We start from the raw sequence: 72,089 nt of genomic DNA, 5'->3' as shown, positions 1-72,089 counted from the left end.
TCTAAATCATTGTTAAATGCGTATTTTATTTAATATTTTTTTCAATTTTTTTGTGCAAAGATATCAAAATAATTGATTTTCATGAAAAATCCAAGATGACCGACAAAAAATGGGGTTCTCTTGGCCTTCCGTAAATGATATGACCCGGCAGCAACACATTTTCCTGACCACTGATATCCTGCCAACATGTTGGGACCATGAAACCTTATGTACCCGATCAGTTTAATAAAATCCCTGAGCCCCTGGACTATCTGTGAGCGAATCGTTAGGGCTTACACCATTTCCGTGAGATAGATCCTTGGCCTTGGCACACACTGTATGTACACTATGTAGTAGGGCCACAGGTATTGACCATGGACCTACTACAGACAGGCCTCGTACGCTTTAATTAGCAATGAACGGCATATTTTCTAAATCGTGGGTGGGTAAAATTCTGGCATTCATTACAAAGTTCTATAGGGACACTGAATGAAGCTCATATTTGTGGCGTAATAATGTCAGTGTTTCTAAGGAGAGGGGGTGGGGTAGCTAAAGTGATATAGGCCAGTAGGTAAAAAAAATCGACAAACATGCAACTTGGCACAAACAATTATGACTGCGACTGTATCACCCCGGAGGGGGGGGGGCAGTCAACTATATTGCTGTACACACGCGTGACCAAAAAAAAACGCGTTTAAATGGGTGGGTTTTTTCAGTTTTGGAAGCGGGCCGCACGTGCATTCGTGAAGGGTATAAAACACAGATTTGTTTTAAAAAAGGGTAGTTTTGAAAGACTGGTCAATGGTCAATTACAGGGTCAAAAGTAATTCGAGTATTTTTTTTCAAAGCCTTTTTTCTAATGTTATATATAAGAATAATAGTAGAAGAATTGTGAAAGCAGTTACATTAATTTATTAGTTATTTCCTCTTTAAGAATAGCCTAGAATGATCAAGTACATTCCACAGCATGTTGTAAGAACGTTCCAGAATGTCTTTTTATTATGCAGGCCTTGCCTATTTAAAGGCCAAGGAGTTCTATTGTTATATCTGAATAGAGATTAGGAACAATAGGCTTAGCTATGTTATTGACACTGCTGATTTCAATGAGGTCATTCAAGAATGTTTTAGAAATGAAGAAGGCTCCTGAAAGAGGAAGAAAAATTCTTTTGGAAGGCAATGCTAGAACTTTCCATTATAGTGAATTCTAGAAGGATAGCTGTAATGAATATATAAAGCTGCAGTTTCTTTAAACCCCTTTTCCACTAGGGCCAGGACAGCGTCAGGACAAGGCGCGGAATGTAATAATTACAATCCGCGACCCTTCCGCAACCTGTCCGGACATTCCTAGGAGTGTCCGCACGCTGTCCTAAACCCTTCCTGGTGTTCGGGAAATCAAAATTTGTCCGCATCCAAATTTTGGTCGAGACCAAAATTTGGACGCGGATAATAAATTCCTGACACCTTCGGGACCCTGTCCTGACGATGTCCTGATGATGTCCTGCCCTTCCTAAACCCTTCCGCGTCTTCCGGAAACCATCCGCAATCAGGTCAGCTTCAAGAAGGAAAGAAGAAGCCATGCAGATTTTATCAGGAACATGCGGATTGGAATAGGAAGGCAAGCGGACAGTTTCAGGAACGTGCGGACAGGAATAAGAAGGCAAGCGGACTGTTTCAGGAACGTTCGGACTGGAATAGGAAGGCAAGCGGAGTGATTCAGGAATGTGTGGATCCAATGCTAATATGTATGGAACGAGTACACAAGTAGCAAAAACCGTTTGCAAAAGCACTAGATGGGGCAACGGGATAATACAAGACAAGAAAATTACAAAAAGTAAAGAAATACGGGGTCAAGGGGCCTAATTAGTAGGGGAAGGCGGGGTAAGTTGTGACAGTTTTTGCTTTTTGCATGTTAGAATAGATATGATTAATAATCTTGTCGAAATAAGTACCTTGCCTTGAAATTTAACTCTTCTGAAATACTTTCCACCTATATATAACTTTCTATCCCCACAATGAAAGTCATCGTGACCTTTGAAAAAAACGATGTCAAATGGCTCAACTTGCCCCATATATGGGGCAAGTTTGAGCCACCTTCTGGGGTAAGTTGAGCCACAAAAACTTATGTACAAAATGTATGAAGGGAGAACCAGCATGTAAATTTTTTGTTTAAAGTCTTTTCATTTGCTAATTCTCTATAAATACTAACATCCTTTAAAAGGAAAAGAGCAGCCATGTAAATTTACTCCTTTCAGCCAGCATTTCAATCAATTTTTATGGTTTGTTTGTTTTTTAAAATACATTACCATAGGAATTACCATGGCTCAACTTGCCCCATGCTGTTTGGCTCAACTTACCCCAGTCCGAACTCAGTGCGATAATTTTGTATCCAAACATTTGTTATGCATCCATCATATAAAATACTATGACAAGAATGAAGATCCATACCTGGACTAATAATGTTGTTATCATATCTTTATTATATTTAAAGACGTGTGTGTTTATAAAGCACTTATCTATTTCACACTATTTTTTACTTTTTTTGATGAAATTCATATTTTTCCCTCTAAAAAAATACTTTTTGTTTCAAAGTTGAAAACAATATGGTGGGGTTAGGGGTTATGCTATGGGTCATCAATACATGACACCACCACAATGTCTGACTCATTCATTATTGGCCTCGGGCTGGTGGCTCAACTTGCCCCTATGCTCAACTTACCCCGCCTTCCCCTATATACTAAACAAACCTGAGAACCTAGTATTTCAAGCAGTGTTTTAAACATAATTACGCGAGCGCAAAGCACGAGTTGATTTTTTTTTTGGGGGGGGGTTACAGACTTGAAGAAGGAATATTTCAAGCATTTTCTACTGATCTGAAAAGTGGACTTTTAAAATATTTCTTGCAATAGTTAAACTGGCAATGATGTGAGCAGATTATTTTATTCTGTACTGAACATAAAAAGATGTTTCATGCAACGTTTGATTATGAACTAGATTATTTTAATGTACTCGACTGAAAAAAGGACCTTATAGGCAGCGCTTGACTTTACAAATAGGACAAATATCATAACAAAATTAATAATACAGGTGTAGATTCCAAACTGAAATTCAAGTGCATATTCCTATTACATTTTAAGCACTTTGTTTGATCATGAATGAGGTGTCATTAATAAGAAATAATAATAAATGGTAGCAAGTTTATAAATATCGCTTTTATCAGAACGGCTCAAAACGATTTACAGCAGGGGCAAAACGATTTACCCCAGGATTCATTTCAATCCCGCATGAAAAGTGCACAATTTCCACACCCTGGGAAGCATTCCTTGCATTTATCCCGATCTAAAAATTGCGCTGGCAAATTCAAGCATACAATAACTTTCGCTTCCAACCGGGTACCCATTTAGCACCTGGGTGGAGAGTGGCAAGGTATACAATACGTCTTGTCAAAGGACGGTTTAGACCGCGGTGAGAATCGAACACACGACTCTCCCTTTACAAGGCGGGAGTCAGAACCACTACACCACGACTCTACAAAAAATAGGCCTTCCTGAAAAAAAGTCGTGCACAGAGCATGTTTCTCATAAACATGAAATATGAGCGCGAAGCGCGAACTCACTTATTTCAAATATCAAGGACGAAAAAGAAAAGACCTAAGTATTTTTCGTAAAAAAATGAACAGCGTGCACAGTCTTTTTATGATTAAACTATTGAAAGTATGAGGCGTGAAATGGACCATTATTTTCTACAAATTGAAGTAGCTGAAACGCAGATATTCTCCCCGTCTGCAGGTCTGTCAATTTCTTCACTCTTCTTCCTTTTTTCCCCTCTTTGGTTACTCCATTTTTCCTATTTTTACGCAGTCAATCGTAGCGTTCGCATTCGGCCTCCTGGTATTGCCCATTTACATTTTCTTACTTAGTCTATTTCAATTGGTATAAGAGGCAAAGGCGATTAGACACTGGATTCACATTTTCGTCTATAAATTAAAACTGATATTTCTAATCTTACACTTTCATAATCTCGACCAATTATTTTCTGTTCATTATCGCGATTTTTTTTCCTCGATTCTATTTCACCTTATTTCATTCATCTCCTTCGTTTATTCCTATTTCTTTTGTGCTGTTTGTATATCTATTTAATACTGGGAGGGGTAAGCCAGCAGCAGGGAGAGGAGGGCCGCATCAGCACGGCACCCCCTTTTTCTTGTCCATCATATCATTTTTTTTTAAGTTTCCATTTCCATTTCACTTATTTTTCTTCTGTTTGTATTTTTAAAAGGGGGAGCAAGACCACCTCACCCCTTAATCCGCATGTGCCTGTCGAATGCAATTTGCATCCTAACTTCCTGTTTTCTTCCTCTGTTGTAATATATGATTATGTATTAAATTGTAAAAAAATTATAAAAAAGTAATGTTATAAAGAGAGCCCCGACTTTGCTATGAACATATGCAGTCTTTTTAAAGTTACCTTAGTTGAAAAAATCAAGATCCGAGATAATCTATTCTCTCTTTCCATTTTTTTATTTTTTTTCTCGTTCCAAATATTGGGGAGGGGGGCATTTGATATCAAATGCCCCCCTTCCAAAAAGTGAGGGGACGCGTCGCCCCTGTCCCCCTGGGATGTCCACCAATGTATGCAATTTGATTTGAAATAAAAGAAAATCCTATATAGTCTTTGTAGTCGAATAAAACCAAAATAACACCCCTAAATTCATAAAAAAAATATATGGATGATAATTTTCATGGAGTATTCGCAAGTTGTCCGATTGTCCTAGTCCTTGAATTTACCACTCGTGACGTTGTCCTAAATGTCTCCGGTTCTGTCCTAATACGATCTGCATGCTGTCCGCACCGAACGCCGACAAATTTATTCAGATAATCTTGTCCTAGGACAGTCCCAGGAATGACCTACGACAATACGCAGACAGTCCTGGTTGTGTCCTAGGACAAGATCATTTGCATAATCTTTTACGGAATTTGGTTGCGGACAGGGTGCCGAAATGACAAAAGTAGCTTCCGCAACCCTTCCTGGTCTTGTCCGCGCCCTAGTGGAAAACCGCCTTTAAGGACATGATCACATCATATGAGAGCAGGAGATCATCACATCATATGAGAGCAGGAGATCACATCACATCATATGAGATCACTTCACCAGATCATATCAGTTTATTTCCACCTGGAATATCTATATTGTGTGGAATTATTTGCCCACCATCAATGAACTGTTTGCCGTTATTTTGAGAGAGAAATTATCAGTTCTCATCGAGATCATCAACATCATCAACCTGTTCAATGAACACGTTTCAACCCATGGATTGCTGAAATTGACTGTTAATCATCATCAACATCGTCTTCACGGACATTTCAACTTGTTACAGTGACTCTTATTATTCATCGGACTTCAACATCAGTTTCATCATCGCCATCATTGTGAATTTTCGCCAGCCAACTGGGATCTTATCATTTGGACCATAAAATTGGAATAACACCAGAACTGATTCCAAGAGATTAATGTAAGATTATTTGGTTTTATTTTGTTTAAGTACATGATTTATTTCCTGTAATAAAAAAGGGAAATTTAAATTAAATCTTGTATGTTATTTGTTGCAGTATCGTAACACTAAGACTAGTGAAACGTGTTTAGGGTATGTTTTCCCCCAGGCTTTTGTGCGGCGCTCCCTGACCGCGGTCATATTCTGCCGACAAGTATATAGGGGCCAAAATGTGTAAATAAAGCCAGCCAAAAAACTTGCTTAAGTGGTTATTTTGCACACAGACATAAAAAAAAATCGTTCAGGGGGTGTTTGCCAATGCACGCGTGTGTACAGCAATATATTTGACTGCCCCCCCCCCCCCTCCCCCTGGTCTATCGGCAGCTTCGTTGATTACAGCAGAATTATCATGCGCTGGGATATTGCATCCCAAGCAAACGTCAACTCAAAACAGACCGTGAAATTGAAAAAAAGAAAGGCAAGAAGTTTTAAGACTGATGATATTCTCACTCCTTTGATTTATCGCTATTAATTGTGTTTGCCTTGTTGACAACGTTATTCATTTTCATCTTCATAGCAATAGTGTGCCCCTTCTAGTAATGAAATACTCAGGTAATAATGTACTACAGTCTTGAGGGCACTCGGCCTACAATTATAATGTTTTTCCCCACTTTTATAACGAAATTAATTCTCATGTACATAAACTGTAGGTAATTCGATACTCAAGATTTAGGCTTACAGTATATGCCGTAATTGCATGCAATATTTTTCTTTAAGCGAGACCAACATCATCATCATGCATGATGATTTTGTCTTAAAAGTGACGTAAAGGCTCTGAAAATATATACCTAATGTTTGAAAATTGTTGATACAATTCTACGGATGTTGGTCTCACTTAAAGAAAAGTATGCACAATTTTCATGTATGAAGAAACATGAAATTTACGAATGTACAATTGAAAAAGAAATGTTGCTAATATCGTACTAGTCATTAACTGTTCTGTACAAACATGACAAATCCAAAGTTTACACCAGAATGCTTTTCCACTAGATTATATCTTTATCTTTATGAGTAGAAATTTATAATTCATTTTGGGGGAGTGTTATACGTCGCACGGACCTATTAAACTCGGGAAGGCATTATTCATTCGAGCCAACCCAATCTCAATTTTATTTATATAGCTGATTGAAAGAGTGTATGAATATGATTGTCCATCTAAGTCTATGATTCTATTTTTTGGTAATTACTGAAGTTCTTTTCCCCAAATTTGGAATTATATTATTTTGAACAGCTGAACGATAAGGGCTATTTTTTGTGTTTCAAGTGATGAATTTGATCCCTCAGGGGAATCCTTTATAAATGCAGATCTATTTTTAAGATAAGCCTGTGGAGGGAAGCGTTTCTGATCAGATATTGATTGTCAGATATATATCCTATCCTCTGGTAGTAAACATTTGTACCCGCGAATTTCATCCTTGTTCTTTAAGAATTTTTCATAAGTGCCATTTTAACACACGAGTCTGTGATTGGGAAATGTTCTCGGCCTGTGATACCTATACTAGTACAGAGAGCAAGCAAACAAGAAATTTATTATGACATTAACAACAGAAAAAGGTAAGCTTCGTTCTCAGCCAGCTTTCCGAAACACAATACATACCTGAGTGATGAATAAATATGAAAATGAAATCATCCATATCAATACATATTGACTGAGGTTAACCCAAGGTTAGTCAGGAGTAGTGATACGTTTATTGCGCAATTAATAAAGTCCCCATAAAATATAACTAGACCAACAACTATCATTCTTCCCGTTTAAATAATTCTAAAAGAAGTACCAGTAATTCTTTGTATTTACGTGAACAAATAATGTAGGGAAATTAGCAGCGTTGTGTTCATTTGTTTCTTTTCAGAAAACGGTATGAGTTTTGGGGAGTCTGCGATTCCGCCTATCAAGTTCCGTCTTTTATAGTGTTATCGTTTCAGTGCTCCATATCAAGAAAAATCCGCCCCCGCACATATACTCTGTAGCAATCATAATAAACTGATCTGACTGTGAGTTTTAAGTTTTTGGCTCAAAGTTTCAACTCAACAAATTCAACATTGATTCCATTTCTATCTCTGGCAATGACATCCCCTTGTCAAAATCATGTCGCAATCTTGGAGTTATATTTCAAGTCTTTTCACTTGCTAATTCTCTATAAATACTAACATCCTGTAAAAGTAAAATAACTGTCATGTGAATTTGCACCTTTCTGCCTGCATATCAATGGCTTTTCAATGTTTGTTTCTTTTTTTATTATACATTACCATACGAATTAGCAGGGCTCAACTTGCCCCATGTTGACTGGTTCAAAGTACCCCAGTCCGAATTTAATGCGATATTTTCACATCCACACATTTCTTATGCATCCATCATGTAAAAGACTATGACGAGAATGAAGATCCATACCTGGACTAACAATTTGTTCTATTTAAAAAAAAATCATATTTGGAGACGTGTGTGGGGGAAAGCACTGATCTATTTTACACCCTTTTTTTATACTTTTTTTGGCTGAAATGTGTATTTTTCCCCCTAAAAAAGTACTTTTGTTTCAAGGTCGAAAAAAATGTGGTGGGGTAAAGGGTTATGTAATGGGTCATCAATACATGACACCACCACAATGTCTTACTTATTCATTATTGGCCCGGGGATGGTGGCTCTACTTGCCCCATGCTCAACTTACCCCCACCTTCCCCTACATATCATGCTAAAAACAAAAAATAAACCCATAAATTACAACATTACTTAATATTTTAACTTACATTAATTGGAAATTTTCCAATAAAATAATTCCCAATACTACATTATGCCTAGTTATGAAAAACGAAAAAAGATGGGTTTTCAGTAAAGGCTTGAAAGTTGAAATAGTGGATGCCTGTCCGATATTTAGGGGTGATTTGTTCCAAATGGTTGGTCCGGCTACCGCAAATGAACATAAAAGCATGTATGGGTTTCGGGAATTAGAAGAAGTGCTTGTTTGCTAATTGATTGAAGGTTATGGGATGGGTTAAAAAGCTAGTCATTGATCAAACGTGCCCCTTTCTTAAGGTAGACGTTTGCTTGGCGTATTGTTTTATAACTTTTTTGCGTTTGTCTGTCGTCTACATTCGTCTTTCAATCTGAGGGACGTCATGTTGCATTCCAAGCTCTGGTGTCTCCCCCCCCCCCCTGCACACCTTACTGCTCATCCACCATCCGATTTTAGAACAAAACAAGTATCTTTTTATTTGTGGTTCAAATTAAATGCAAGAATTCTATAGAATTTTGTATGAGTGCAAGTCTGTATTCTGGAGTATAGGCTAAATTAGTTTCAAATCGAATCCAATCGTACAATTGCTAAGATGCCATTACGACTTGACATTTGTTTTTATTCTGATAAAAGTCTGGTAGCATAGTCACAGACTTGAACATGGCATTTGTATGATAATTGAGAACTTTACTACACAATAAACTATTTTATTTAACTTTAGCTCTTGTGCGCCTTGAGCACTCCACAGAGTGGATTTGACTGTTTACTATAGTCACATTATTATTATTATTACTGAAAAATGTTCCATGTCTCGATATTCACATCAAAAATCAATTTTATTTCCAAATCGGAAGGTGTGCGGGGGCCTTGATGAAGAGAAACCCTATGATAAGTGCATACAGGTTTACCACCAGTTACGAAGTAATCGGATGTATTGTACAAAAGATTCAGATGCTTGATCAGTAAAAAGAAGGAAATGGTATTGGTTAATGCTAGATTTAGTTGGTAACTTCTAATATTGTAAATTCTCAGGGAATATTGTATAATGTGAACTAACCCGTGCAGGGGCATGGAATTAATGCATTTCATTAGGAAAAATGGTAGATTAGAAAACTAAACATGTAGGTTTAAATGTTCTTTCATTTTTTGTGCACAATTCACCTTTGTCACACTTACCACTCTAGATATTTCATTTTATCAACCAATCATTTTTCAGGTAGAAAAAAATGTGTTTTTGTAAGATGCTCATTGGAATATCATTTAAATTGACATTTTTATTACTTTCTTTTGTATTAATCGTTTTTATTATTGATTATCTTGATATCGCTTGCCAGAAGTATTTTTTCTCTCAGTTATCTTGTATTTCTGATCATTTTCCCATCCTGTTTTGGTTTTTTGTCACAGAGAGAAGTAAATAATAAAAATGTCACTCATTCAGAGATTTATTTGTGCTTTTTTAAGAGTTTTAATTTGTCTTGCCTGGATTTTGTGCAGAATTGAGAAAGCATAGTCATCACTTTGCCATTTTTTAAAAGATGGATTTCACCTTATAATGAGAAGTGCCTCTTTTCATCACAACGAGGAAACCATACTACAGTGCGTATAAAACAAATTACACTTTGAAAATGCCCTGGGAATTAAAAAATATACAACATGTGGGTAATTTTTTCACATATAATATTGGGTTTGGGTCTCATCTATCCAATGAAAGTAAAAGTTTTGACAGAATGTTACACTTTAGTGAGCACTGTCCATTTTTGTAAAGCTCGCAGAAATCTGTTTGTGCAGAAATGCTTGTTTTTACGATGTGTCAAGGAGAAAGGGCGAAATTAAACTTACCCTGCGAAACATTTCTTATACATTTCCCTTGCACTTTTAGTCAATCGAATAAAACGGATACATTCAAGCATTTTGTAACAACTTTGCCACCCAAATTGAAATTTCAACACTTAGTAAGCACAACCGTTACCCTTTTTTTGTGCCAGCTGGATCTGAGGACAACTGAATCTGAACAAAACTTTATATCGGACATCTCCAGCATTTTTTCACTTAGGGTTTATCATTTAAAGTGGGTTTACGTTTCATTTTTCATTTAATACTTGTTTCTTCACACTTTTCCCAAACTTGACAATGATTAACAAAATGAAAATCAAGCCTAAGCCATTTCATTTAAATCACAGCTCAGTGTAAAGCAAATATCGTCACAATTGCCTCGTTGTGTGGGGGAGTGGGATGGGGCGCAATGACACTCTTCGAAGAATTTTGGGCAAGGAAACAAGTTCAATAGGTAAAAGATATATTCAAATCAATTTTTCTAGCTAAATTCCATGTGTTCTTCATGATTAAAGTCTACTTTTATTCGCATGACTATTTCAAAGTTCTGCGCAAATCATTTTTCACTAACTTTTCAAAAGTAAGTGGTGCTCACTCAAGCGGAAATATTTTTTTCAGTTATATCGTCATTTGCGTAAATGGATCTATACCATTGTTAACATGTGGAAAAATCTTCAGGATATCACAAATATATAATTTTACAGGAATTTTTCTAAGTGTAAACTTTTTTTGATACGCACTGTATAGTGAGAGAAAAAAACACATAAAATGTGTCATTTGTTTTGTTGTTAATGGAAAATATAGCGCAGCAAATGTCAACGAAGCAAACGCCACGTAGAATCAGTAGGGAGTATTTTAATGATACACTGTTAGAAAATTCATCCTTAAAAGAAGTTCCTTCAGCAGAATCTCGAGAACACCTGTAATCTTACCAGATTGCGTAACATTACAGGAAATTGGTATGTGGTGTATGGAACCTTGCAAATTTCCAAAACTCGATTTTCCCCTTTTGAAACAGACCTGTCCTGTTAAATTTCAGAAAAAAATCCTGTTTTATGAATTTACTGAATGGGTCTGTTCTTGCTTTCTGCAAAATCTTCTTTTTTCCTGTTAAATCAGTTTTTTAACAGTGCAACTCTTCCCTACAAACTAGCATATCTCAGGGGCAAAATTCACCGGGTCCCCCCAAAACACGGAAAACCAAAAGGAAGGAATTACACAGTCCATGGATTAAAACAAACGTGACTCTACCACTCTCACATTAGGAATGTGAGCTCTTTTTCATATTGAATCGAATTAAGACATTTAGTCCATTTTCATCACCAATTACAAAATACAATCCATGTAAATTTTGGTACATAACAGTTACAGGAGTGCAGGAGGGAATGGGAACCGACAAAAAAAAAGTAATCAGATGGACATTTTCCTTTATCATTGAAAAATAAAATGTGTGTGTGTGTGAGGGGGGGGTCAGTCCCTCCAGCCCCTGAGTTGCATAATACATGATAATTTTGATAGTAAATTGCACCAAAAGATTTGATGTAAAAAAAATGCAAGTGGAAAGGGTATGAGAGCGTCCATTAAAAAGCAAATCATGTAGGACGTGATTGTGTTTTTTTTTGGAAAATAGCAATCATAGTAGCTGTAAAAAAAAAAAATCATCGATGTGGCTCCAAAATGTACCAAAATGCTTGTACCGGTGTGTTGGCTCAGTCGGTAGAGCGTCCGTCTCACAACCGGGAAGTCGGGGGTTCAAACCCCGGCGGCGTCAGACCAAAAGATGTTAAAAGATGGGAGTTGCTGCTACCCTGTTTGGCGATCAACGTTTAAAGGGATGTAGCCTCGTCGATCTGGCGCTGCACATTGGCTGCCGGGCCCACGATCAATTGGGCAAAGCAAATTTTCGGAGTATATCATTTCATGTCTATTTCGAACAATAAATTATGGATTTTCATTTTTTTCATTTTCACAAATTTTCCAAGAATTTGGCAAAATGCGAAAAAGGGGCTTGGTGACTTGGGGCAGCCCCCTGAGAGGATAGGCTTTGCTGTGCCCTCACTTCTTGGGAGCGTTTAATGGAATGACTTCTCGGAAGATTTATCCGACAAGTCCTGTTTTATCCGAACGTTACCATAGTTACATTGCTTCTCAGCCAATCAAAATCAAGGAAAGCTGTCATATCTGACAACTTGTCGGACGATAACGTTGATGAAACACTCCCTTATGTTGCCGATAGAGAAAAGCCTACTCTTCCGTCTCCATGTGATTTCAAGAAAATAAGTTGTTTTTTACCTAAACGAAGCATCATTTTGCCACAATGAGGGCTCCAAAAGGCAAGATATTTTAATAGTCAAGCTTCGGATAAGGGTGGGGTACTTTCGAAAAGCTCTTGCGGGATTATGTTTTAAGGTGCCCGAATGTAATTGCTTGCGACATGCAGAGCAATGCCTCCTCTAATTTTTCCAAGAGGTTTCATTAATAGAAAAGTTGCTTTGATATGTAAAAAAAACGCCGTTTGCCCTCATACCCACATATCATATAAACACTTTTCTATCGCGACGCTCATTACGTGTATTCATGGTGCTAGTTACACCAACAAAGGCGAGGCAATACCGTTGAGTCCATTGTCAGATTGTACTCTTGACATGTTTTGAAAGGTAAGCCACTGAGCGAGCGCATTGTAGTCGGTATCACTAGTGTGACGAGTAACGGAGGTTGCTTTTTGGTGTCATTCTATCGCAATATCGGGGAATACATTCAAATGGAGGTATTTCCCCTATATATTGTATATAAGCTTGATCCTATAGGTCCATGATATAAGCAAGTTCAGACATACTGTCATGAAGCATATCAATGTTCTCGTTGATATATCCTCTTTCGTGTTAAATGCTGATATTTTGCATTAATAGTTATCAATGACAAAACAGAAAAATATCAATGCACGTGCAAATGTTTGCCTAAAAACATGGAAATTTTGGCATAAATTCTTATACTTTTTTCCAAAAAATATATTAACCGGACTGTTCAGAAAACGATTGCAATCGATTTTTACTATCTAAATCATTGTTAAGTGCGTATTTTATTTAATATTTTTTTCCATTTTTTGTGCAAAAAATATAAAAAATAATTGATTTTCATGAAAAATCCAAGATGACCGACAAAAATGGGGTCCTCTGGGCCTTCCGTAAATGATATGACCCGGCAGCAACACATTTTCCTGACCACTGATATCCTGCCAACATGTTGGGACCATGAAACCTTATGTACCCGATCAGTTTAATAAAATCCCTGAGCCCCTGGACTATCTGTGAGCGAATCGTTAGGGCTTACACCATTTCCGTGAGACCGGTAGGGTATATAGATCCTTGGCCTGGGCACACACTGTATGTACACTATGTAGTAGGGCCACAGGTATTACTTCAGACCATGGACCTACTACAGACAGGCCTCCTATGCTTTAATGAACGGCATATTTTCTAAATCGTGGGTGGTTAAAATTCTGGCATTCATTACAAAGTTCTATAGGGACACTGAATGAAGCTCATATTTGTGGCGTAATAATGTCAGTGTTTCTGAGGAGAGGGGATAGGGTAGGGAGTGATGTATGCAAGTAGGTAAAAAAAATCAACTAACATGCAACTTGGCACAAACAATTATGACTGCGACTGTATCAGCCCGGCGGGGGGGGGGGGGCAGTCAACTATATTGCTGTACACACGCGTGACCAAACAAAAAACGCGTTTAAAGGGGTGGGTTTTTTTCAGTTTTGGACGCGGGCCGCGCGTGCATTCGTGAAGGGTATAAAACACAGATTTGTTTTCAAAAAGGGTAGTTTTGAAAGACTGGTCAATGGTCAAAAGTAGTTCGAGTATTTTTGTTCAAAGCTTTTTTTCTAAGACTAGTGAAACGTGTTTAGGGTATGTTTTTTCCGAGGCTTTTGTGCAGCGCGCGCCGGCCGCGCGTTTCCGTTTTACACCCTGGCGAAGGCAATCTCATCAAAAATAGCTACAAAGCGACCAGTGAAGAGTCTACTCACGTCCCTGGTTTTTCCCACACCGCCGGCACCGCATGCGGGTATAATGACAAGTCAAGAATAATAACAATAGAACAAAACGAAGGAGAATCTGTACAGCATGTACAAGTCCAGTTGTTTCAATTGTATCGTAATGATTCTAAACGAGTAGCATTAGTAGTATCGGTGGAAGTAGGAGTAGTATATTTTAATTCATCGTTTTGCCAATAATTATGGAACAAATATTAAAGTGGAAACAAATGGGACTGCATGTTCTACATACATGCTATAGAATAATAGATTCTCAATCGTTTTGCTCTATTATTTTTGTTTCATCATAATAATTAGTGCTTACTAAATTGATTTTGGATATACCATTGCCCGAATTGTACAATTTGTAGGTTTCCACCTCCCTGTGTATACAAACACCACTGCAATAGCATGTTCGAATTTAATTCATGATTGCTCCCCGGGATTGCTCTCTCTCTGAACATGAAATGATGTGGCCTTGTTGCCAATAAACTGTGCTGGAGTTCAATGGCTTTGTAGATCATGTATGCACTGATCTCTCCACTGCATGTATGCAGTGGAGTGGCGAGCAAGTGTTTAGACTCTTCACTAGTCGCTTTGTAGCTATTTTTGCGGAGATTGCCTTCGCCAGGGTGTAAAACGGAAACGCGCTCCCCGGCCGGGGTTATATCCTGCCGACAAGTATTTAGGGGCCAAAATGTGTAAATAAAGCCAGCAAAAAAAAAACTTGCTTAAGTGGTTATTTTACACACAGATAAAAAAAAATCGTTAAGGGGGTGTTTGGCAATGATAAGGCCACGCGTGTGTACAGCAATATATTAGACTGCACAAGTATGCACAATTTTCATGTATGAAGAAACATGAAATTTACGAATGTACAATTGAAAAAGAAATGTTGCCAATATCGTACTAGTCATTAACTTTTCTGTACAAATCCAAAGTTTACACCAGAATGTTTTTCCACTAAATTATATCTTTATCTTTATGAGTAGAAATTTATAATTCATTTTGGGGGAGTGTTATACGTCGCACGGACCTATTAAACTCGGGAAGGCATTATTCATTCGAGCCAACCAAATCTCATTTTTTTTATATAGCTGATTGAAAGAGTGTATGAATATGATTGTCCATCTAAGTCTAACTTTGATTCTATTTTTTGGTAATTACTGAAGTTCTTTTCCCCAAATTTGGAATTATATTATTTTGAACAGCTGAACGATAAGGGCTATTTTTGTGTTTCAAGTGATGAATTTGATCCCTCAGGGGAATCCTTTATAAATGCAGATCTATTTTTAAGATAAGCCTGTGGAGGGAAGCGTTTCTGATCAGATATTGATTGTCAGATATATATCCTATCCTCTGGTAGTAAACATTTGTACCCGCGAATTTCATCCTTGTTCTTTAAGAATTTTTCATAAATGGCATTTTAACACACGAGTCTATGATTGGGAAATGTTCTCGGCCTGTGATACCTATAATAGTACAGAAAGCAAGCAAACACGAAATTCATTGACATTAACAACAGAACAAGGGAAACTTCGTTCTCAGCCAGCTTTCCGAAACACAAAACATACCTGAGTGATGAATAAATATGAAAATGCAATCATCCATGTCAATATATATTGTTCCTTTTGAGTGACGTGAACCCAAGGTTATTCAGGAGTAGTGATACGTTTATTGCGCTATTAATAAAGTTCCCATAAAATATAACTAGACCAACTACTATCACTCTCCCGTTTAAATAATTCTAAGAGAAGTACCAGTCCTTTATAAATATTTACGTGAACAAAGAATGCAGGGAAATCAGCATAGTTGATTTCATATGTTTCTTATCAGAAAACAGTATGAATTCGGGGCAATCCCCGAACCGCAAATCTATCCGCGAATCCGCCATCTTATTGCAAGTTTCGTCTGTCATAAAGTGTTTAGCGTGTCAACACATCCCTAATGTCCGGATAAGCGATGAAGAGCTAGTGCCAGAAGGTTTCTACGTGAAGATTACCAACCGATTTAAAAAAAAGACAATTACAGAACAAAATTCATATTTTACATAGGCTATAACAACAACGAGAGATCAACAACGGTAAATCGCGTGAAGTGTGAAGTGCATACTCATACAAATGGAGGTAGGCTTATTAATTGAGTCGCCAGTTTTACATGTATACATGGTATAGGTCATCGGATACTGATTGGGTATATTTTGGCACGCGTATTTCGCTTGAACAGTGCAACGAAACAATACAATGAAGAGTGCAATTTGACATTTTCATCCATTTGAAGCAGGATTTAAAATTCGGCGAAGAACATCGAAAATTTTCTCAAGACGAGAAAAAACACGCAATAAACAAAGCCGCATCATACTGTAGGATTTAAATTATAACATAGGCATATCTGGTGATCCAGATACACCTCTTTTGATTGCAGCAGAAAATGTCAGTGTCCAATTAGTCAAAGAACTAGTAGAGATGGGAGATGATGTGAACGAGGGGATGGGAAGGGCATGACACCTCTTCACGCTGCAGCGGCTAAAGGATTTAAAGATTTAGTTGAATATCTCTTGAAGAATTGAGCTATTATTGATATTGAAACTAATCAAAAAGGTTCCACACCTCTACACGCAGCACTATCCTATCTTGATATAGTAAAATATCTCATTGATCCAGGAGCACAAGCTAATACGGCTGATAATGAGGGTGCCACGTCACACTTCTCCACTTGACATCATGCAAGGGTCATCTTGATATAGTTAGGTCTCTCATTGATCAAGGAGCACAATTTGATATGGCTGATAATAAGGGTATCACTCCTCTCCACAGTGCATCATTCAATGGTCATCTTGATGTCGTGAAATATCTCATTGATCAAGGAGCACAAGCTAATACGGCTAATAATGCAGGTGTCACACCTCTCCACAATGCATCATTCAATGGTCATTTTGATGTCGTGAAATATCTCATTGATCAAGGAGCACAAGCTAATACGGCTAATAATGCGGGTATCACACCTCTCCACAGTGCATCATTCAATGGTCATCTTGATGTCGTGAAATATCTCATTGATCAAGGAGCACAAGCTAATACGGCTGATAATGAGGGTGTCACACCTCTTCACAGTGCATCATTGAATGGTCATCTTGATGTCGTGAAGTATCTAATTGATCAAGGAGCACAAGCTGACACGGCTGATAATGCGGATGGCGAAACAGCGCTCCACCCGGCATCTCGGGGCGGTCACAGCAACGTTGGTCGGTATCTCAAGAGTGAACAAGCAAGATTAGGGTCCGGATTAAAAGGTAAAACATAATCAAATCCAGCCGACTACATATTTTCGAGGGAAAAAACCCTCGAACAATTTCATGATTGAACGATGAGTGTTTGTGTTTGTGGAGGGGCGGAGGTGGGCTTGAAAATTTTGAATTATCTATTCATATTTTTTTTCAAGCTTCACGTAAGCTAGCATTTATATTACATAGCATGCGTTGATATCATCTAAAAAACGAGGAGTTAATTCAGCTCTTAAAGAGCGTGTATAGTGACTGCACTTCAGGGTGCTGATTTGTGTGGTTCAAATTCGAACGAGAAAAATCAGCACTCCGAAATGCAGTCGATATACACGCTCTTTGAGAGCTGAATTAGTTCTTCGTATTTTAGTCGAAAGTTCGATGAGCAGAACTGCATCGGAATCTCTTTACTCTGGACAACGACACATTTGCACGCTACTGATTCTATCTGGTGACATGAGAGATTATTTTTATTTTCCAAGTCTTTCCCTCATCTTATTTGATTCATTCGTCTACCTCCTCTTCCTTTTTCCCTCTCTATTCCCGCCTTTTTTAGATTTAGATTTGTTTATTTCCGTTCAACAATTTTTTCAAAATACAATCAAAGTAACAACACATATTCAATATAATAGATATTACTGACAAATCAATGACATAATGTTGAATATAAATTAATCAAAACTACAATTTGTTGCAGTAATTTTATCAATGAAAAGAAACAAAAAATGAACGGAGTTACTTGCCAAGAAAAGCAAAAGCTTGTAAAGAAGGCAAGCCCCTTAACTTAGTTTCAATGCTAATCATAAACAAACTATATATACAACTATATACAAAAATCGAGACGGACGCAGAAGACAAACTTAAAACAAGTTATCCACAAAATGTCAAAATAAAACGAATAAGCGACAAAAAAATAAGAGAAAGTAGTTCAAATAACAATAATTACAGTGGTAACACACACAAAAAAAGTACTTACAAAATTATAATAGGGAGGGTAAAGTGGCAAAGAAAAGAAAGAGGGAGATAAGGGAGGTGGAAATAAAAAGTGCAAATGAAAAGAGGAAACATGGCAGGTTTCCTCGGATCCGCCTATGGATCACCTCTCCAGCTAAACCATTTCGCATGATTTGAAATGTACACTGCATATGTAATAGGCCTATCCGTCAGAAAACCATCGGAATGTCCGTTTTTTTCTATTGCCTGCTCCTCCTACACAAAGATATGCCATCTAGCACACAACGTAATTGGCATTATGTTTTAATTTCCCCCGAAATGGGTGATTAGATTCAAATTCCGGGGGGCACTTCCATTGACGAGTAGATACCTGGCGCGACCATGGGATTTCCAAAAGCACCCTAATCAAGTCTCTTCCAGATTATGAAACTGCATCCCTAACAAGTATTTGGCTTGTGAAACCCTACCCTTAACAAGCATTGGAAATATATCCCCCTTTCAGTATTTTAAACATCGTTTTGGACACCCTTATAACGTTACACATGCCTATACGTAACGTACGTGCCCACTCTTTTCCTTTTTACGCGTGGTCGCGCCTGGTATCCACTCGTCAACATGGTCAATGGAAGTGGGCCACCAGATGCCCCCTCGAGCTCTGGGAGGAACAAATAAAATGAGGCTCTGGAAAGTCGTTCTAAATCGGATATATCGCTGTTACCATAGTAGCAACCGGAATTTTGCATACAAAACGCAAATTGAACGTTGCAGATGCGAAACGAAAAAAAAATCATGTCATGCAACTTGCATTGCAGGACAGAGCAACTTTGATCATGTTGATGCCACAAGGAAAAAATAAGTTAGACACGTTCTTCTTTGGATTCGTCTTGCAGATTGTAGACAAAGATTCCGCTAAAAAACATACTTACTAGCTAGATACAATAGACAATATGATTTCGTAATGATAATTATCTTTGGCTGCCACTGTTCGGATATTTTTACAGGGGAAAGCAAATTACTCGACTGGCTGCAGGTGGCTGCAACTGTGACACATAGCATCACCAAACTTGTAAATAAGATGTTGTTTTTAAACAAGTGATATGCCTTTGGCGGTCTCACCTGTATCACGCGACTTAAATCACAACTGAAAGACTGCACAACTATTTGAAATAAGAAGGTCAGGCTATATCTTATCTAATTGCATTATGATTAGACAGTTATATTCTATGTAACCAGGCGGATCCAGGGATGAGCCCTAGAGGCCGCGCCCCTCTATTGGCGGCGCAAAAAAACAAGAACAAAAAAACAGTTGGAGGAAAATTTCGAGTCATTATAAAAAAAATCACTCGCGCTTCGTTGCTTGAGTGAGATAATAAATATCTTAAGAGAATGGGAATTGAAATATCCTAGTTTCAAGTCAATATGTATACAATATTCAGTCTCGCGACTCGAGTTTTTATTTTGTTGTGTCAGCAAGATACGCATCTTGTTCATGATTTTAAAAAGTGTTGAATATCCAGGGGCGGATCTAGCTGTTTTCCAAGGAGGGGGTTTGATTGAGAAATTTTACAAGCATAAAGACCCCCAAACGTTTACTATAAAAATAAGGTAATTTGGGGTTGCCTCTAAAATGTTAGTCGTATTTCTTTTTACTTTGAAGCACAATTGGGGGGGGGTTGTAATTTTCGTCAGTGATTTCAGATATCTTAACTCACGCTACACAGATATGCAGACTCTTCAGGAATTTTCACAAACAGTACTCGAAATGTCCACTTTTCAGGTTAGTTTGCCTATATCAAATATTTCCATTGATTTCATGCCTTGGCCCTGTGAAAGATTTTCCTGGGGGTGCTGCGTGTATTATTTTCCAAAGGCAGCGCCCCCTAAAAGTCTGGTATAGGTCGAGCGACTGCATAGAAAGGCTGTTAGTGAAGGTGTTGTTAGCGCCAACAAGTCACTAACAAATCAGCCACTAACACCGTGAGAAGAACGGACGCACAGAAAGCGCTGTTAGGCAGAGGCGTTCTTAGTGGGTTTGATCCTTATTATATAGTTAGGCAAAATATATGACGTACTATAGTGATCTATGCATGGACCAATACAATTAAAGGGCCTTTATCCCATTGGCTCAATGTATCATTCCAATTAACTTTGTGACGACGTTTGCCACGGGATTAATTACTGAATTCTGATTATTTTAACCATAATAGGTCCATGTTTAACATAATACATAGACCCGTCGATGAAAAATTATCTATTAATGGCAAAAGTCAATAATTGTTTGATACGGGAAGGGGCTGTATACACTGTAGGTTTGCTCGCAGAGTGGAAGAATTACTTTCGACTATGGAGGTGTATACCAGGAAGCAGGATGTGGAGTATAGTCATACACACAATTGAACTTTAACATGATTAATAAAATTTTAAAAAGTGCATTGAAAAATAATTATGTGATATAGTTTTGCATAACTTCCGTAAAATTATATTATATAGTGCGTCCAAGAAAAAACGAAACCGAAATTTAGCGATGATTTATCATAACTTAATAATAAATACAATAGACAAAGACCTACCATTGTAAAGCTTACAATCTCCTCCTTCCTCTGAAATTAGTCAGACTATTTCTTATTCAGGCATGAGTGAGCAAAAACAATTTGAAAAGGGGATAGCAAAAAGTCTTTTGGCTGTATCTGGGTTTCAAAAAGGAAATCACATTATTAGAAAATTCATTATCTGCTCTTTAATTTAATACCTCAATTACAGAAAATTGTCAAGAAATAATAAAGTTCAGGTTATTTGAAATAAGGCTTCAATTTCAATTATTTTTATAAAATGAAGACGTTTTGCAGGCTGGCGTTCAAACTTAATCGACACTCCGTTTTGTTGACGATCAGCCATGCATTAAGTCTTTTGTTAACCATGCGATAGCCTCTGTGGAAAACCGATGAAAACACGTTTATTTAACGATATTATGGAAATACAAGCATTGTTTCGAGAAGACATAAGTTGTTTACTTCTTGGCCATTTTTTTGTGATTAAGGTATCAAATGAAAGAGCAGATATTGATATTTTGAGACATGTGATTTTCTTTTTGAAATTCAGATACCCCCGCCAAATGAGTTATTGGTATCTTTTCCTCAAATTGTTTTTGCTCACGCATGCGTGAATGAGGAATAATCCAAGTAATACCATTTGAAAGAGGAGATTCGAAGCTTTGTATTGGTATGTCATTTTTCTATTTTATTTATGATTAAGTTATAATAGTTCATCGCTAAATCTCGGTTTCGTTTTTCTGGGACGCACTGTATATTATACAAGTGGAATGCCTCTGGCCGTCTCACCTGCATCACGCGGTTCAATATAGCAGCAGTGCTGACTTTGAATACTACTCTAACTCGCACAAGATGTTCAGTGATACATGTTTACTCTTATGTCCACTTTTTATGAACTAGACCAATAAACTTACAGAGATATGATGGTTATTCAACAAAAAAACCCAACATGGCCAAAGTTCATTGACCTTACATGACCTTTGACCTTGATCATGTGACCTGAAACTCGCACAGGATGTTCAGTGATACTTGATTACTCTTATGTCCAAGTTTCATGAATCAGATCCATAAACTTTCAAAGTTATGATGGGAATTCAACAGATATCCCCAATTCGGCCAAAGTTCATTGACCCTAAATGACCTTTGACCTTGGTCATGTGACGTGAAACTCATGCAGGATGTTCAGTGATACTTGATTAACCTTATGTCCAAGTTTCATGAACTAGGTCCATATACTTTCTAAGTTATGACGTCATTTCAAAAACTTAACCCCAGGTTAAGATTTGATGTTGACGCCGCCGCCGCCGTCGGAAAAGCGGCGCCTATAGTCTCACTCTGCTTCGCAGGTGAGACAAAAAACTATAGGCGAGCTGATGATGTCATTTGTCATTTTCCCACTTATTAATTTGTAAACCGAATCTGTCATTACAGTGGAAAGAAAATATGACCACTGCTTCAGCATGTTCAGTAATCATCATTGACAATTTTTACGCAGGCCTACATGTAGTGTTGAAACATAAATTTACCAGTTCACGATAAAATCAGGAAAAGGGGAATGAGTTATGGGACCTTTTCTATTTATTACTTTTATTGGTTTTGCAATCAAAAACATAATCACAACATGTACATGAATATTGTGATTCTAAATGGGGGAAACAAGGTAATAACAAGGTAATAGCAGCAGTAATAATAATTTAAAAATGGGACTTGGCTTCCTAATTCTTTTCTAGGATATTCATGTTGGCATGGATAGGCGTCAATGTTTTAAAAGATAGTGTACAGTGTACACTTCATTCAATTCATATTTTATCTATCTTTCTTCATTATTTTCCATTGACGAATTTTGTTATTGATTTTAATTACAGTCTTCTCATCTAATATCATTCTGTTCTCTCTCATACGTATTGGGGACAGGAGCATTGGCGGATCCCAAACAATAATCCAAATGTTTAACGTAAACATTTCAGCCATTTTTACCGAAGTCTGGTCCCCTTTTGAAGCAATTAAAGACCCTTTTTTACTGTAGTAATACCTTCAATTTTAGACGCAAACCTTTTTTTTTATCAAACTCTTTCTCGGGAAAATGTGCCCCTCCATTCTGGGCCCCTTTTGGAAGAAACTGGATCCGCCCCTGGGCTGGAGTATTCTTTTAATTCTGTCTAGGTCTATTTTAAAGCACTTGATATAAAGATGAGAAAAGGTTTACGCAAGACACGCAAGGGATTCACTAACATTGTCACCATCGGTGCCCTTGGCACTGTTAGTGAATACCTCAAACACTAATGTTAGCTTCTGTGCGACCTTGTAATGTTAGTCTAACAGCGCTAGCTAATGACGGGCTAACATCATGCTTCAGTGCGGGCAAAACCTCGCTAACAAGGCTGTTAGTGATCTGTTTAATATCGCTAACAACGTTTCTGTGCGGTCGGTACAGACAAATTAGAGAAATGTAAGGTAAACGGCAACTTTGTTGAAATATGTTTTGCTTGTCAAATTGACTTTAGCAGCCCAAGCCAAAATATCAATCCCAGGGCTTTGGGTAATGCATTGCCAAAGGTACGTCAGGTTTGGGGTCTAATTCGCGTAATAAGTATTGAGAAGAAAAAAATCAGTTCGCGCTTATTGTCATTATTGTCACAGCAATAGACTCTTCATAATTGTGAGACAAAACTTAATTTGTTCCCTCTCGTCTCTATCCAGTTTCAAGATCGTAGGCCTATTTTTGTCTCACCTGCATAGCAGAGTGAGACTATAGGCGCCACTTTTTCGACGGCGGTGGCGACGTCAACACCAAATCTTAACCTAAGGTGTTTGATATGACAGCATAACTTAGAAAGTATATAGACCTAGTTCATGAAACCTAGTCATAAGGTTAATCAAGTATTGAGTGAGTATTGAAGTGAGTTTCATGTCACATGACCAAGGTCAAATGTCATTTAGGTCAATGAACTTAGACATTGTTGGGGGAATTAACATCAAAATCTTAACCTAAGGTTAAGTTATTGAAAGGTCATCATAACTTAGAAAATGTATAAACGTAGTTCATGAAACTTGGATATAAGGTTAATCAAGTATCATTAAATATCCTGCATGAGTTTAACGACACATCACAAAGGTCAAAGCTCATTTAGGGTCAATGACATTTGGCCGAATTGGGGGCATTTTTTCAATTTCCATCATAACTTTGAAAGTATGTTTGTCTAGTTCATAAAACTTAGACATAAGAGTAATAAAGTATCACTGAACATCCTCTGCGAGTTTCAGGTCACATGATTAAGGTGAAAGGTCATGTAAGGTCAATGAACTTAGACCTTGTTGGGCGAATCAACATCAAAATCTTAACCTAAGGTTAAGTTTTTGAAATGTCATTATAACTTAGAAAATGAATGAACGTAGTTCATGAAACTTAGATATAAGGTTAATAAAGTATCACTAAATATCTTGCATGAGTTTCGCGTCACATGACCAAGGTCAAAGGTCATTTAGGGTCAATGAACTTTGGCAGAATAGGGAGCATCTGTTCAATTACCATCATAACTTTGAAAGTATGTTGATCTTGTTCATAAAACTTGGACATAAGAGTAATCAAGTATCACTGAACATCCTCTGCGAGTTTCAGGTCACATGATCAAGGTCAAAGGTCATGTAAATTCAATGAACTTTGGTCACATTTGGGGTATTTGTTGAATTACCATCATATCTCTGTAAGTGTATAAGCCAGTTCGTAGTTCCTTTCTGCGCATGATCAAAAGATTCTACGCATGATCAGAAGGTCATTTGTACTAAAGTGACATGGTGCTTTAAAATCTAAGCAGATGAGCACCAACTTTGATATCTTGATTATTCATATATTCTTTTGAATGTCGTTTTCATTTACCTCCACCTCCACAAAAAACAACAATGCTTCCACGAACGACTGGTATTTCACAGTTTGATAAGTACATTGTGCAACATGCTAAGATATGCATTCAAAGTAGGAATGCAACAAATGCCTTCATCAAGTGTTCATTTGTGTGCTATTCTAGTCACCTGGTCTATTCAATTTCTTCATCCTGCTATGTAAGGCAAGCTTACGTAATATCTTGCTTTGAAATCTGCCTGTCATCATGAAAGAAATGAAAGGTCATTTGACCAAAATTGCCCATGAAGTAACTACGAACTGGTCTATTGGTCTAGTTCATAGAACATGGAAATAGAGTAACCAAGTATTACTGAACATCCTGTGCGAGTTATGGTAGTTCTCAAAGTCAGCCCTGATGTTATATTGAATCGCGTGATGCTGGTGAGACCGCCAGAGGCTTTCCACTTGTTTTTTTATGTTTGGCTCAAGCTTCGCATTCTCGTGATTTTTGTATTTATTCAAATCACCAAATATTTTCAAGTTTACAAAAAGTTAAAACAATTCTCGTCGTTGGTCTAAATCTACAAAACACAAATATGCCCGCTCTTCAGATTCGTATAATTTCTTTATTGAGATAATTTAATACTTAATTAAAACATGCTTAAATTGATTTTTTTTCAGGTTCAAATAAAACAAAAAAAAAACTCGCAGTCTGCGTTTGCATTAATTAAATTAGATACGCATCTTGATGATTTCAAAAATTATTTAGAATTTTAGATTTTTAGATTTGAATACATGAAATACAAAAAATCGGGGGAAAATGGGTGTAAATATCCCCCCCCCCCCTCCCTTGCGAAAGCTGGATCCACCCCTCTCTATTTCCTTTTGTGTAATTTTCCCTTTAAAATAAATTGTTTAGCTTTACGGAATAAATATCACCCGATTCGATTTTTTATAGTCTACTTATATTAAATACTCTCAATACTCTTACAGAAAAAGGAAAAACAAGACCAGCTTTACAACCATCAGGATCATCACTAAAAAAGTCAGGAACATTAGAGATAAGAGAATCTGCACCCAAGGCAACGGTACCCGCACTAAGCGCACCAAGTGCTGTTTATGGAGCAGGAGGATCAACGCCAAGAGCAGGAAGACCAGAAATAGAAGCAGCAGCATCGACACATGATGCACCATATCCAGTGTCAGGACCAGTAAGACTAGCACTTGAAGCAGCTGCACTGACCGATGGAGCATCAGGTCTGGTGCCAGGAACAGCAAAACAAGCACAAGAAGCGGCAGCATCGACATTTGGATCGGACCTTGTGCCAGAAGCAGTGAGGCTAGTACCGCAGTCAGTTGGACTGAGATTTGGAACACCAAAACCAGTATCAGAGGCTGAGAGGCCAGATCTACGAGCAACAGCATCGTCAGGGTCAGTAGGAGCTGCAACATTATCCGCACTAAGAGCACTAGATCTATTAGATGTAGCGGGAGGATCAACTCCAGGATCTTCCAAACCAGCACCAGGACCATCAGGAGCAGAAAAGCCAGAGGGGCCAATACCAGAACGAACATGGCAAGCACAAAAACAAACAAGCGCACGGAGAGCAGCAGGACCAGGACAAGTACCAACAGGACGAGCAACAGAAGACGCAAGAAAAGGGTCAGAAGGGTACGTACAAAAATGTTTCTGGTTTTGAACACAAAAGACCCTCAGTGCATGGACTTATTGTTAGTGCTAATATCCCAATTGTGAATCAGACACCTATTTTGATGTCTCCATTTCAAGCTCCATCCCCTGCCTCCCTCCATCTATCTCACAATCTCTCAATGTCCCATTTATCTTTCTTTCTCCTTGCCCTTCTCTTACCGTGTATAAAACTTAGTACGTTCCCTTTCGTTTTTTCGTTGTATCTCTCCAGTCTAAATAGGAATTATCAAGTAATAGAGACGTAGATAATTATAATTTTGAATGTTGACATTTTTGTCTTGATTATGAGGTAAGGTAGCCATCCGTTCTTCTTGAAAGACGATGATGTAGCCCCATGTCTTACATATTCTAGAGTGGTTGTAGAGCCCCACCTTAGAGCAGCAGACTGTAGAGTAATTTGTGCAGATGAATGAGAATGGCAATGAGACAGGTGCAGTATGCTGTCCATGCCTTCCTCCTAGCTTTTTGTCTGCCAAGGGTTGTAGCCCAGTGATTAAACACCAGCCCGGAATCTATACATGTCCACACAAGAGAAGTGTTAAACAAAACCTGTTTCGGTACTAGTCTAATACCAGATAGGTGTTAATACAACACCAGTTAATATTAAAAAAACATGGGTTTGATTCCAAACTGGTATTGTTTCAATACTTCTCTGGTGTGGACATATATAGATTCCGAGCTGGTGTTAAATCAATACCGGAGTTTTTGCAGTGTAGCAGTGGTCACCATTGCCAGTACTTTTTAATCACTATAGTATTCATATCACATGCCCATGGGCAGGAACCCAAAGTCAACATTATTTCCATTCTTTCCGAAGTGGGATCCAGTTCCTAGTCATAAGGATTTCTCACTTTTCTAATTTTTCATTATTACTGCTAGTGGTAGGAGGAAAGAGGATGATTATTCGGTGAATAGTATGGTAAGGGTTACTATTCATAATATCGCAAGATGGTCGTGACTTAAAAATAACTCGTCAGAGTTGCGACCCTCTTCGTCTATTACATGTACTATATAGACTCCCCTCTGCCCTTGTGGCTAACAGTGTAAACTTTCATTTCACGTGTTCGTTTATTACCAAACACCCAAGAGTGTTTATATAACCATGGACCTAGGTCAATGATATCATATCTCCCCCCTTTTTTCAGATTGGATTCTGTGATCAATGATGAATTTGACGACATTTTGACCAATATTGCCAAGAACCTTTACAAAGACTCAGACATCGATAATCTCGGAAGAAAGTTGGGAGTAAGAATAGCTGCTATTAATCTCTATATCAAAAGAAATAATCAACCAGGAGAAAGATATATGGGAACATTAGAAATGCTGAGGGATTGGCGTGAAGGGCAGAAACGTTCGCAGGAACGGCAGGTATTGAGTTCAGCGTTAGTGGCAGCTGAATTGATTAGAATGAACGAGGATTATTTTGGGACGTCTACCATGGACTCTCAAGGTAAATGAGACTGTTTATTGAAATTTGATCTATGCAGGCGCGGATCCAGGAGGGGCCGAGCCGGCCCCGGCCCCCCCTATTTTTTGACAACCTGCAAAAAAATGTTGATCAAAATATTTTTCGGCCCCCCCTATTGGCGAAAGCTGGATCCGCCCCTGCTATGGGTATTGCCATTGGGGCTCTCAGAATTGGGAAGAGTACAGGTGTGTAGCCCAAAATTTGAGTCCATCAAAGGGAAAGCTGTTAACATGTGACATCACGCATCCTTGTAGCATTGCCAATAGGAGGATCTCCAGAGCATTAGTGATTGAAATATTCAAATGCTCATAACTTTCTTTGTCAGATTTTTCTCAAACTTTCTTTCTTCTTATTCTTTGATTTTTCTGTTTCGACACAAGCTACTTGCTCCAAAGGTTTCGTTCCCCTTTAAGTATCTTCTTTGCGAGGGATCTAGGCTATTTGAGGTCAAGAAACAAGGAGGGGTGTACCAGCTAAATTTGCCAACTAAATTTGACGTGACAGAGCAAACGTGAGAACAGGGGGAGTCTGATGGGGGCTGTGCCACGCTCCTTAAATAATCACATGCTGCATGTAAAACTAAAAGATTTTGAATCTTTAGAATTGAATTTTTGGCAGTTAGTGAATACTTCAACTTTTCTTTAAGGTCAATTATGCAAAGACATTTGCACTGTAAAAATAAACATTTTTGATCAAAATAGAAAGGCTAGTGTGCCGTAGTTGCTAACTTGCAGTATAATGATATACATGTACCCTCTGCATTAATAATATCAAAATCAAACATTTGGTAATTTTTAATTGACCTTCTGTGCAAGATGTCTCAACTAAAATTTCAAGAATGCTACTGCTAACATGTATCTCTTTCAGCCATGAAAAATGTTGCAGAATTTATTGAAGTTACCTCTATATTGTATGTTATTCTATATCATATTCAACGTCTTGGTTTTGATGACCAAGTTGTTAGCAAGCGATTTAAGTCAGCAGTATCTGTAAGGTCCTTTTCACAGTTCAGGAATAGCAGGTTGTCCAGTCACCGGTCTCCCATGGTTGATCAATAAAAGTTCTTAATAAACTTCATATGGCTGATGGTGCGTTCATCCTTTGCAACACTTATTGTTGCTGTCATGAGAAGCTTGTAAGCATTCCAAGTGAGAGGAAGAATAGACTTCTTTTCAAATGCCAAAATGGCTGCGTCAGCAACACTTTGCAGATCTCTTGCCACTGCCATGTGATGGAAGCATTCTAGTTCCACTTTCAGTGCCTCGTGATCTACTTCTTTTGGAAAAAGTTTACAAAAGTCAACAACATCTGTCATAGTTGGAGTTGCTGGCGTTGGAGGCAAGAACAAACGTGACATTGGCTTCACTTTGTCAAGTGTTGGCTGCATTTTCTCCTTGAATTGCAATATGCAATGTATCCAATAAGCTCTTGAACTCTTTTCTAAGACTTGTAGAATACATGGAGTGATAATGCTACTGCAGTGTGAGGAACGTTATCATGTATTATAACTCAACATAATTGATTTTAACATAGTATAATGAACAATGATTCTTCTTTTACACAAATGTTTCTCTTCTTTCTCCTTCTTTTCCTCCCTTTTCCCCATTTTTTATTAATTTTTTTTTTTGGGGGGGGCAGCCGATTGGGGGCCTATCCCTATTTTTTTCCTTTTTTCTTTCTTTCTCTCCCCCTCTCTCATTCTTTCTTTTTCTCTTCATTATTTCCCTCTTTCTTTTTCTCCCCTATCTTCCATTTTGCCAACTTGTACATGATTTTGCCGACTGCCATGAATGTGACCCCCCCCCCCCATCTAGCCCTGTCAAGAAACATATCAACTTAAAAAAGAAAGATTATGAAAGTAAGATTTGCATTTTCATATCTTTAAACTTTGATACAGTGGGGTTTCTGGCGTCATCATTTGCATGATTTTAGGAACGACTGGCAAGGCATGAAAATGGTGTCTTATTTAAGGCCACACCTTTGATCCCGTACTAACTCTTCACAATAAATCATCACAACGCCTGTAAACGTTTTTTACCGCTTTATCAATTCGCTAAATTTTCTTTTGTGATACATGATTGGCGTAGGAACACTGGGGCCCGTATTATGAAGTCAGGTTTAACTTAGACCATGGTCCAACTCTGTGCTAGAATTATGGGAAACCAAGCCTGAAAAAAACTGTTCACGTTCTATTTTTTTTCATATGTTTACTGAGCACTTTAATTTTTATTTAATGGGGAAGACAATTATCCATTTATCTCTCCCAGACAGTTAACAATAACTTGAAAGTCAAATTAGCTGATACTGCATTGTTCAGATTGTACACATTTTTTTTACCCAACCTACAGACTAACTAGGCCTATTTTCGCTTCCTCCGGTCAGATATTATGAGCAGACATACTTATTCCTTCTTTTTAGTGGAGTTAGCAAACAGAAAATGTTGCAATATTCAACAAAATGTGATTTTAAAATTGCTCTACTGACTGTTTGTGGCCGAAAATGTAACACATAACATCGCAAATAGATATACTCCCTCACATTATTACTATTATTATTTTTTTAATGTTGAACTGCGTGGAATTTGGTAAATGTTGATTTGAAAATTGTCAAATTCTAAGGATTATCCACATTTTGAAACGTATATCATACAATATTTTGCCCAATTTCAGGCCTTAATAAGGCTTTGATATAATAGTCGACGTTTCATATTCATAATTTTAACACAAATCTTTTTTTGGTATCATTCCATAAAGCTGGCGGCATCAAAGGTAGCCTTCAAAGGCTACAGTGATCTGTATTTTGGGTATTTATTTATACTTCGAAGCTACGTGTACACGAATTAAATCGAACTTCGTTGTTGCATCTCTTAAAATTCCTTGCTTACACTCGACTTTCCTGTTCGTTCCATGTTGGTCCTTACGCCACCCAGTGAAAATTATACGATATTTACGCACAACTTACACGGCCTAAGCTAGAATGTGATAAAAGGCAATTTGTCCGGGGAACAAGGTCCAGGGGAAATGCCCGAGACCAGGAGTATTAATCGTCTGGGAGTATTTGTCCAGGGGTAGTTTTCCAGGATATGCGTATGTCCTGGGGTGAATATCCAGGTGTTGGTAGATGTTTGAGGTGGATGTCTGGGAGTGGATCTTCGGATACGGTCTATTGGACGTACATTCTAAGGAAGAAAAATAGATTGAAATGGGGAAAATCATTTAATTCGGTTAAATAAATTATGCGAAGGCAACGCTTCGACTATACAGTGCGTCCCAGAAAAAACGAAACCGAGATTTAGCGATCATTTATCATTACTTAATCATAAATAAAATAAACAAATGACCTACCAATTTAAAGCTTAGAATCTCCTCTTTCATCTCATATCACTTAGATCATTTTTCATTCACGCATGAGTGAGCAAATACAATTTGAAGGAAGGATATCAAAAACTCATTTGGCGGGGGGTATCTGGGTTTCAAAAAGAAAACCACATTTTTGAAAAGTTCAATATCTCCTCTTTAATTTGATACCTAAATTACAGAAAATGGTCAAGAAATAACAAAGTTCTAGTCATTTAAAATAAGGCTTGAATTTCAATAATTTCATAAAATGAAGAAGTTCTCCGGGCTGGCTTTCAAACTCACTCGACACTCTGTTTTGTTGACGATCAGCCACGCATTAAATCTTTTGTTCACCATGCGGAAGCTTCTGTAGGAAACCGGTGAAAACACGTTTATCTCATGAAATTATGGAAATACAAGCCTTATTTCAAATGACCAGAACTTTTTTATTTCTTGACCATTTTCTGTAATTGAGGTACCAAATTAAAGAGCAGATATTGAACTTTTCAGAAATGTGGTTTTCTCTTTGAAACCCAGATACCCCCCGCCAAATGAGTTTTTGGTATCCTTTCTTCAAATTGTTTTTGCTCACTCATGCGTGAATAAGAAATAATCTAAGTAATATCAGATGAAAGAGGAGATTCTAAGCTTTAAATTGGTAGGTCATTTGTCTATTCTATTTATGATTAAGTTATGATAAATGATCGTTAAATCTCGGTTTCGTTTATTCTGGGACGCACTGTATAGACAGCGTCCTTGAAAAGTATTGAAGTAGTGAAAATGAAGTGTTTTATTTAATTAATATTATTGATCGTCCTGTATAGCTGGTCGTCTAATCCCTTCTTTTGGTAGACGTTAGTTCAAATAATGATTTGTAATATTTTTTTTAATAGATGATGTCTTGGCTAGTGGAAAGTTCGATGAACGCGGAGGGGAACTGTCAGTCAAGTCCTATGGCTTTATACTTATCATCCCAGAGGGCGCCCTAGAGAAAGATGAACAAATTGATCTACGTGTACTCACCGAAATGCCGGATGGACTCAGACTCCAAAAAAATGAGATGTTTGTTAGCCATGGATTCAAGCTCTGGCCAACAGGTCTTCATTTTAAGAGACCGGTAAAATTGATAATACCACACTGCGCGGTTGTCACTATTCCAAACAAGATTGAGACAGTATTGTATTCCAGGAATCAATCGGGTAATTATGTTTAGTAATGATAATAACATATGATTAATAATATTATTATACCTATTAGATTGGAGATTATACATTCACGTTTCTTAATATTTTCCATTATGATTGTGCAGTGATTTAATTTATTTCATATTTATTTTAATCATGCGCAAATTTCGAGACCACGTTTGGGACTGCCATTTTTTCTATTTCTCTGAATTTGCAATGTTCTCAAAGGTACATTTGAGCGGATTTCTCATTCGGCCAACATGATTTGTTCAGTGCTAAACAAGTGGCTGGAGGTTCTTATCAGCCATTTCTGCGGAGGACACTTTGCCATTATTTGGGATTGTCTATATCCACCTGATTGTGGCATTCTTTTGTCATGCATGTCATTTCTTCCAAGAACGTTGCCTTCATCTCGGAGACCAGTGCTCGAAGTTAGATTTGCCAAGAAGATTCGTGGCCAAACATGGGTAAATGTCATTTATGTCAATGTCATGACGGTATTTCATCTAGCATTAAACACCAATTTTACAGAGATATTAGGTAAAGTGTGAAATTGAAGTTATCATGATGAAATGCGGATTCAGTTCATATCTATGATAATAATAGCTGGATTTATTAAGAGTTTTTTTCCGGAGGATACAAAGCGTTTCTATTATAACCATGGGTTTTAGCTAGGTTGTCATTTAGGTACTAAAGCATTCAAGGAATCTCTTCCTATTCACCTACCCTTGGTTGTGTAGCACAATGTGGGCAAATTTCTTGCTAAATAAAAACACGATATGGCTTGGAATCGAACCCAACGTCCCTCAGATTTAAAGACGAGAGTTAAACCTGTAGACCACCACCCCACACATTAAATTCCAGATGAGCAAAAGGAAACGAAATCACTATTCATAATATAATATGTTAATCAATAATTGATAAACCCATAAATAGTGACATATTCAAGCGGTGGGATTTGCAAGTCGCACATATATTCCGATTTTCCGCTTTCTTTTGTTTTGTATTTTTCTTTGGGGTGCATGCACAAATCGAACCACCTGATTAGGTTTTCTACGATCCGCCATTTTGTTGAGTCAATACCATCTTTGACACGTCAAAATGACAAAAAATCTGTCCATATCGTCTACAAATTGCCACACGCGAATTTTCGAATGTGTGTTTGGTTGTGCATAAGCCCATGTTTATATGATTTCGATTTAAAAATTTACTGAGTTCCTTCCCTTTCTTCAAATATAAATGATTTAGACTGACAGAAAGCAGTAAAAAGATAAGAACAATCTACAAGATCTAAGCGTACCGTCATTGAATTTACGAATTGGCATAGACCTAGGCTGGTTTCCTAGACACGATATAGAGATAATTACCTTAAAGTGATGATGTTTTGCAGATGCCCTAAAACTTTGGGCTTCGAAAGAAACCTAATCAATCATAATATGTCTGGAAATGCACTTTATCCTCAAATGTATGTAACATTTTGTTTGCAATTTGATTTTTTACAACATTTGAAATGACGCGTAGATATACATTTCAGAGGATTTGTGTCAAAGACTTGCACTTTACGACTATATTCAAGACTAAGATAAAACAAATGTGTCTCTCTTTTTTATAGAAAGATATCCACGCTTTAGATGTCAGATTCCAACCTGTGAAGAGTGATGACGACGAAATTATTTTCCGACGTAAAAAAATTACTGTATCATGCAGTCTAAATGGGAACAGTATCAATCCTGAAGTAAGTACAATGCAGCTGAATGAAAACCTACAACAATCTAAGGTTTAAAAGGAGGATTTTATATCAAGCAATTGCATCGTGCATAATGAAGGGGTATGCATAAGCCAAAACAGACATGTCCTGGCAATCTTGTATGTATTAAAAGCTGCCCCACCACTTACTGGAGCAAGTGGGTCGATTGTCTGCCATTAAATATTCAAAGATGCAGAAAAAGAGAAACTATACAGTGTGTCCCACAAAAAACGAAACCGAGATTTATCGATGATTTATCATAACTTATTTACAAATACAATAGACAAATGACCTACCATTGTAAATGGTAAATTCCTCATTCACGCATGAGTGAGCAAAAACAACTTGAAGAGGGGATACCAAAAAGTCACTTGGCGGGCTGTATCTTGGTTTCAAAGAGAAAACCAGTTTTAAAAAGTTCAATATCTGCTCTTTAATTGGATACCTCAATAACAGAAAATGGTCAAGAAATAACAAAGTTATGGTCATTTGAAATAAGGCTTGAATTTCAATAATTTCATAAAATGAAGAGGTTTTACAGGCTAGCTTTCAAACTCACTCGACAATCCGTTTTGTTAACGATCAGCCATGCATTAAGTCTTTTGTTAACCATGCGATAGCTTCTGTGGGAAACCAGTGAAAACCGTTTATTTAATGAAATTTTGGAAATACAAACATTTTATCGAGGAAACATAGTTTTTTTTTACTTCTTGATCATTTTTTTTTACTTCCTGACCATTTTTTTTTTATTAAGGTATCAAATAAAAGAGCAGATATATTGAACCTTTCAGGCATGTGCGTTTCTTTTGGAAATTCAGATACCCCCGCCAAATTAATTTTTGGTATCCTTTCTTCAAATCGTTTTTGCTCACTCATGCGTGAATGAGGAATAATCTAAGTAATATCAGATGAAGGAATATATTCTAAGCTTTACATTGGTAGGTCATTTGTCTATTGTATTTGTGATTAAACTATGATAAATCATCGCTTAATCTCGGTTTCTTTTTTTATGGGACGCACTGTATAGTCCGGCAGCCAAGGAGATTTATTCAACCGAAAGCCGGACAAGCAAATGACCCATAGCTGAACGGCATGAACCCTGAAGCTTACAAAAATGCATTGCTGCCGGGTTTTATCAGTGGTCTTCTCGCCTAAATGACGTAATCTATGACGTCACTACAAAATGGCCCTATTTCACCATTTTTAAGACATTCTACACATAGCATGAAGTCAACGGCGAATATCTCAGCTAAACCATGATTCTACTTCGTAAGCCTAATTGTTCGGAATCACGTATGGGTTGCACACTTGCTACCGATCAAAATGCCACAAATTTAAAGCAACAAAAGGTTGCCATTCATATGCAAATAAGCACAGCAAGCACGCTCATTCACCAGTGTATTTCTGTGTGCCGATCTACGCCATGCTGCATGATGACGTACCTCTCTCGGCAACTCTCCGATTTACTTAACGGGCCCTGCCCTTCGCTAGATCCGGAGCCATCCGCCTCCCAACCACTGGCTGGCGGCCAAGCAGCTAAGGAGGGGAAGAAGAAGGGCAAGCATGCTCCGTGTACAATAATCAGATCGCCCCCGGACGCTGGTCTATTGACCCCCGGGAGACCTCGCGGCAGCCCCCGGACGCTGCACCTATGGGTGCCCTTGAGGCGAAGATGGACGTCGGCAATAAGCCCAGCATGTTGGAGATAGAACGCTTTATCGACATTATAGTCGACTGTTCTGTCCCTCTTCTCAACCACCTCTACAACCACCAACCAGCAGGGAGATGATGTGGACGACGTCATCGAATGGCTTGTCTCTCAGCAGCCCTCCACTCATGACCAGGCTGGCCCACGTGTATTGGGACAGTACTTGGATTTTAGACCACAAACTCCAAAAGACCCAGTCAATCTAACTCAAGGCGATAACTGCGCTTGCCCGCGCTGCGGATGGCCATCTCGACCCAGATAAGGCCCCCTCCATCGATCCACGGCAAACTAGCAAGCTGCTACTGGACGGCATTGTCCTTTTAGGGGCGGCAAGCCTCGACCTGAGCTTGAGGCGTCGTGAGCTCATCAAGCCGGAGCTTGATATTGCTTTTCGCTCACTATGCACTGATAAGGTGGGTTCCTCAATCTCTAGCCTGCTGTTCGGGGACAATCTTCCCCAGAGATGCAAGGAATTAAAGGAAATACATCGGCTGGGCTTTGGTGTACATGCTCCCCTTCAAAACCGCAGGAGGTTTGCACGCCCCACTCGACAGGCTACCAGACCCTACCAGGTAGAGGGGTAACAAATCAGGGTACTAATGGATAATTTGTTTTTCATTTCCGTTCAGCGTACAGCGGAAACAGAAATCAGCATCGTGGTTCGGTCTTTGAAAACAGAAAATGAAATCACAGCGAGAAAAAACGTGCTGTGATTTCGTTTTTGTTGATCAAAAACAGAATATTGAAATCAGAAACGCTTTTGGGCTCTTTCTGGTTTCTTAATTTATATTTGTGTTTTCATGTATCAAAAACAAAATCAGAACACGCTTTCCGATCTGTGATTTGTGTTTTTATGTATCAAAAACAAAATCAGAACACGCTTTCCGCTTTGTGATTCCGTTTGGAAAAACGCGAAGAGCGAAGAAGAAATCAGAGACTCGCTTTCCACTTCCTGCTTTGTGATTTTGTTGTTCGCACAGCCAACAGCCACATCGAAATAGGTTTTCGCTCGTCTCTGAGCAGACTTGTCCTTTCCTTCAAGTATATTAAAGAGCGCCCTCTACGTGTTCGATCATATAAAGTGCGTCCCACAAAAAACGAAACCGAGATTTAACGATGATATATCATAACTTAATCACAAATATAATAGACAAATGACCTACCATTTTAAAGCTTAGAATCTCCTCTTTCATCTGAAATTACTTAAATTATTTCTCATTCACGCATGAGTGAGCAAAAATAATTTGAAAAGGGGATTCCAAAAAGTCACTTGAAGGGCCGGATCTGGGTTTTAAAAAAACCCACATTGTTAAAAAGTTCAATATCTGCTCTTTAATTTGATACCTCAATACAGAAAATGGACAAGGAATAACAAAGTTCTGGTTATTTGAATTAAGGCTTGAATTTCAATAATTTCATAAAATGAAGAGGTTTTACAGGCTCGCGTTCAAACTCACTCGACGCTCCGTTTTGTTGAAGATCAGCCATGCATTAACTCTTTTGTTACCGCGCGATAGCTTCTGTGGGAAACTGGTGAAAATACGTTTATTTTCTGAAATTATGCAAATACAAGCATTGTTTCGAGGGATCATAACTTGTTTACTTCTTGACAATTTTTTGTGATTGTGGTATCAAATGAAAAAGCAGATATTAAACTTTTCATTCATGTGACTTTCTTTTTGAAATTTAGATACCCCCGCCGAATGAGTTTTTGGCATCCTTTCTTTGAATTTTTTTGCTCACTCATGCGTGGATGAGGAATAATCTAAGTTGTACCAGATGAAAGAGGAGATTCTAAGCTTTATGTTGGTAGGTCATTTGTCTATTTTATTTATGATTAAATTATGATAGATCATCACTAAATCTTGGTTTCGTTTTTTCTGCACACGTGAATATCTTCTCCCCGGATCTTCTCTCATAAATCTTACTAGTAGTATTTCAATAACTTACAGGTTTCTTTACAGATGTTTTTTTTGTGATACAACAATCAAGAAATGGTGAATAATTTGTTTGATTTTGGGTTGTACTGTTTTGAACTGTTTTTTCCAATTCAACATATATATTAAGTATGTACATAAATGTAAGAGAAAAGAATATATATCTGATTTTGATTTTATTTGATTTATTGTTCTCTTCTGCATCCATAACATTCGTATAATACATTTTTCATAACATAATAAACATAACATGTTAGTATTTTTGGCATGAATTATAAATAAAGAGTACTAAAAAGATAATTCCAGACGAAAATTGTTAACTATATGATATTCACAATTTGCAGCAGAAGCATTGTCATCATAAGCAGATTGCTTGAAAAAATGACAATCCCAAACTTATACTAATTGAATTAATACATTTATAAAGCAGAATGAGCATATATTTTCAAATAGCTGAGGGTGACGGTGATATGATGATGACGTTGATGATGATGATGAAGGCTATGGAGATGATGATGGTCATTATGAAGATATTGGTAATGACTAAATCAAAGGAGGAATAAATTCACGATAAAAAGGATACGACGCAGAAATTTTACTTCAAGTATTCTGATAATAACACAGATTTAACGTTTGCCTTAAATAAATGAAGAGACGAACATTTTATTTCTTAACCCGAGAGGGCGTCAACAAGAAAGGCCTAAGTAAGTACGGTTAACCGACAGGGGTTATAATATATGTTTCACCCCTCAATATCATAAAAATAGAAAAGTTATGCAAGTTTCTTTTCCGTGATAAAATAGAGCAATAATATAGGTATTTAATGAATGCAATAATTTCAAAATTGATTCATTGCCCTTGTCTGAGATCAACCAATCATACACTATACCTTTAAACTTTCAAAATATATTGTTCAAGTAGTGCAAAAGAGACTTGCAAAATTTCACGAACAAAAATTATTGTTTACATATGCAAATTTCGTCATGAAAATTGCATATCATTAGTTTAGGAGATTTCTTGCTTAAAAAAATGTTGAAAATCGATTTAAAAATGTTTTTTTCTTTTTTATTGTACTTTCTTTGAAAGATTTCATGTAAAACATAATATCGTTCTCTTTATCTATATATCTAATTTTAAAAAATATATGCAATTACTTTCGGACACCTTAGAGCATAGATCCACAAGAGCCTGTAGAAGGTACCCCTTCTACCTTATCTGTTGCTTGACTATTAAGATATTAACATATAATATTTCTTGATTTATTTAGGGCCTCAAATATAAGCACGGGATGCTTTTACAGAAGTCCTGGCTCATCCATGCGTATTTATTTACTTTGTAACTTCTTGTTTGTTTTATTACGCCAAATAAATTTAATTGAATATCGTGCTTTTCGGAGCCCCCAATAAGGCAAAATGTTGTTTTGGTAATGCAGTTTTTCCTTTAAATCACTTATACATAGTAGAAACGCTTTTTGCCTCAATGGGGGCTCCAAAATAGCATATTTTCCCATGAATAGGTAAAATACGTAAGAGGGGTAGGTAGCTTTGGCAGTACCCAAAGGGGGTAGGCTTTCCTGTACCAGCCCCTCTTTATATGTAGCAGATAGAAGAAACTCTACTCTTATGTCTCCATGTAGTTTAAAAACAAGAAAAGTGGCTTTACTAATCAATCGATTGGGGCTTGAAAATGGCATATTTTCCCATGAAAATGTACAATGTGGAAAAGGGGTGGGTGATTTTAGCGACCCCCTAAGGGGCATGCTTCAATATGCCAGCACTTCTTTATAATATCAGATAGAAGCAACTAAACTCTTTCGCCTCCATATAGTTTCAAAACAATAAAAGTGACTTTTTACATAGCAGAAACACTTTTTGCTTCAATGTGGGCTCGAAAATGGCATACTTTCCCATAAATAGGTAAAATAAAAAAGGTGAGTTCGACAGCACCCTGAGGGTGTAGTCTTCGCTGTGCCAGCACTTCCCTATATGTAGCAGATACTCTTTAATCTCCAAGTGGTTTGAAACAATAAAAGTGCCTCGACTGCAAAGCAGAAACGTCTTTTCTCTTCAACGGGGCTCCAAAAATAGCGGATTTTCCAAGAAATGGGCAAAATACGTAAAGGGGATGGGGGACTTCGGCGGTCCTGTGAAGGGGGTGGGGTAGGCTTTGCTGTACCATCACTTCTTTATAATGTAGCTGATAGAGAAAAGCCTACTGTTTTGTCTCCAAGTGATTTTAATAAAATAAGAGTTGTTTTTCTACAAAGAGGAAACACCATCTTGCCACATTGGGGGCTCCAAAAAGCACGATATTTTATAGTCAAGCTACTCATAACGAAAAGGCACCTTCCCAGGCTCTTGCGGGTGTGACTAAGACAGAGAAGTTGCTTGTTGGTGTCATTTAATCGCAATATCGAGTATTACATGGTTTTTGCCCTTTAACTAAGCAAATTAAGACATTCATATATATATATATATAATAATCAAAATAAATGAAGAATAGTCAAAGAATGCTCAAATATTTCACTTTAACTAGTTTCGTCTTTAATTCTTCAGAAAGTCTTTCTGAAGAATTAAAGACGAAACTAGTTAAAGTGAAATATTTGAGCATTCTTTGACTATTCTTCATTTATTTTGATTATTATTTACTTTCCGTGACGGGGGACATACTTCGTTATTTCATCGTATATATATATATATATATATATATATATATATATATATATATATATATATACTGTCATAAAGCGTTACAGTATTCTCGTTATAATATAGCCTCTTTCGTGTCGAACGCTGATATTTTGCAATAGTTGTTGATGTTAATGATTGAAAAGATAGATATCAATGCACATGCAAATTTTGGACCAAAAGCATGACAATTTCGGGATAAATTTCCATTTATTTCAAAATATATTAGCCAGACTGTCCAGAAAACGATTTCTACCGATTTCTACTTTCAGAATCATAGTGAAATACGTATTCATTTAAGATTGTCCCATTGGCACACTCTGTGCAAAAAAAATATATAAATAATAAATTTTCATTTTAAAAAATCCAAGAGAGCCGCCAAAGATATCAATTTTGTACCCCATGGGACACGATCTCGCAAAGGGAACATCAAAATTCATTAAATACACAGGCAATACAAAAACGTTGATTGAAAATATATTATGATGGTGCACATTAACTCCCATTTCCGACTCGACTACAATAATGCAGTCATACATCGTATAGGTTCGTTGTTGAAAACTAGGCTGAAAACGTAGCCTACAGAGTGCACAGCGGGGAATCAATCTTTGCTGAAATCATTTATTTATCAGCAGAGACATAATGAAGATGAAAATATGTTGTTTGGAAGATTTAACAACAGGCAAAATGCAGGATACATCCATAAAGTAGGCGTATCGTTCGCACACCTCAGCTATATTCAATTCAATGAATTTATTTTCTCTTTCAATCTTTTTACATTTACCAAAATTTTTTTTTTTAAATTTACGAAAAAAAATTGCGGAATAACAGTAGTAATATGTTGACACAATTCAAATGTCGCACTGAACGATATAGATCAAGTCCAATTCCTTTCCTTGTGTCAATTCTGAATGAAAATAAAATGAACTGAATAGTAATACAGAGGGGTCCGTTGACTATAAAACACAATGTCTGTATTGTCCTCGATTGAGCCACCTCCTCCTTTTGAAGATTCTGCTAAATTGTATTTATATTTATGTCATTTGTTTGCATTTTATTAACTGAACATGTTAAATATAAAAGTCAATGTTTACAACTATTTTACTTACTTTAGACCCCCTGGACAGTTAATAATATATACATACATCCAACAATTCTCGATCCTTTTAATGTACTCACTAACTCACCCATAAATTGGACCTTCATTTAAAAAAAAATAATCCATTTAAGTACGAGTTAACCCATCAAATGGACATGTATATTGTATTACCAGTTGTGAGAATTATGTTTTCTATTCGCAATTGTCTGCCTCCCTCGCTTTATCTTCTTATACCTTGTATAGCTCTGACTACCTTTTTTTCTTATTTATTTGATTCACCCGCTCTCTCACACTTTCTCATACACTCCATCTTGTTTCATCTCCCCCTCTCCTATTATTTTTCTCCCGACTCTCTTTCACGATCATTCGTTTGTTTTCCCCTCTCAATTTATTTCTCTTTTGTAAGTGCTTATTCTACTTGTACTTCTTAATAGTTAATTGTAATACATATTTGAAATTTGTTACAGGCCACCTATTGTGTAAACATTGTTACTTCAATTCAGAATTTCTGCTATTGTAATAATGTTTTGTATTTTAATCATTTTATCCAGTACTTTGTAAATCATTTTGTATCTGTTTGCTCGAAATAAATACCATTATTATTACAATGCTATTTCAATTATACATATTTACAAAATATAACATTTATATCATTTCTATAATACAATAAAACTATGAAATCAAAAGAGGAGACCAACTGAAAAGCAGAGATTGTAGGGTGAAGGCCCCTTTCATAAGTGTATTTTATGAATAAAAAATAAGATTAAATAAAGAAATAAACAATATATATATATATATAATGAATAAAAAATAAACAAAAATAAAAATAAACAAATGATGATAATAATTATGATTAAGTATACAGTGTATACAGAAATCACGAAACGATTAAACATATATACAAAGAGAAATTAATAAAAACACATTTACATATTAAGTTCTAAATTACATTACTTAAAAAAGGGCGATAATCTAATATGAATTCAGAAGATTTTTTTTAAGTTTTCCTTTGAAATTTTGTATTGAATTACATTGTATAATATCCTTTGAAAAGGAATTCCATAATTTTGGACCAGTAAAAACAAATGCCTTCTGTGCAAACGATGTTCTATTCAGAGGTAAATTAAAGGAACTCGCCTGGCGAGTGAAGTGCTTATTAATTGTATCATTTTTTAGAAACATATTATTAAAAGGTAACGTTTATTGTTTATCGATAAACTTGTACATTAACTGCCCGAGTTGTAAAGAATATAAATCTTTAACGTCTTGGTGTGAGACACTAAGTACAAATGATGTTACAAATTCTTACAGTAAATGGTACACTGCTTTTAGGAAAATTCTTGATAAACACGCTCCCCTAAAACGCAGGCGCATTAGGAAGAAAGGTGCTCCTTGGATGAATGATGAAATTAAAATGCTCATGAGAGAAAGGGACAAACATAAAGCAAAAGCTCGAGTAACTAAACTACAGAGTGATTGGAATACGTATAAAGCATCTCGAAACCATGTAACAACTGTTATTCGCAAATATAAGAGAGAATATGTTACTGAAACAATTTTGAAAAATAAAGGTGAACCCTCAGAAATTTGGAAACTCTTACGAACTCTGACGGCAAAGTCCAATCAGTCAAATGTAATAAATTGCATTCAATGCGGAAACACTGAATATGTTAATCATAAAGATATTGCAAATGTTATGAATAATTCATTTGTGGACGTATCTAAAAACTTAAAACTTGCTAATTCGCTCACAAAAGGCAATGCCATTCAGTATCTCGATAAAACGGAGACTGTCTTTTCTTTTGTAGTGACAATTTCTGAGTTTGTTTTAGGATATCAAAGAAGCCTGAAATACGTTTATCTCGTTTATGTGATACTGTGTAAAAAAAAGAATCAAAAGCAATTTAGCTTTTTTTAGTTGGACGCAAAGAAATATCCACCTGTTAATTTTAAAGACAGTATTTCCCGAACAGCAGGTGAATTTTCAAAAGAAAGCATTTCCTTTTACGTGTTGAACCCTAAGAGACACGAACTTAGTAATAATATGTAAATAATGTTTTTCTTGGTTACGAAAAATGACCAATTAGATCTCGCCCTGTAAGGGCGTTTCGTGCGTTCTTAATTGACGATACGGGACTCTTAAAAAAAAGCCCGGTTGCTGATACTTCAGTAGAGTCGTCAGTGTTCAATTTTGGTTACATCTTTCTCTATGGGGATTTGAACCAATATCTCCCCGAGATCGTCGGCTTAGCTCCCAACAGCGTACCTCACCGATGCTGTCTGGGCTGGTCTTTTTGTAGAGGAGAAATGGACTCCTGTTATAGCTGACTTTTTACCTACGTCTTTTTCCTGATATTTATCGGGTTCCACTGAGACCCTCACCATTGACGAGTTTTGATATCGACGATTCATCTCGTTTCCACTCTCCGATGTACATGGCAGGCCTATAGCTACGTATTTCATCATTCCAAGTTCAGGTCGCACAACTCAATTCGCCAAGTAGACACCAACTTTTGTAGACAAGTTAACTTCTCAACGCTTTGGCCTAGTTTGGAGTTTATATCCTATTTTGTCACTTATCAATTACTCTGTTTTAAACTGATAGAGATCCTATACATTTCTTTGAATATTCGACATAACTTGTACTGTCTTCAGTTTATTGGATAAACCATACAGGCATTTCTTTGAGTTGTAAACACTCTGTAAAATTGTCATAGAAAGCATTGGAATCATTTTAATTATAAATTGAAGTCATGGAACCGTAATTATTTTGTCAAGTGCTTATTTTTCTTGAATGATCACGTATAGCTAAAAAGTTGGGATGTTTGAGTCGCCGTGCTTGTTGTTGCTTGTTTAGTTTTTTCCCCTTTTTTTCCTAGTCTGATTGATTGGTGTGTTTGATTTGTCTTTGCTTTTAGAAAGAAACAGCATTTTCTCCACCAAATCCTCCAAAATACAAATCACTGATCGTGACATCATTAAGTCTTTTGACACCATTCCTAAACACAAAGCAACAGGATTAGACGAACTCCCGACTTGTATCTTAAAGACTGCTTACCTTACATTGTTAAGCCGCTGTGTCACATCATGAACTTATATCTTGCCGAGGGTAAGATTCCAGACGACTGGAAATCAGCCCGTGTGACTCCTATCTTTAAAGGTGATAATGTTAAGGATCCGCTAAACTATAGACCGATCTCTATTCTCCCTGTTTTATCAAAAATTCTTGAAAAACTAGTATTCAAACAGATATATAAATATTTTCAAGAAAATAACCTATTTACAGATATGCAATTCGGTTTTCGTCCGAAGTTCTCTACCTCTCTTGCGCTCTTAACAATTACCGAAAATATTCGAGCTAGCTTAGATAAAGGTCTTGTGGTCGGAATGGTTACCTTAGATTTAAAGAAAGCGTTCGATATGGTTCCCCATGACGTCATCATCGATAAAATGCGTATGTATGGATTTGATGATCAAAGTTTGGCCTGGGTAAAAGACTATCTTCATATGCGTAAGCAGGTAACTGTTATCAATGGGAATTATTCTGAGTCCCGTTCGGTTATTTGTGGAGTACCTCAAGGAAGTATCCTTGGTCCGATGTTTTTTATAATGTATTTGAATGATATACCAAAGTTGTTCGGCACAGTACATTATCACTATATGCCGATGATACATGCCTTTATTTTGCTTGCAATGACCCAGTCGAACTTGAGCGTAAAATCAATGAAGATTTGAATAATATTGCCAATTGGCTACGTTGCAATGAGTTATTATTGAATACAAGCAAGTGTGAATACATGATCATTTCGTCAAAACGCAAGCAACGTCAGTTTACCAATGTTCAGATTAAGATAAATAATTTTCCTATTAATTGTATGCACAAATGTAAATATCTCGGCGTGGTACTAAATGAATATATGACGTGGAATGACCAAATTGATAAGATGAAAAGCAAAATTACTTCAAGTCTATACAATTTAAAAACGCGTGAGACCATATATATATCTCAAGATACTGCTATGTCATTGTATAAATGTCTTATTTTACCCCACTTTGACTATTGTTCATATATTTGGAGAAATGCAGGAAAAAACTCAAATTAACAGTCTATTATGTCATTTTCAATTACTGAAATAAATCATATAAAAGTAGGGATATAGATAAAGAAAACGATGTTATGCTTGACAGGAAATATATCAAAGAAAGAGCACTAAAAAAAAAATAAATTTCTGAATCGATTTCGACAGTTTTTGATGCAAGAAATCTCCCAAACTAATGTATGCAAATTTCATGACGTAATTTGCATATGTAAACAATAATTTCTGTTCGTAAAATTTTGCATGCTTCTTTTGCACTACTTGAACAAAATATTCCGAAAGTTTCATACAAAACAATCACGGTTTGGCTGAGATACTAGCCCTTGACTTCATGCTATGTGTAGAATGTCAAAAACATTGTGAAATAGGGCCATTTTGTAGTGACGTCATATATTACGTCATTTCGGCGGGGAGACCACGAATAAAGCTCGGCAGCAATGCAGGGTCCATGCCATCCAGCTATGGGGTCATTGCTTGTCCGGCTTTCGGTTGAATAAATTTCCTGGGCTGCCGGACTAATGTTTATTCGAAGTATGGGTGTTGTTGCCAAAGGAGGGGAAAATGCTCTATAGATCAATGCGGTTTAGCTACCTATGGAAGCTTATTCATAGATTAACGAAATATATCTGGATTTGATATTGGAGGGCTTCCAGGGGCCTGTTGCAGAATTATGTTTTTGTGCAACTAAAAGGGAAAAAAATCAAGCACGAGACCCTTATACGCGCATTTCATTGGTTGAAAGTCGGTTTACGCTTAATGTTTTGATTAATTTGTATCTGCTGATCACAACTCTTACTGCTACAGGCTCCGGGACAAGCGAAAATATTGCCCATTACTAAAATGCTTCCATACATACACAATAAAAAGCAAAAGCAAAAAAAAATGGAATGACCACTCACATGACTGTTATCATTGACCAACCGTTTGACACTTCTTAAGTACAGGATCCCAGATTAGACAGTGCAGCATTTTTAGTAAACTAAGTCACCAGCAGATCTAAGGTTTTATTCAATTGTATTGGTTTACGCAAAGACATTTTGCGTATACGCGTGATAAATGCACTGATGGTCTCCGGGAGATTACACAGTACCATGAGGCATATTTTCTGTATGCTCTAAATGCTTGCACACTCAGGTGTAATCAAACTGCCCTCGGCATCATACTAGTCTGCTATGCAGACTCTGAATGGCTCGTATCGCTGATGCTGGTTTGCGACCCGGGGAGGGGGGGGGGGAGTTAAATACATTGCTGTACACACGCGTGACCAAAAACACGTTTAAATTGGCGTTTCTCAGTTTTGGACGCGGTCCGCGCGTGGACTCGTTAAGGGTATCAAAAACGCCGATTTTCAAGAAAAATGGTGGTTTTGAAAGACTTGTCGATGGTTAATCGCGGGGTTAAACGTATTTAGGATATGTTTTTTCCCCAAAGTTTTTTTGTAAAAACTAGACGAACGTCTTTAGGGTGTGTTTCCCCCCCCCCCCCTCAAGCTTTTTCCCCGAGGTCAGATTTTGGGGACAACTTTTTTAGGGGGTTATTTTGCACACAGAGAAAAACTCGTTTAGGGGGGTGTTTGGAAATTCCTTGGTCACGCGTGTGTACAGCAAAATATTTGATTGCCTACTGTTACACCCACAAATGTAATAATCGCCAACAAATGTAATAACGCCCACAAATGTAATAACACTTTACCCACAAATGTAATAATACTTTACCCACAAATGTAATAATTTTTGATCGCCCACAAATGTAATAACACTTTACCCACAAATGTAATAACACTTTACCCACAAATGTAATAATGCACTTTACCCACAAATGTAATAATGACTTTACCCACAAATGTAATAAATTTGAAGTGATTTTTGGCGAATTCGTTCTAAACTAATATCCTATAGTAATGCGTTCAAAGAGCACAAAAGTTCGAAGTCTTTTTTCCAGACCCGGTTAATGAAATATTACAGTACAAGTCCAAGTCTTTTTCCAGACCCGGTTTTTCAAAATTATAATATACGTCCAAAGTCTTTTTACCAGACCCGGTTGTTTCAAAATTATAATATACGTCCAAAGTCTTTTTTCCAGACCCGGTTAATTCAAAAATTATAGTGCAAGTCCAAAGTCTTTTTTTTCAGACCCGGTCGTTTCAAAAGTTATAATATACGTCGGTGAGGGCTAAAGACAACACTCTAAGCCCAAGCATTTTAAGTGGGTTTAATTTTGAAGATTCACTGTTAGAAAATTTGTCCTTAAAAAAAAGAAGTTCCTGCAGCAGAGTCTCGAGAACACCTGTAATCTTACCAAATTGCGTAATATTACAGGAAATTGGTATTGGGTGTATGGAACCTTACAAATTTCCTTTAATAAAACACCCTTTTCTCCTTTTTAAACAGACCTGATCTGTTAAATTGCAAAAAAAATCCTGTTTTATGAATTTACAGAATGATTCTGTGATTGCTCTTTGCAAAATAGTCTTTCTTTTTTTCTGTAAAATCAGGGTAATTTTAACAGTGTTGGTCTCAGCTGTCATTTTTTTTTTCAATATTTCTTTATCTTTTAAATAACCGGGTCCAGACGAAAGACTAAGCATAATACTCGTGTTATTCCACAAGAATAAGAATATGAGTCTTTTGTTTTTAGGATTGTTTAAATCATTTTTAAATCACCGGGTCTGGAATAAAGACAACGCTCTAAACGTGTGCTTTTCTACATGCATGGTCTTAATTTCGAGGATTGTTGGTTCTTAGATTCGTTGTTGGGGGTTGAGTTTTATTGATTTTTTATTCCTGAAATAATTGTGTCTGGAGGAAAGTCGAATATTTGTAATTTTTTTTTAAATTTTCAAATAGTAATCAAGTCTGGAGAAAGGATGTCTGCTTTACCCACGCGTTAGTAGGGGTAGTAGTATTATCTAAAAAAAGACATATTTTTACTGGGTGAAACTTTGGAAATTTGGTCTTAGATTTGAAGTTTTTCAGTTACTTTTTTTTAATAGCCGGGTCTGGAGGAAAGAGTACGTTTTAAAACTCGTGTTATTCCACGAGAATAAGAATATAAGGTCTTATGTTAGAAGATTTTTTTTCGTAACTGTTTTAGGTCTGGAATAAAGACAACACTCTAAACCTCTTTTAAAACAGGTTAGGTTGAAGGTTTGTTTGGTCTTAGACTTTGATTTTTTTTAATTCTTACTATTAGCGGTTTTTTTTTAGAAAAAAATGGTCGGGCTGAAAGACTACGCTATATCCAGCATTAATAAGATTATGGGGTCTTTATACTGTTTTTAAACTGTTATTCATAATGTTTAAATAACAGGTAACCGGGTCTGGAGAAAAGACTACGCTTGATTCTCAATTTACTCTCAGTGCATATATTCACAATATACACCGTATAAGTTGAAACAACAACAAAGACATTAATTCCACCAGTTTTAATTAACTGGGTCTGGAGAAAAGGCTAAGCTCGATTCCCATTTTTTTCCACAGGAATATCATTATCGTATCTTAGTTTGGACTTATATTATAAATTTTGAAATAACTGGGTCTGGAAAGACTTTGGACTTATTAAAATTCTTGAAACAACCGGGTCTGGAAAAAAGACTTTGGATTTATATTATAATTTTTGAAACAACCGGGTCTGGAAAAAAGACTTTGGACTTATATCACAATTTTTTAAACAACCGGGTCTGGAAAAAAGACTTTGGACTTTTATTATATTTTTTTAAACAACCGGGTCTGGAAAAAAGACTTTGGATTTATATTATAATTTTTGAAACAACCGGGTCTGGAAAAAAGACTTTGGACTTCTACTTTGATGTTTTATTAACCCGGTCTAAAAAAAGACTTTGCACTTTTGTGCTATATGAACGCATTACTATAGGATTTTAGTTTAGAACGGATTCGCCAAAAATCCCTTCAAATTTATTACATTTGTGGGTAAAGTCATTATTACATTTGTGGGCGATCAAAAATTATTACATTTGTCGGTAAAGTGTTATTACATTTGTTGGTAAAATGTTATTAAATTTGTGGGCGTTATTACATATGTGGGTGCAACACCCCTCCCCCCCCCCCCCCCCGGGTTTGCGAAGCAAACCATCCTGAAAGGGCGAGCGAAGCGAGCCATCTTCAGCCATAGTAGACCTAGTCTGCTATGCAGACTCTTTGAATCAGCTGTGGTACACACACTGCAGATGTGGGTCTACATTTGTAGATTAGCGTTATACGCCGATGCATCAGATGGAATTTTTGGGGCAAGGACATTTCCTATATAGATCAATTATGATAAAATAACTTTGCGGCCTTACCTCATTTCGCGTTGACATTTAAAGTCGGGCGATTTTCCAAAAAGTTATACATGTATTCACTTTTTTGACCCGATTTTAACAACAGAAAATGAACAAGTTTGATTTTGTAAAGTAAATAACCCTGCAGGAGTCGTATTTATATTTTGTATAAACATTTTATAATCTTCGTGATTCTTGCTCCATTAGGAATCATCAAGCGAGCTGCATCGATTGCGAGGTGTTGTGGGTCATTGGATTTTTTTCCCGTACTTTGAACTACAAGGTCTAGCGTTCGAATCCCACCGTATTACTCGCGTCCTTTTGTATGCACAGCGTTTGTCTACATTTGCCAGTTTTTCGCATGTTCATAAGTTAGGAATGACTTTAGGAATGACAAGTAATCCTTGTGGAAATGATATTCACCATCAAATTCTTATTGGTGATTATTTAGCTCCTAAGAAATGATCTCCAGTCGTTCTTAACTTAAGAACAACTATATAAAACACCTAACAGGTAGTAAATGGGTACCCGTAGGAAGAAATTCCTGCCCTATCATAATGTGCATTGCTCAGAAACATATTATTATCAAGCGCTCTCTAAATGTTGCGTATTGTTACCATTATCTTGCATTACGAACTCTAATAGAGTAATAGTTGCATTATGTGTATTCTTGTTGCATTGTACGGTCAATAAAAGATAAATCAAACATTTCCCTATTTCTTCTTCAGGCAATTCATTACGAAGACTTACAGAGCCATCTGAAGAAGACCGTCTACTTTGTTCTAGATCTTAATAAAAACCATGATACCCTTGTTACCCTTAACTTGGATCAAGATAAGGATTCAGATCGGAGAGAGACAATCAGTTTCAACACATACTTCCAAGATGGTAAAGTACAGTATGAATACGCAAAATCACTATAGCATATTCGGGCGATCTGCTATAATGATTTTTTTTTATTACGGACACCTTTTTCGACAGACACAAACACGCACGTAATCCCACACACCATGTTCATAAGAGCGCTAAAAGCATTTTACCTTTGACATGCGAAATGCTATTGCATGGAATTTACCGCCCTTTCACATGATAAAAAAAGTTGTAATTCATAAAAGATTCCAGTGAAAAATATGGCTAATGACGAATTTTTAGCACGTGAAACCAAACTAGTACATAATGAGAATCACAAATAACGAAAATTACAAACCACTCAAACCCATGCTAGCATGTCGGTAGCAGTCATATGTGTTAAAACGACACGGTTGTTTTGTTTCCTTTAAAAGGTCAACCGCAAACAAATTGCAATATATTTTGTTACCGCAATGCATACCCAGTGAGCAAAATATATGGGACCCATATGGGTTACTTGTGGGCTTATCTGGGCTAAAAATGTGGGCCCCATATGGGTTGCCCATGTGGGCTATGTATGGGCCCATCTGGGCCCCATGTGTTTTTTGCACCGTACACCCCGTCTGGGGCCCATATGGGCCAGGGTTTTGCGTGGGGTAAATATGGGCAGGCCCACATCGTACCCATGTAAACCATATGGGGCCCAAATGGGCCCCACTTTGCCAATCTGGGACCCATATGTACACCCTATGTGGGGCCCATTTGGGCCAAGTGGGTTTAGTGTGGGTTGAATATGGGCAGGCCCACATTGCTCCTATATGGGCCCCATATGGGTTGCCCCATATGAAAACAATACTGTGTTTAATCAATTAAAAAAAATCATTAATTTGTGTCATTAAGGTGACTTTACAACCCAATACTCTAATCCTTATCATATCCTATAATCCTACATTCTAACCCTAAATCCTAATCCTATCCTAATCCTATCCTACACCTAACCACTGAATCTTGTTATTGACTTCTATATATACAGCGAGTTTGCTATACTTGACAAGCAATGGTTAATAATTATTTTCAATATTTAACCTTGAAAATTTTGTCCTCAAATTAAATGTTTCGATTTTTTAATTTCATAGTAATAAATTACATTCTTTTCTGAAACTTTTTATGGTGAAATCCTTGCATAAACATAAACATTTCAATTGTTGAAGCTGTTTTAGCTAAAATGTTGGTCATTTACTGTTGTAATGAATATTCATGACTGCAGTCAAGATCGATCGATCAAGTGCTATGCCCATCTCCAGCCCAGCTGATATTCATCTGGACATACATATGGGCCCAGATATATCCCACATGGGTCCCACATAATTTAGCCCATCTGGGTCCCACTTGGAAATGCCCATCTCCAGCCCAGATGATATTCATCTGGTACATATTGTTGTGTTGGGGTTGGATCTTATGCACTTTTGCTTTCAACCAGACTAAATGAGACGAAGCAATGCAAAGCCTATACAGTTCATATATACATTTATTGAAGATGATAAGTTGATGATGACAAATACAAATACATGAGTAAGTCTGATGGTGACTATACTCTCTAAACTCCAATCTCTAATCTATCTGTATGCTGGAACAATCTGTAAAGTAATCTGCATTCTCTTACCAATCTGCATTTTGTAATAATCTATAACCAATCTCTACTCTGATTTGGGTTCAGAAGTGAACCCCTTATATATTGGTCTGGTATAGACTCTTTACAACCAAACAGGTGTTGGTCAACCTTGGACGCTTGACCAAAACAATCTGTACGTCATAACTTTACTCTGAATTGGGGGAGTTGACCTATTAGGGAGAACATGAAATGTAGTGAATAAGAAACCCATAAAATGTGTGTGCGTCAGAAGTTTAGCTGGAAGAAGAATGAGTAATACTTTCTAATGAAAGTTGGAGCTGGTATATTTCCTGTAGAAGTATTGATTAAGTATCGATCATACTTGATATTATATTGAATATGTGAGATATGTCGTATCATCACATAACAATAAGGACCCAGATATAACCCAGATGGGCCCCACATATTTTAGCCCACCTGGGTCCCACTTGGAAATGCCCATCTCTAGCCCAGATGATATTCATCTGGTACATATGGGCCCAGATACATCCCAGATGGGTCCCATATATGTTTGCCCATCTGGGTCCCACTTGGAAATGCCCATCTCCAGCCCAGATGATATTAATCTGGGACATATGGGCCCAGATATAACCCAGATGGGTCCCACATATTTTAGCCCATCTGGGTCCCACTTGGAAATGCCCATCTCCAGCCAAGATGATATTCATCTGGTACATATGGGCCTAGATTTAACCCAGATGGGTCCCACATATTTTAGCCCATCTGGGTCTCACTTGGAAATGCCCATCTCCAGCCCAGATGATATTCATCTGGTACATATGGGCCCAGATATAACCCTGATGGGCCCAATATATATGGGCCCCATGTGGACCTACCCACTTCTAGCCCATATGGTTTCCATACGGGCCATATGGGTCCCAGATAACCCACATTGGACCCCAGATAACCCACATTGGACCCATATAGGGCCCAGATATTTTGCTATCTGGGTAATTATGCCACTTCGCCCATATAGATACCACATGGGGCCCATATGGTTTTATTATCTGGGTTCTAGGTGGGGAAACCCATATGGGCCCCATATGGGTTTTATATGTTTCTATCTGGGCTCGGTCGACCCTGAAATAAGACCACATCGCCCATATAGATACCACATGGGGCCCATATGGTTTTTATTATCTGGGTTCTAGGTGGGACAAACCATATGGGCCACATATGGGTTTTACATGGTACACATTGGCCCCAGTAGGCCCACATGATCCCCATATGGGCCCTAGATACTTTGTTATCTGGATAGGTCAATGACTTTAAGGTCAACGACCTCGAAATATCAAAAAATGTATTGTTTCCATCACTAATTCATGATAAATACGGTCATGATGGAAACAAAATTATTTGATACTGACTTTCAAGATACAATGATAATCTAGAAAGCATTTTTTTGTGTGTCATGAATTTCGACCTTTGATCCTGGAGAACTGGCAAAGGTCAATAACCTTAGCACTTTCTAATATTGGCACTTGACACTACTGATTTAGGATAAACAGGCCTCTCGTGTAGATATTACAATATAATTTATTTCAGCACAATGCATTCCAATGAAGTCCCCCAAATCACATAAAAAGTCCAGAAAAATCCAAGTGGTGGAAAGATGTCCTATTTGCAGAAATCCAAAATGGCGGCGATCGTGAGAAGCGTTCATGATTATTGGTTATCATTGATTATTATTGTACAAACACCGGTGTAATCATAACACTTTTACAAATCAAAGCCTTAAACAGTGATCATAATTATATCCCGTCATATACTTCATTTTAGAATTAGGATATAAGTCAAATTTGACGTCTGCTGACCTCTACAGGTCAATGACCTTAAGGTCAACAAACTCTATCGGAATTTCAATGTTTTTCATGAATACTTCCTGATTAGCGTGTTTATATTTTTCATATCAACTCTTATGTTTTTAATGAATATTCCAGAAAAAAATGCGAAGTGTTGCAGGCTTTGACTTTTGAAGAACCCCTTTAAAGGTAATGACCTTAAAATGTACACGGCATCACTGTTTAATAATAAACTGATATTTTTAGACTGTGGGATGGTCGTTAAAATTGTGACTTTCCGTGGGGCAGCAAATGCAACCACGGTTCTTGGACATGATAATTTGTAAAAAGTATTATGTGTGAATACATGCAACATGCTGCCATCGCTGAATTCTGTTCCTGAACTCAAAATTGAAATAATAATACGCGAAATTGTACCATTGATTCGACTGGAAACTCCGCCATTCACCCCGTGTGTTAAGGACTTCCGCGAACGCGCGCAAGCGTGTACAATGCATGTACCTCGTTCGCGTTTATTTTATTCGCTGTATAATATACAGGGTTCGCACGTTTTAAACGGTGTGTTTTAAAACATGTTTTAAAACGCGTTTTAAAACACCCGTTTTTTTACAAAAAAAAACGTGTTTTAAAACACCACATAGGCTTGTGTGTTGTACATTTGCATGGATGTGATTTTAGATGGGTTTTTCATACTTTTATTTTTGAAGTGGTGTTCTATTTTCTTCTAACTAATTAAAACTCTTTCTCAACACCACTCTTTTCTCTTCTTTCTCTTTCCCCATTTATTATCCCCTTCTCCATTGCTTTGTCACATTCCTTTCCTACCTGTTCAATTATGTACATCAATCCATATTAAGAATATTCTCAAAAATATCTGAGTGTTGTGCTCACTTTTTAGACAGGGAAAGAAGAAATTAGTCATGACACGAGTTACATTATTTATAGACTCAATTAAGAAATCTTACTGTTAGACCTATACAAAAATCAAAGTCTGCACTGCTTCACTTTTGCAGAGAATGAAGTGCAAGAGCAAAAATTGAAAAAAAAAGGAATGGACGAAGATCGCTGTCACAAAGATCATCACCTTCAAAACCATCCTCTGTATCTTTTTCCCGTTCGATCGCTTGATTGCTTGATTGCTGGTGATACGAATGATGTTTGATCTGGCTCTTGGCGAAATGTAACGTTAGTTTGATCCATTCGGATCTTGCTGGTCGGCCGGGCTCCCGGGCCGGGCTGCAAATCAATCGCAAACTTCTCTGGCTGATCAGTTTCTGCTGCACGAATAGCTATTTTAAGTCCCAGGTAGTCTACACCAGCGAATGAAGCAAAGGCTTAAATTTGTTCCAGCTCTTTACTTGAAAGAAATTATTGGTGGTAAAATGAGTAAAACGTCATTTTCGCTGTCAAAGCACGACGAAGACGAAGACATCTTATCCGCCATCGTCATGATCGTAAACGCAAACAATGTTACATGCATTGTACACGCTTGCGCGCGTTCGCGGAAGTCCTTAACACACGGGGTGAATGGCGGAATATCCATTCGAATCAATGGTACGATTTTGTATATTATTATCAGGAGCAGAATTCAGCGATGGCAACATGTTGCATGTATTCACACATAATATTTTACATATTACCATGTCCAAGAACCGTGGTTGCATTTGCTGCCCCACGGAAATGAAAAACTAGATACATTTTCCTTGCCCATCCCATAGTCTATTTGAAGTAATTGGCCTTTCACTTTTCTCAGTTGTTAAATGTTGAGATCTGCGATCTTTATCTAATTGATCTGTTAAACAACAACTAAACTCCATAATTACTTTACGATAGCCTTGTTTTTATGAACCAATGTTATGAACCAAAGTGTCCATATTTTTATATTTTGAGATCATTGCTCTTTGAAGGCCCTCAGATGTCAAGGGTCAAAACCTCCAATGCTCAACAATACTCTCTTAATTATTCTGAGTATTTAAAAGTTAGTCGTATGTGTCAATCATCTACATGTTACTACTGGCTAATTGCACATCCTGCCTATTTTCAGTCATCGTTTCTTTACTCACGGAGGTTAGGTCATTGAGGAGGTTTGACATAATTTGTGGAATGCATCATTGCAATTTTGCTTTCATCACCTATGTATACTTCCACTTTGAGAGACTTTCAAGTTTTCCTGCCTAGCTTGTAGGTTTCCTTCCTCCGGTCTCCGGAGATCGGCGGCAAGCCGCAGAATTTTGAGTAATTCAGGTTCTTTCTAGATATTGCTGTCGACATTTTTAGGATGTATCTTAAGCACTGTCATGTCAAAGAGGAGGCAGATGATGAGGACAGTGAGCGCGAGAAGAAAATGGACGATGCAAGGATATGGGTGTCATTTCCAGTGAAATCGTTTAGGATGAATGCAGACAGGTTAAGATTCCCAACATGACGTAGAAAGTCCAGGCACTAGCTGCACCAGGAGGAAAGGGCAGGAGGCAAGAAAGTGGGTTGTTAATTTTTCATCTAGAGAGAAAAGCTTGCAGGTTGAGTCTAGGCTTTTCCAAATGGTGACTAGATGATGTTGTGTGGTAAGTAGCTTGGCACGTCGAGTCACCGCTGAGCGAAGATCAGTCGGTAGTGAAGAAGGGCGAATAGTGATGATATTCTGGGGAGCATTGAGAAGTTACTTCATAGGCTGTGTCACGACTTCAATTTGAAAGTAGAATTTTCACCTTAAATAAATTCAGGTTAAACTAAAGTTCAAATACAATTGTGATTATTACTTATTAAAAATCTAAATACCAGGTTTCTTGACCACCCACAATTCACAAATGACTCAAGAATTAGAGAACAGCCATCAAAGTTCCTTTTTTTTATTACAGAATCCTTTTACATTAAATTAGCAAACAGTCTTTCAAAACAGAGCCTCGTACAAAAGTATCATAAATCAATAGAGAAGCACATAGACTAATGCCAAAATGCAACACAAGCTCTTAACCCAAAATTAATGATATGTCGCGAGTGTTCTTTATATAAGAATACTGTCGTATCTGTAATGTGTTCTAAATGTCTCTTCAAACAGTCACTAAGACTTCGAAGGAGGTTTGGAGAATCTTGAAGTTGAAGTATCGATTACAGGCATCTTACCTTTCGGCACCTTACTAATTATTCCTTTCTGACTCGTTCTTTGGCAAATATCGCAACTACGACAAAACCTTACAACATCAGCACAAGTACTGGGCCAAAAGAAGCATGTCAATATTTTCTCTGTCGTTTTCCCAATACCATGATGGCCACTGAGAATTCCCTCATGGGCTAGCTTCTATACTGCCCTCCGATAAACATGTGGTACAACTAATTGTTTTACAGGATTACTAGAAGTCAATGCAGGTTTGAAAATCATATACAACAACCTTCCAATACAAAATACAACCTTGAATTATCATTGGGTCTAGCTTTATATTGATCCCTAGCTTTTCTCACTGTAGGATCTAACACAGTTTCTCTCTTAATATTCTTTGGAGAAACATACGGAATAGCAGATGGCACAACTAAAGGCCGTTGGGGACGTTGAGACTCTCTACCTTGTGACATTATTTGCACAGCCATTCATATAGTAGCACTATTCTTAGTGGTACTCCCCATCAGAATTATCATCCTGAAATATACTACCCTCTAGAGTATTTTCCTGATTCAAACTACATGTATCTTCATTAATATCTATCTGAGCTACACTATTCTCATGACTATCTGTCTGAGCCAAACTACTCTTATGACCAACTACCTGGGTCAAACTACCCATACGACTATCCGGAGTCACACTTTTCTCAGAAACGTCACTTTAAAGAGACCTTCCCTCAGAATTATCACTCTGGGACAATCCTTTCACAGAATCATCTTTGAGGTGAACCATCTTCCCAATTTGGAAGAGGGTTATCTACAGAACGAACATGTTCTATTTCCCCAAGAACAAGATCAAATATTGGTGAAGTAACAGACAAAGCCTCTACAGTTCCAAAAAAGAAAATGGACCTACTGTCTATCCTAGCCATAGGAAATCACCGAAAAGTTCCATCTGTACGAACACACCATCTACTCTTACCAGTGAATTGATCAGTTGCAACTAAGGATTTCATTACAATTACCCTTGAACATCCAGTATCGCGCAGAATACTAACAACCTTGGATCCTACTTTCCCATCTACAACTGGTAATTCGCTCATTAGCTTAGACTTACATGTACAAGTAGCACAACGCACCGACTGAACTTCTCCAATTTCCTGGGAATAGTCTGCAACATTTGCATCAACAACTACAGACGATACTAACAACAGTCCACCCATTCATGTACTATTAAGCTCTGGACTATCAGCTAAACAATGGGGACAGTCAATCTTTCCATTCGTCGCATCACTAAGAGAATTCTTAGTTTTAACCTTGTCTACAACTTGACCTTTGTCTATAAGACCTGCAGCATGTAACCTAACCTTGCAATTAGCAGCAGGTTGACCTATCTTATTACAGGCACAACAGGGTCCAACCTTCTTAGTATATTCATCGACTGAGACTTAGACTCACCATTACTCTTCTTGTTATTATGTTTAGACTTAGCTGCCTCATGACCTTTATGTGGAAATTTCTGTTTCCTATTATCAAAATGTTTGGACCTAACAATCCCCAACTGACCACCATGAGCCTTAACAAAGGTATCAGCTAACTCTACCATTTCCGAAACGGACTAAGGCTTTCTTTCCTTTAGAAAAAGGACCACCTTTCTCAATGAGCTGTTGTTTCAACAACATATCTACTTCAAAGGACCTATGTGTACCAGTTAGCTCAATCCAGCGATCTAAGTAGTGCCCTATTCTGACTATGTACTGACTTGGGGCTTCGCCTACGTCAGGAGACGAAAAACAATTTTTTTTCGAAAATCATCACAGGTTAATTCATAAATAGTCAAAAGTGCCTCTCTGAGTACTTCATACTTCCCAGCCTTATCTATCGGAAGCCTAGAATAAACATCCAATGCTTTTCCCTGCAACAATGCACTAAGTGACCAATTTACCCTAGGCCAACTTTGGATCTCGGCATACTTCTCAAACCGATGAAGGTATGCATCCGTACTATCAGTTCCGTCAATAAATGGAGGAAGTTCGGGGGAAGGTGCTGAACAACAATCGTTACCATTACTAGAATTACTTAAAATTTCGTTTTCCACATGCTAACTTTAACTTTTTCTCAAGAAGCAATGCCTCTTCTTTTTAGCACGCTCACGAAGTAATGTCTCTTCTTTACTATCTTCCCTAGCTTGCTGACGTTCATTACGATTTTTTTTACGATGTACAGTGACCTATACCATGTCTATTGTTAGAGATCTATGTCACAATTGGCTATCCATAATTAAACTACTACTACCACTAAACCACTATACGAAGTTAGAATACGGGACTGGATGATTATAGACCCACAAGAAATGGAGGATTTAAGCAGACGACTTTTGTGATATAAAATTTGGTAAAAACTGATTTGCAAACTCCTACATACACTAAAATAGCCCTAATGATAATGAGAGAATCGTCCTCTTCAAGTTATGCGCCATTCATCTCTGGAACATACTGAGGAATGTTTAAAAACAAATTGGGATTATGAATTAGTAACATTTAAATCCTTTCTTTGCAGAAACGGAAGATGCACTAAGATCAGTTATACAACCAGTACGATCAGCAGCAGAAGCAGCAGGACCATTACAGATACCAGGATCTGCATCTGAGGCAACAGGACCTGCACTAAGACCATCAGGTCTAGTATCTGAAGCTGAAGGATCAACGCCAGGACCTGCTAGATCAGCACCAGGAGCAAAAAAGTATGTGGGACCAGTACCAGAAGCAACACGGCAAGTCACAGAACAAGAGATTGGAGCAGCAGGACCAACACAAGCCCAAACAAGATCAGCAGTAGAAGAAACGAGAAAGGGGTCAAAAAGGTATGTAAAAAAATGTTACTGTTCGACCCCCCCCCCCCAAAAAAAAAGCCTTAATATTAGTATCCGAATGTGGAACCCTTATCTAATGTCTTTATTTCAAGCTAATTATGAATCCCCACTTGTCATGCTTGTACTCGCTTATTCCCTGCTTCCCACAACCTCTCACCCTCTCTCTATCTCACCATTTTTCCATATCTGGCCCTGTATCTCCCTCTCTGTAGGCCTATCTACCGTTACCTCTCCCCTACCTCATTATATATTATCTTGTAACACTATTCTTTCTCTCTAGTCTTTCTCAGTCTTCTAGTCTAGACGAGGATTTTTTCTGAGGAATTATAATTTTTCATAGAGAGTATAGAGAGAGGGTTATTTCAAGACGGAGTAGTAATAAATTGTCAAATGCCCGTAAAATGACAAAGAACAAATGGAGAAGTCGTTGCAGATTTGTCAGTTTATAAGCTGACAACAATGCCAATATGCTGTTTGACCAGAATCAAAGACTAAGATGCTGTTTTGATTCATCAATAAATTTCCGACGAAAACTTCTTTACTCTTTGTCAGGACGAGCATTTCACAAAACATAAACTCTGTTCTTGATTCATCCGTAGATCACTGAACGAAAACTCTCTATTCCTTGAAGGGTAGACCTTCTGCTGCTGTTACCTCAAAACTATTGAACAATGATAATGAAGCTTGCTTTCAATATTTGAGTTGAGATAATTGCCTCAATCACAAATAAAACACAGGGCCCGTGTTCTCAAGTCGTGCTAAATTCAAAATCTAATCTTAAGTTGTGGTTTAACTTTGGATAAAGCTACAATGTAATCGTGACATAAATCTTCAGATTCAATATTATGAGCTATTTCAGTCTTAATCATTCTTAAGTGTATGGGAAGGATAAACAAGATAGTTGTTTTCAGAATATTTAAAGGTCAAGTCCACCCAAGAAAATTGTTGATTTGATTCGATAGAGAAAAATCAAACAAACATAACGCTGCAAGTCTCATCGAAATCGCATGTAAAATAAGAAAGTAATGACATTTTTAAGATTCGCTTTAATATTTTTCACAAAACAGTGATATGCACAACTCATCGATATGCAAATTAGAAATTGAAATATTGTATTATTCGAATAAAAAAATAGTGAGTGATGGACATCATCGACTCTCTAATTTGCATATCGCTGAGTTGTGCATATCACTGTTTTGTGAAAAATAAGCGAAACTTAAAAATGTCATTACTTTCTTACAAATTTGACAATAAGTACCAGCTTAACTTAACCTGAAACTGTTAAAATAATTGTAATTCCACATGTTCAGGGAGAAATAAAAATTTGTTTCACCTGACAAAGAGGAGAAAATTAGATTATTTCATATTTTATAAAACAAGATACAAAAGAAATAGTGAGTGGGTGACGTCATCAGTCTGCCAATTTGAATACCGACCAGGATGTGCTTTGTAAAATTAAGCAAAACTTTAAAATGTCATAAATTTTTTATTTTACATCTGATTTTGAAGAAATTTTTAGTGTTTTGCTAGTTGGATTTTTCTCCTTTTTTTCAAATCAACTTTTTTTGGGGTGGACTTGTCCTTTAAGAATTGGGAAAGAGCACAGTAAACATAAAAAACATACAAAAGTGTACATATGTTAGGGGGTCATGTTTGACTTCCCGTAATGGTAGCAAAAAGTGGGGCTATGTTCTAAATTAAACCCGACTTCAGAATACCGGCTAGTAAATATTAATCAATATTGTTAAAATTTACGCCGATTTTTTCTCTCTTTATCTATAGTGCAAAAATGATTGTAAAGGACATCGTTTTAGTTAAGATAGCTGAAGAGTTTCCGCACTTAAAATACACGAAACTATGTTTGGAACTTGGAGATACTGCTATTGGAGCCAGCAAAAGGCTAGTCAAACACAAACAAGATTACAACGAGGCAGTCATGGAAATTCTAGTGGCGTGGAAGACTCGAACAGGGGGTTATAAGGCTGATTTAGAGAATGTACTTGAAAATATTGAAGCTGGTGGACTCGTAGGTCTTCTTAAGTAGCTTGCTATGTCTGCACATCTTGTAGACAGAACTATCATTGAAACCTGGAGACAACGACAGACTGATGGAATAAAAGATTCGCAAAGGTTAGAATAATTTAGAGAGAGTTCTAATAAAGAAACTGAAAGTCGTGGACTCGTAGATCTTCCTACATAGCTTGCTGAAGAGTTTCCACACATCCTGTGTACGTATATGTTTGGAACTTGGTTACATTGCTAGTGGAGTTGGCAAAAGACGATCTGACTGGTCAAATAGTAAATAGGAACATTCTTGTAAATTGTTAGACAGTAGTTTTATAGAATGTGAAGTACATGGTAATGTGTGTACACGTATTGGTAGAGCAGTCAAACATCCTAAACGCCTTGGACTGTAAATGCATTTTCTGTTATTTGTACATGTAAACATGGTAGAGGGTTGTACATTATGCACTCACTGATTTTGCATTCATGTATGTATTCCATTTATAATAAATATAAATTGAATGGAACTTGAATTGAATTCCTAACCAGGAATCTCGATGAGAAAGAGACTGATACAATCATAACTTCATACAGATTGTAAAATTTTGAGGGCACTGACAAATCCGGAACATTGCTGGTTAGGGTTTGTCGAATCATTTTGAGGTTATCCAGCAATGTCATACCACACTGGATGTATTCGTCGTCTTACTCTGCTTATGAATTGCCAGGTGTGACTCATTTCTTTCCTTGACATTTATTTCTCAGTTCTTTGGCTGTTTAATCTATTACTTAGCATTCTTTGATTCCTCTATTGCAGGAGCTACAGTTTGGCCAGGGAAGTGGGAGTTTATGCAGATTGGCCTCTATAGACAAGGTAGGATATAGTGTGAAGGGTTACTTTACTTGTTTAGATTTGGCAAGTACTCTTCCTATTGACGTTTTGAGAGAAAGGATCTGTTAGCTTCGTGTTTGACTTAAACTTCTTTAAGTTGGTTGGTATGCCTTAGGTTGAAAGTTGAATTACACCTTAATATTTTTTGCACTCTAATCAGATCATAGGGAGTAATGCTCTTTTGAAATGCATATTCTGAACAACAATTTTAAGTCATGTTAAATCACTTGCTTATTTTCATTTTTACTTTTCCTTGTTTGCAGTGTATATAATATCAGCCTGTTTTGTAATCTTTCTAGCTGTTTAAAATTATGAACAACCATTATCATGACATAAAAAGTAATATTGTTTTGTATTGTTATGAATAATGAGACTTGTAAAAGGAAAAAGTTACTGTTACATATATGCAAGTACTGTTTATCATTTACAGATAGCTGTTATTATTGATATATATAACTCTTATTATCAGATTATTGTGGAAATAGTCTCGACTTTGGCCGCGCCCAGTGAGTTTTGGCTTGACGCTGGAAGGCCCTGTGTGAGACCCCTTTATTTGTGGGAGCAGCATTAGACATCATCAATTGATGCTACCTAAGTGAAATAGCAGGGGACTGAAACTACTTCTTTGTGGATTAACTATGTGAGACTTTGTGACAGTTGCTCACTCCTGGGCCAAGGCTCCAAACCTGAAAGTCAACCCTTCCGTCTTTCAATTCAATTCAATTCTTTTCTTGTACATCATTGCCGAACTCTGCTATACTGAATCCTCTTTCCCCACCACCAACCCTAGGTTTGACCTACTAGCAAAGTAGCTAGTAGGTCCATGGTTTGATGAATTCATAAGAGGGGACGTATGCTCGTTAGTATTAAACTCTGATAGTCCTCATCAACATCTTCTTGGACAAGCCTCATGAAGCCTCATGGTGGCGTCAGTTCATTTCCGAACGTTCATTTCCAATGTAAAATTCAACCGTATGTATATCCTTCTTGGACCTTGTAGCTGAATTTTCCTGATTCTTAGTTGTCTTTCTCTACTAAATGGGGAATATTGACCAATATGCATATCATATCTTTGCCATGTTAATGTTTGTAATATTTGATTAATTTGATATGTGTTATTTGAAACATACATATGGCACATTAATTAGCTTCATATTGTTTTTTTATAATTTTGATATTTGAATGATTTGATATTCGTTGTGCAACCAATCTCACATGTGATCTTTGATATTGGATTGATCGGATACATGTATGTATTTAATGTGATGTTCCACAAGTCCTTGATTAATGACAAAGTCCAGGACAGAAAAAAACATCATTGAAATTTTCAAAATCAGATGTAAAATAAGATGGTTATGACGTTTTTAAGTTTCCATTTTTTTTTCACAAAACAGTGATATGCATAACTCATTGACGTGCAAATGAGACTGTCGATAGTGTCCCTCACTCACTGTTTGTTTTGTTTGTTGTTTGAATTATACAAAAAAAAACAGATTTTACAGTAAGGAGCAACTTGACTAAACCATATATTAAATAACCATTTCTGAAATTTCTCGCTAAAAATTCAACGAGCATTATTATTTTTTGCAAAAGCTTATCACTTTCTTCGTGCAATGAAAAAGGGGACAATCACCGATACAAAGAAGCATTGATGGCTAATTGATATTCAATAGCAATAAAAACCAATTACAGGAAGGGATCTCTTTTTGATGATAAATACATGAGACACTGCTAGATATCACTACGCGTACAAAAGTGAATGGAGGAAGGTGTTAGAGGTGTTAGAAATTATTCCACTTCTTCTCCGGTCATCTTCACCCACTTCCTTTTGTTGTGGAATATTCTTCATTACACAATCCACTCATTCCCAACCCCATCTTATGTCTTTCTAATTGATTATTTTATGAACTTGGTTGTTACAATCATGTACATTATTTTTAGTTTGTTTTTTCTAACTTTATGTTCAACTCAGTGATATGGAAATGAGAGTCAATGATGTCACTCACTATTTATTTTGTTTTTTATTGTTTGAATTATACAATATTTCAATTTTTACGAATTTGAAAATTAGGAACCCCTTGCTGGAAGCACAAACTTTTAAAATAATGGAATTCCACGTATTCAGCAGTTCAGGGAGGAATGAAACTTTGTTTCTCATGACAATGAGAAGAAAATTAAAATGTTTAAAAAACAAAAAAATGATATAATACAAAAAGAAATATAAAGAGCGGGTGATGTCATCGGTCCCCTAATTTGCATACCAAAAATGGGTGTGCATAAAACGGTTATGAGAAATTAAGCGAAACTTTAAAATGTTATAACTTTATTTAACATCCGATTTTAATTACATTTTCACTGTTTGATTTTTGTCTTTATGTTCAAATCAGATTCTTGTTGGGGTGGACTTGTCCTTTAAGCTTCCTTGGTTGATATTTAGATTTTGGCCATGCAGGCCAAGAGTGTAAGTTGTGATTGTATATACACCGATGCCTTTTTATTCATTTAATGTTGCTGTCACTGACTACTTGAACTTATAATGTCCATTCAAACTCAATACTGTACAATCATATGATGATGTAGTTCGTATAGAACCGGTATCAATTAAAAAAAAAACGAACCTTGAAATTTTTGGATGAGCTGTAAAAATTATGTGTATAAAATTAGAGATTATAAATGCTCTGTCTTCTTTCTCTTCATCAGAAGAAGCAAATCAAAAAAAAAAAAAAGACTGGGCAATAACATGTACGTTATGCCAACATGGCCAATATGCTCTGTCTGCTTTTTCTTCATCAGAAGAAATTAAAAGAAAGTACATGACTGAGCAATTACATATCTGGGGCCCGTTGCATAAAACTTTTTACCTGAGAAAACTCAGGTTGTTTTTACCGGAGTTTTTGTCCTGTTTTAAAGTCAATGGCAGAAATCAGACTAACCTTAGCTTTCCCTTTTTAACAGGTAAAAAGTTTAATAATATATTTATATTGCGCACATATCCACCTTGTTAGGTGCTCAAGGCGATCCTATATTACCCGGCTAAGCTAGGCGTTCATAGCGCACACAACTTTTTAAGGAATTACTTCCTACCGGTACCCATTTACCTCACCTGGGTTGAGTGCAGCACAATGTGGATCAGTTTCTTGCCGAAGGAAATTACGCCATGGCTGGGATTCGAACCCACGACCCTCTGTTTCGAAGTCGGAAAAGTCGGAAGACTTATCCACTGGGCCACAACGCTCCGTTTTATGCAACGGGCCCCTGGTGTTCAAATATCGAATATTATTTTTTACATGTCTTTATGTTAATTCGAAAGGTATATCTACCTTATGAGATAATCCATGACTGTAAATGCGGTTTGACCATTTTTTTTTATTGATTTAGGCCTAAGCATTATATATCCAGAATAAATGGTGAATGGAAAACAATTTTGCTCGATTTCTTTTGATGAGACTCAAACGTTTCTGAACATGTATATTTCTCTTTTATGACAAAAAAAAAATAAAGAATCTAGGGCCCATCTTACAAAGAGTTACGATTGATCCGATCAATCGCAACTATGGAAAGCCGGCAAAGTCAGCATATAAAATGCATGTTTGTTTAAACAAATTGCGAGATATGAATGTATATCTATAAATTCTTTGATTTTTTGACTATTTGGCGTGTTCTCCTTGTTCACAGAGGACATTTTGCAAATTTCCGGTAGAAGAAATAATGACACTGATGGATTTCCATAGAATTACAATTGATTGGATCAATCATAACACTTTGTAAGACAGGGCCCTAATGAAATAAATGTGCTTCAAAAGGGTGATTATGTCTTTTTTATCATTTAAATGGAAGCAGTTTTAAAGCTCAACAAAAACTCTGTAGCAATACATGCATTTCAATATTATATTTCCAACAAATCTACTCACCACACCAGTTCATCCAATGAATGAGATCCACCATTTTCAATTCAATTCAATTCAATTATTTATTTTCCACTTTCAATTTCATATTTACAATTATAATTCAATTGACATAGTAACATATTACAATCACATTTGAAGTACATACAAAAAAATAAATTACATTCTAAAATTACAATAGACAATCATCAGATCGAGATATATAAATATTTGAAAGGGAGGGAGGGCCAACTAAAAAGCAGAGCTTGTAAAATGTAGGCCCCCCCTTATTGTTTTAATTACTTTTTTATAGCAACTGAATTGCCTTTTTTGTAAAAAACGAAATAAAACAAACAAACAAAAAACGTAACAATATTTACATTATGGAATATATACATTATTATACAAATCATATGCATCATATTTTAAAAAATATATATATGAATCATTCACAGTATATACAAATTATTAAAGGTTTTCCACTTAACACTGAAGGCCTAATTTGAAATTGATGAATTGAATATTTAGTAATAATTCAGGAGAAATAATTTAAGTCGTTTTTTGAACATTTGTATAGAATTGCATTGTTTTATATCAATTGTAAATGAATTCCATAGTTTAGGACCCATAAATATAAACGTTTTTTGAGCAAATGATGTCCTGTTCAATGGCAAATGAAAAGAGTTTGCTTGGCGAGTGAAGTGACTATGAATCGAACTATTTTCAAAGGGAGGAGGGCGCTATACGTGTTCGATCGGGAAGCGAATAACTTTGAGCTTTAAAAAGTTAACTCGTGGTTGGTCATACTGTATCTTCATCACTACTAAGGTCAAGTCCGTGGTTATTGCAAAAATCTCAACAATGAAAAATGAACATGTTGCGCTATCATGTCCGCAGAAAAAAAAGGACAAATTAAGATTTATTGTGGCTGTCATCGAGCGATTTGTGTTGCGAATCTACTGTTCAGGGGGAGGGTGATCCATTGTTCCACTGGGATAGTATGACGTCACGGATCGACACCATGCAGGGCCAACAGACATGTGTGTTCACAGATGATTATCCAAGCGTATAAAAGTCCAAAGACGAAGTTATAACGAAGTTATATGGCGCAGATAATCTACCAGATCATAACTCTGTACCAGATTGAAGAGCGCCAACTCAACTCCAACACCAACTTATAACGCCAAACATATTGTTACGAAATTTATATAAGGGGGATTGGAAATTATTAAATCACTAAAGTGTAGGCTCTCACAGATCTCATTGAGTTCACAAGTGTTCGTTTTCTCCCCTCTCACTGTCTCTGTATAAAAGTTCTCACTTCAATTCCTTCAGTTCTCTCAGAACGTAAATCAACTATCCGCACATCTATTCTCTCAAAAGTGGGGAACAGCAAAGTGAAACAATCAGAGCTGACTTTTAGGTTAGACTGTCCGTTTATTATAATAACGCGTTCGAGGAATAAGACACAATCCAACTATACAATCGATTGAAATGGACTCCAAGACGTGCCCCGAGAATCTCTTTCGAAATGCGAATTACCACCCCTTTTATAGAGAGCTAAATCGAGCAAAGCATCCTTGAGCTAGTTTCTATCCCTCTCCCAAGAACAACATTCGTCCTCGGCCGAGATGGGCTGCACGCGACTGAGAGTCGGTCCTTGATGTTGCATAACACAAGGGCAGACTCTGTTTACGAGCGAGCGAGACCCTGGACTTATGCAAAACAGAACTGTCCTCGGCGTGAGGTCAGGCGAGGTCGCACGCGACAGAGATCTGTCATCGCTTGGCGAGGTCGCACGCGACTGAGAGACTATCCTCGCCGTTACGTAAGCGAAGGACAGTCGCTCTTGACGAGCGAGGCCCAGGTAATAAATAATGTTTGACCTCAGCTGGGAATGTTGGAAGGACGCTCAGGCAGAGCGAGATGTAGACATCCCGCAAGTTGTGCGATTTACAAGCTCAAGAAGGCTCTGCTCTCAATGGATATCAAGAATGACAGTATATAACAAATGAATACCAAGAATGACAGTATAATACAAATACAAATTCGTGACAATATCCCCCTCCCCGGAAAAAGTCACTGTCCTCAGTGACAGATTCAAACCTATTGACTGTTCAAAGCATAATGACGCAAAATCATCTAAAACAAACATTACCAAAAAGTAAAGAAAAATGGAGTCGTAATTAACCTCTATCTACAACATAATATACTATTATTATTAGCAGTATTTAACCCAATTACATGTGAGACTGGATCTGTACAAATGAATATGCCTACTAATATAAGCTAATTATTTAAGGCTAGCTATGAATTGTCGGATCTCTTTGCTGAATTTCGTGCCTTACGGTTGCGTGTCGCCAACAGCATTAGTGACAGGGCAGTAAGTGCGACATTCAACACGGGAGAACCAATTAAACACTAAAAAATGGCTACGCAAGAAAAATATCAATAAACCAAGAAAGCCAGGAATATCCTGATCTATATGTAAGTAGTATAATGGACACGTATGAATTAAAACAAAATAAATGAACAGTTTAAACCACCAACTACTGAATAAAACAATAGATAACGTTATCAACCATGACATAAGTGAATGAAACAGAGCAAGCCGATAGAGGATGAGAAAGAATAATAAAGAATGGAGGATTAAGACAGAGAGTAAAACAAATTCAAGCAAAAGGTAGGGCGTAATATAAAAACAGACACATCAAATTTAACGAAAATATTGTCTCCATAAGAGGAAGTGTTAAGCGAGAGATGCACATCACGCATCAGTAAGTACAAGGATGAGGAGAAAGATGGAGACGGATGTGAATATAGAAATTATGACAAAAACATAATGAAGACAAAAAGAACAATACTTAAAGTCCATGTATACAGCGACAGGGAACAGTTCTTCATTACAAAAGTTTCTTCTTTATGCCATGAGATAATCCAAAAGTCAATTCAATGCTCGCGGTTAGTGTTACGAACTTGAAGTTCATGACAAGCCGAGTTGGCTGTCGCGTCTTTCCGGGGATAGGTCTGTCGGGACTTGGTGAGCCAGTCAAGCACAATCGACACACCAGGATCATCTCGCTGAATTTTGAGCAATTCCTCATGTGCAAGATTTCCAACTATGACACCCTGGTTTACACTAATTATATGCTTATCCACCTTTGTCTTCTTCTGCTGCTTTGAAACACTACTTGCTCTCATAAGCCTCCTTAGAATCGGCCGGAACCTCCAATTTAATGACCTTGCTGCTCCGTCCTTAACACGGGCAACACTAACATTATTCCAGCGCACCGCGACGACTCCAATTAAACACATTAACATACTACCAAACATAACTCTGTATCTTGACAATACACGACTAACACCTGCGGCTAACGCGACGACGACGACAACAACTACGGCAGCTAACCACTTAATACAAGATAAATTCTTCACATATGGAGCCCCTTCTTTTGCAGAAGCTGTTTGAGTTTGGGTGGATACAGACAGTTTCTCTGTTGGCCGTGCACCCTCAAACACCAATGTATCAGATGCAGAACTACTTTTCACCACTTTTACCGGCAGCGGAAATACCTCATCCATACATTTTCCATGCACATCGTCTCCTTGTTGAAGGTTTGCAATATTTTTCCCAGCATGCACATGATCCTTATCAAGTGCATTGGCTACGCGCACTGGTGAATCGATATCCTTCCTACTGATATCGACTAAGCGACTAGCTTCTTGTATCGGCTCTAAGGTCTCCCTGTCACCCATTGGTTCAATTAATCCATAGGGTAACTCTTCTGTGTCTAACTTTGAAGTATCCGAACACCCAGCATAGTCTGGTCAGTTAGCGAAATTATGTGGACACGGTGGACAAAAGCGTGATTTTTTCTCCAGACCTTTGTTTATGTAAAAGAATTAAGAATGGGGTATGCTCCAAAAAATCTGGCTGCAGGAACAGTGAAAAAATGGGTGAAAATGTCAGAATTTATGAGTTCAGATTTGTCTGATATATAGACTAGCGCTAGTGCAAAACTCAATAGCAGTGCATTATTTTGCATTGGATTAGTTCTTGAATTCAGACCCTTTTTGAACAGTTCTTCTGTTTGCCCTCGCATCTCAATGCACCAAATATCTGAATGAAGATGCTAACCAAGCCGAAGGGTGACGGTGGAGGGGGTTGAATGTTGGTGTGTATGTACATATTTTGGTCTTGGGGTAAAGGTGTGCAAGACACATTTTTTGCATGTGTTGGAAATTGTGTTGCCATGGTAACAGTGTATTATTGCAAAAATAAGGTAAAAATCTTGCAGTTAGAACCACTTCCTCTGTTTTCAACCGATTCTCATGAAATTTGGCACACACATTGGTCTTGAGGTGAAGATGTCTAAGACACACTTTTGTGTGTCTTTCAGAAATCTTGTTGCCATGGTAACAACATATTATATGGTGAAAATTGGAAAAAAAAACTTACAATTCAAACTGCTTCATCAGTTTTCAATCAATTCTCATGAAATTTGGCACACACATTGGTATTGAAGTAAAGATGTACTAGGCACTTTTTGTGTGTGTTTCAGAAACTGTGTTGTCATGGTAACAAAATATCATATGGCAAAATTTAGGTAAAAAACTTGCAATTTGAACTACTTCATCAGTTTTGAACCAATTCTCGTGAAATTTGGCTCACACATTGGCCTTGGGGTAATGTACAAGAACCTTTTTTTGCATTTGTCAGACAGTGCATTACCAGGGTAGCCACATTATGATAGCCAGAAATGTAGGAAAACTTATTGTGGATCAAACTTCTTCCCCTGTTTTTAGTCAGTGCTCATAAAAATTGGAAGAAATATTCATCTTAGTGTAAAGATTCTTAGTGTAAAGAGTCTTCTCTGCATTAAAATGTGGGGGTATTAATCACCTTCATTAATATTTCTGGGTTTGGGGGGAAGGGGCAGGATTAGTCCTTTAAATCTGACATCAAAGAAGGTTAAAGGCAGTGGCCATTAGAAACATAAAAATG

General features: G+C 37.1%; 2 protein-coding genes across 2 annotated transcripts in view; one reads left to right on the top strand and one right to left on the bottom strand.

Annotated features, from left to right (window-relative positions):
• The first annotated feature begins 15,743 nt into the window (after positions 1-15,743).
• On the top strand, positions 15,744-62,348 carry LOC121421254. Its single transcript, XM_041615916.1, has 9 exons — positions 15,744-17,423; positions 25,749-26,427; positions 27,612-27,919; positions 32,169-32,474; positions 32,688-32,926; positions 34,072-34,194; positions 50,742-50,901; positions 59,992-60,319; positions 62,087-62,348. The coding sequence occupies exons 1-9, from the start codon at positions 16,913-16,915 to the stop codon at positions 62,346-62,348; spliced, it is 2,916 nt and encodes a 971-aa protein (XP_041471850.1). The 5' UTR covers positions 15,744-16,912.
• Positions 62,349-70,033: 7,685 nt separating this feature from the next.
• Positions 70,034-72,089, bottom strand: part of LOC121421253 — a 5,493-nt gene continuing 3,437 nt past the window's right edge. The window contains exon 2 of the mRNA XM_041615915.1: positions 70,034-70,899. Coding sequence (XP_041471849.1) covers positions 70,034-70,899 — 866 coding nt within the window. The remainder of the gene's footprint in view (positions 70,900-72,089) is intronic.

Source organism: Lytechinus variegatus, chromosome 9 (genome assembly GCF_018143015.1).
Source record: "Lytechinus variegatus isolate NC3 chromosome 9, Lvar_3.0, whole genome shotgun sequence".
Taxonomy (NCBI): domain Eukaryota; kingdom Metazoa; phylum Echinodermata; class Echinoidea; order Temnopleuroida; family Toxopneustidae; genus Lytechinus; species Lytechinus variegatus.
The sequence above is the reverse complement of the archived record's forward strand: the minus strand, read 5'-3'. Positions and strand labels throughout refer to the sequence as shown.

Bases quoted from the DNA above. Each gene is read 5' to 3' on its own strand.
- LOC121421254 (XM_041615916.1), top strand. From the start codon at position 16,913: ATGGCTGATAATAAGGGTATCACTCCTCTCCACAGTGCATCATTCAAT. The intron at 26,428-27,611 runs GTACGTACAAAA...CCCTTTTTTCAG, and splicing joins GCAAGAAAAGGGTCAGAAGG to ATTGGATTCTGTGATCAATG. The intron at 60,320-62,086 runs GACCCCCCCCCC...CTTTATCTATAG, and splicing joins GTAAAAAAATGTTACTGTTC to TGCAAAAATGATTGTAAAGG.